General features: G+C 44.5%; 1 protein-coding gene and 1 non-coding gene across 2 annotated transcripts; one reads left to right on the top strand and one right to left on the bottom strand.

The window, feature by feature from the left end:
* Positions 1–38,039: 38,039 nt before the first annotated feature.
* Positions 38,040–38,843, bottom strand: LOC136469938 (uncharacterized). The gene has a single exon (XM_066467948.1). The coding sequence runs from the start codon at positions 38,841–38,843 to the stop codon at positions 38,040–38,042; it is 804 nt and encodes a 267-aa protein (XP_066324045.1).
* Positions 38,844–54,964: 16,121 nt separating this feature from the next.
* LOC136478570 (small nucleolar RNA R71) lies at positions 54,965–55,071 on the top strand. Its single transcript, XR_010764294.1, has one exon. It is a non-coding gene; the product is annotated as a small nucleolar RNA R71 (small nucleolar RNA).
* Positions 55,072–72,089: the final 17,018 nt, after the last annotated feature.

Raw genomic sequence — 72,089 nt, 5'->3', positions numbered from 1 at the left:
ACATGAGACAACGAAGATGGTTAGAATTGATTAAGGACTATAATTTAGAAGTGCATTACCATCCGAGTAAAGCTAATGTAGTAGTAGATGCACTCAGTCAAAAGTCCCATTGCAACACTGTGGAAGCATTGTTGGAAGATGGATTCAACTTGTTACATCCTGCTGTACTACACAATATCACGATCAGTTGTTCACTTGAGAGAAAAATCATAGAACTACAGCAGACCGATGTAGGGATAAGTCACATCAAGAGAAAAATGCGAGAGCAAGAAACCAAACATTTTAGATTAGACAAAAGAGGTGTATTATGGTTTGAGGACCGACTTGTGGTACCAAAATACCATGAGTTGAGGAATCAAATTTTGGATGAAGCTCACTCGTCCAAATTGTCTATCCATCCGGGTAGTAGTAAGATGTATCAAGATTTAAAAACCCGTTTTTGGTGGACTAAGATGAAGAAAGAGATCGTAGCCTATGTTGCTAGGTGTGATAACTGCAGTAGAGTAAAAGCTGTCCATATGAAAACTACTGGATTACTTCAGCCATTGCCTATTCCAGGATGGAAATGGGAGGAAATCAGCATGGACTTTATCACAGGCCTTCCAATGACGCCACAAGGTCACGATTCAATATGGGTTATTATTGATCGTCTCACCAAGTCAGCACACTTTATACCCATGAACACACGGTATATAGTTGGAAAATACGCTGAGATATATGTTTCCCAAATCATGAGACTGCATGGAGTACCTAGGACTATAATCTCAGATCGAGGACCACAGTTCATAGCTCGTTTCTGGGAGCACTTACACCAGGCTTTGGGAACCAAGCTAATCAGAAGTTTGGCATACCATCCGCAAACTTCAGGATAGACAGAGCGAGTGAACCAAATCCTAGAAGATTTACTTAGAGCTTGTGTTATATCTTCAAAGGGTTCATGGGAGAAATGGTTACCTTTAGCTGAGTTCTCCTATAACAACAGTTATTAAGCGAGTATCAAAATGGCTCCATTTGAAGCCTTGTATGGCAGAAAATGTAGAACTCCATTGAATTGGATTGAGCCCGGTGAAAGAAGATACTTTGGTATTGACTTTGTCAATGAAGCCGAAGAGCAAGTACGTATCATCCAACAACATATGAAGGCAGCTCAATCGAGGCAGAAGAGCTATGCCGATAGAAGAAGAAGACCACTGACTTTTGAAGTGGGTGACTATGTATACTTGAAAGTATCACCCATGAAAGGTGTGAAGAGATTTGGGATGAAAAAGAAGCTTTCACCAAGATATGTAGGGCCATACAAAATTTTGGAACAAAAAGGAAATGTTGCGTATAAGTTACAATTTCCACCAAAGATGAGTGCAATATTTGATGTGTTCCATGTTTCTCAGTTGAAGAAATGTCTTCGAGTACCTGAAGAAGCTATTGCACCCACCAACGTGTAGCTTCAATCGGATTTAACCTATGAAGAAAAGCCAATTCGAGTATTAGAGGAGATGGAGAGAGTGACAATGAGTAAGATTATTAAGTTCTATAAGGTGGTATGGAACAATCACAGTGAACAAGATGCTACGTGGGAGAGAGAAGATTATTTACGAGAAGTTTATCCCGCCTTTTTCCAAGAATGGTAGGTCTTGCAAATCTCGGGACGAGATTTTTATAAGGGGGAGGGGCTGTAACACCTCGGGTGTTAGCCTTGCATAACTTGACTTGCATAGCATGAGCATGATCATAAAGCATTCATATATAAGCTTTGACACTTGAAACATTGGATTGAAACATCTGCAACATTTGCTTATTATCGCATGTTTCTTAAACATATGCAACTTTTCTCGTTATTACATGTCTCGATGTGTCTATGCATATGATCATGAGTGGACACATGTACTTGGTGGATGTGAGTCACACAAACATGTAGCAACACCTAGGGTAGCAAATAGGACCTTGTTCATGGTTACATTTCATGAACCAACACTTAAGCTTTCTTGTGATTACACTAACTAGCCCTATGAGTGACTACTACATGAAATGATTGAATGACCTTGCAAATTGCTTAAACATGTTTAGAGTATCTTTATGAACAACTTTGATATTCATGGTTAGGGGTAAAAAGGTCATTAAGCCATGCTTTGATGTGTATCATCATGTAAATGTGACATGTTTGACCAAGTTTGAACTAGGTGTTAGAGACCTTGCATGGAGGAGATCACTAAAGCAAAGTTGTAGTATTTGACATAAGGAATAACTTTTATTTTTGGGTCATTGACTGATTTAGCTTCTAACATGCTTGAATTGGTCCCACAAAAATCAGAAGAATCAACAATTCAACACTTAAGAAATTTTGCTAAGTCCTGGTTCACTGACAGTCTGACAGCCCGACTTTGGAACGAAATAACTTGAGTTTGGTTGAGTGTTGGAGCATGATCCTTTAATAACAATTGGAGATGGTACTTAGGGCTACAATTTTCGTTTAAAAATCATTCACTGGATCACCCTGTGTCGACGGCAAATTCAACTCAAAATCTCGTCGTCAGTCTCGGCTTTGCTAGACTGAATGAACTGAATCGATGGATTCAGTGGCCGACCGGTTCAGGCCTTGGCCGCCGCGTGGACGCGGGGTTGGCCGCGCGTCGCTGGTGCCCTGCCCAGCGCGGCAGAGCCTGGCCAGAGGGCGCGTTTAAGTCGCCTACGCTCGCCCGCACCCACTCGCACTCAGCCCAGCTCTCTAGTCGCCTCGCCTCGGCCTCATTTCCTCGCCGCGGCAGCAGCCGAGCACCTCCTCGCCTCCGCCGTCGCCATAGCCGCGCCAAGCCTCGCTGAGCCGTCCATTCATCACCGCAGTAGCACCACTAGCTCCCCAGCAACCCACTGCCTCCTCCCGTGTCCACTGGTAGCACTTGGTAAGCAACAGCGCCGTGCGCTAGCTCGCCGAAGCTCCGCCGCTAGCCCCGTCTCTGTGAACACGTCACCACCATCCACCCCAGGCCGCAATAGGGCGCTAGCTAGCTCCGCCGCAGCTCGGTGATGCTCGGTGTAGTATTCGATTGAGCCACCGTAGCCCCCACCGGCGTACCACCGTTGTCCCGCCGCGCTGATCCGCCATGGCCGCCGCCGTCATCACTGGCGTCGACCATAGGGCCGGCCAAGTGGTGTGATAGATGCGCTAGGTCACGTAGGTCACTAGGTGATGATGTCACCGCCGACGGACTCGCCGTCGACGAGCTCCAGCCGCGCAGCGTCGAGCGGCGCCATCGTGCTCTGTTTTGTCTCGCTGATCGGTGGGGTCAACTGACCAGTGGGTCCCGCTTGTCAGCGACTCCATGTATTAAAGCTAGTTCATTTTGAATGCAGATTTCATATGTTTTGTAATTTTTGTATCTTCAGTTTGGTAGCTTCAAAAATTGTGAAATAAATTTGTTAGTGTTCCTTAGGAAGTGTAGTATTTAGGAAAAATATGTTCTTGACATTTACAGTAGAAATTTTTGGAGATTTAAATAGAGATTTGAAATGTGCTTTTGAATGCACTCAAATTTGTTTATTTTATATCTAGAGTTCCTGTGCTCCACAAATTATGAAATTTTTGTGGTAAGCTAGTCTTAGCATATATGAGCTCTGGTAAAAATTTGAAGATGAGTGCATGTGTAGATTTGTAGTTATAGATTTTTCTTTTATAATTAGGAGATCCTTGTGTAAATTTTTATAAATTATTTAGGAATGCAATACTCATGAAATTTGTTGGAGGGTATACTAGTAGTATATGGATGCTAAGAAAAATAGGAAATCTGTTGCTTGACACTTTTCAATAGGGTTTTCTAATTATGATATTTCAAGCATTGCTGCCTTGTCATTTTTGTAAAGGATGTTCTACTTGGCAAAATGACATGAAATTTTTATAGTAGTCCTTTGATAGCATTAGTAAGGCACTGTAAATTTTTGAGAATTTATAAAGTACATCTAGTATATGTTTATTATTTAACCTAAATATCTCAGTAAAATAATAAAGGCATTTAAATAAATAGTTTGGGCTTCACCATTATATTATCTTAAATGTATTTGGTATGCTTAAACTGTTGGTAGATTTTATGTTGTCAAATTTTGACTGATTACATGAAGTAGAAGTATTGTTACTTTGTATTGCATATTGAATAGTTTCCGGACAGATTCGGGAGTTTGATGAGTTGCATGTTGAAAATGATGTCTACTGTAAAAATGGTTAATAACAAAGTTGTAGAGAATTTGATAAGCTTTCCAGAAAGTCCAGGATCGCTGGATTTGGATTAGGAGAACTCCAGTTATGAGTGAAACAAGTAGCTGCTATTTTGTGGTATAATCGATGCATTATGGAAGTAGATAATTAAATAATCGAGAAGAGATATGCACCTACTCAATAAACATGATGCACTTGTTAACATATATGCATTCGTAATACTTATGCCATATTCATGCATCTAGGATCGGAGGAAGAGATAACGTTGCTGAAATTCGAAGAAGCAGAGGAAGGGGACCAGCAGGAGAATCCGCAAGCCGCAGCTCCCGAAGGTGTGGAGCAGAATCCTGACGAGCTTCCAGAGTGTCCTGACCATCGCCCTACTTCCTTTCTGCGAGGCAAGCCCTGGAGCATTCTAAGTCTCCCAGTAATTTACAAATGTTTACTTAAGTACTTATGATTGATGCATTAGGTTATAAGAGTTGAATGGAACCACTTGATGCATATAAATTCCTTGTCTAGATATTAAACCTTTGACCGGTATAGGTCCAGGATCGAATAAATGCTTAGCCATGCTTAGACCGGTAGAAGTCGGGTGATGTTCTATCACCTACGAGATATAGGTGGATACCGGAGCACAGTTGGCTATATTTGCTATCGTGGAACAGAACCATGGGGTAAAAGAAAATCGAGACCGGACGGGAAGTCGATAGAGAAGCAACAAGACATGGAGGTCTTGGGTGTGGATCTATCCCCATCTGTGTCGATTAAGGACCGTATCGTTGTTGGCGCTTCTGACAAGATTGAACGCATGCCTCTCACTTAGCTGGCCGGATAACTCGTTCCGACCGTGAAGCCGAGTAATTCAACTCAGGCCGGGAACCGTTCTATTGTGCGCTCCTTCTGGGAACGATCAGACTGAGCCTAAGGGCAGGCTTGGCCTAAGCATCCTAGCATCTGGTGTTCTAGATTGTGCGGCGTGGTACGGACCCATGAAATGTGTACCTGAGTTGTACCAAAGGTGACCTAAGGCTATCGTGGCTGGTAGACCTGGGTTTGTGTTAGGAATAAATTCCCAGCTGGATGAAATCGATTCAAATTGCCGTCTCTCCCGGATAGTGAGAAACTTGGCTAGTCCCAACATCATAGTAACTGTGTTATGAAACATGATGGTTCGAATGAATATGGAATTACAATACCTACTATGGTTACTATTGTAGGCTTCTAAATGATATACCACATGTTTGGCACAGGATAGTTGCTAATCTAGAAATGGATAGTTATAATTAACTTGATAAAGGAATCGTAATTATAACAATGAGTCATTTGCCTTTATGCAAAATGTTATCGAGTTACATCCACTTATACAGCCTCGCATAATCCTTGGAGTCATTTATTTCTGGTTCATGACAGGTAAGTCTAGCTGGGTACCTTCTCGTACTCAGGGTTTATTTTCCCATTGTTGCAGATGGCACTGTGTATCATGGTTATTGCAAGAGTTGCTTCTATCCCACTGTGGATGAGGAGTAAGCCTTGGGCAGGCTTCTTTATTAATTCCTATCTTTGCTTTTGTGGATCGTGATCCTACCTTGCACTGTATTAAACTATGTTGGAAATTTTATTTTTGAACTGATTTGCTTCCGCTTTATCTATCAAACTCGGTTTGTAATAACTTTTATTCGTACTCTGATGATGAAATGTATCTGTGAACTTTATGTAATACGTGGCATGTATGTTGAATCCTGTATGATCTTGGTTGTTGTAAATCGTTTATCGAGACCCGTCGTGGTACTCGACGGACTACCGGGTTTATAGGGGTTCAAGTATGACAGTGCGACCGCTTGCGGGCTACCATTGTACTTGTACTCTTATAAATTGGTCGGTTCTGTGACATTCCATGTAGTCTGACAATCTAAGAAACATACAGCTCAGCGTACTTCGCCACGTGATATGTTGTGTTAACTGGTATAAAATGTGCTGACTTGGTGAGACGATCTACAATGACCCACATGGAATCATGACCTTGCTATGTCATTAGAAGGCATGTGATAAAGTCTAAAAGGATCAAGATGCCCAAGAGGGGGGTGAATTGGGCTAATTCTAAATTTTCTTGCAATAATCAAATCCTACGGATAGCCCAATTAACCCCTTGTGCCTAGAAAAGTGTTTCTATCAAATTAACGCACAAAAGACTTGCAACCTATGTTCCAAACTTACTTTAGCATGGCAATTCTATGAAGTAAAGACAAGTATTGAATTGCTCAAAGTAAATACTTAAAGTAAATGCTCAAAGTAAATGGAGAGAGGAACGCGGCGATGTTTTGCCAAGGTATCGGAGAGTCGCCACTCCCCACTAGTCCTCGTTGGAGCACCCGCGCAAGGGTGTAGCTCCCCCTTGATCCGCGCAAGGATCAAGTGCTCTCTACATGTTGATTCTTCGACACTCCGTCGCGGTGAATCACCCAAAGCCGCTCACAACTTGAGTTGGGTCACCCACAAGCTCCGCCAGGTGAACACCAAGCTCCCAATCACCACCATGCCATCTAGGTGATGGCGATCACCAAGAGTAACAAGCACGAACTCTCACTTGACCACGCGAAGCCTAATGAGAAGATGGATGCACACTTGTCTACTCTTGATTCACTAATGAGGTTTCACTCTTGGATTCTCAAATCACAAACACCTCACTAGGACCTTGCTCTTCTTGGCACTCACAAACGTGTTTCTCAGTTGTTGAAATGAGCAAAAGTAACTCCACACATGAGTGGAGCTTCTATTTATAAGGCAGCCTAAAAAACGAACCGTTATGAGCTTCTACGGGGTGACCGGACGCTCCGATCGTGTTGACCGGACGCTCCGGTCAGTTCAACACGCGAACCAGTAGTAATGATTTGACCGGACACTGGCAGGGTCTAGTCAGCACTGACCGGATGTGTTTGGTCGCATAAAACCCTTACTGGAACCTTATTGGACTCGACCGAACGCTGGATACTCAGGGTCCGGTCAGTATTGACCAGACGCGTCCGGTCACACTTTCTCAAGTCTGGACCCTTACTGGAGTCGACCGGACGCTGGCCCTTAGCGTCTGGTCACATTGACCTTCCAGCGTCTGGTCACACCAGACTTGTTCACCTCGGTCAAATGAACTGACCAGACCCTGCGGGCAGCGTCCGGTCAGTATTTGACCCTCCATTCACTTCCAACTCTCGATCATTTGTGAATGAAGTTTGCTCCATGGGATCAAAGGGCTTCGTAGGAGCTACCTAGAGCTAGTTTTAACAAGTGTGCACCACACCTAACTCACTAGACTCAACTAGGTCAAGCTACCCATCCATACCCCCCTTAATAGTATGGCCAAAGGAAAAAACAAAGTCCTAAACTACTCTAAGTGTCTCTCCAACTCCAATCGACACTTAGAACTAGTCATCCTTAACCTTGTCGTCCATCCTTTGAAAACCGAAATGATTTCCATTGTAGGGGCATGACCAACTCGATTGCCCAATTGATCTCCATTACCATGACCTAACTTAATTGCATCTGCAAAACACACGTTAGTCATAGTAATCTTGTATTGTCATTAATCACCGAAACCCAACTAGGGGCCTAGATGCTTTCAATCTCCCCCTTTTTGGTGATTGATGACAATACCACCTCGAGTATGTGAAAGAGTGAGGTTTTAGATGGGCTTGGTTCATATAAGCTTTTGTCGATAAGAACAAAATTGTTAGTCAAGCTTATATGACCCAAGCCAACACAATGTACTCAAAGGATGTGAGTTAAACATGAGTACGATTAACAAAGCTCATTTGCATCGGAGTATGAACGCAGAAGCAAAGGCAAATGAGCATGACACAAGTGATATGACATTTAAATAATGCAAAGTAGAAAAGCACACATGTCATATATCACAATCACATAGATAGCACTATCACATATATATAATAGTATGCATGAAAGTAAACACATGAATGCATAAGTAATAGTGTCTCACACAAATAGAACTCCAAATGTATATAATAAGCTAATACTAGATAACTAGCTCCCCCTAAATGTCGCTCCCCCTGAGTCTACATACTTGAACTCCCTCTCCCCCTTTGGCGATAAACACCAAAAACTAAGGGTCGGTCGGTGGGGCTGCAGCGGACGAGCCAGGCGCTGAAGAACGTGGGGCAAGCTGGAACTGGGCACCATCATCATCTGACCCTGAGCTCTAAACTGACTGACCCTCTGTGGCAGGAAGTGTCGCTGAAGCGGTCTGGGTCTGAGCTGGGGCTGGTGCTGCCTGTGAAGCTGCTAGTATGTCTGTCGTAGGATCTGACAAGGCGACAGATGAGGGGAGCCTCTGAGTAGTCACTACGACTGGAGCTGCTGTGGACGGACCGGCAGTATGCATATGAGGCGGAGTAGGCATGCCGGTCAACTCGTTGAAGGATGCTCCAAGACTCCTAGAGACTGACGTGTCAGGCACGAATAGCGAGGAAGATTGCTCTGGTGTGAAGACTGTCTGAAGTGGAGTGAACTGTGGGGCTACCACGGGTGAGGCTAACCACTAAGACACCTGTACAAGAGGTGAAGCAAATTGAGCTAGAGGTTGTCCCTAACTCTGAAGCCCATTGGGCTGTACTGCTGGAGTCATCAAAGTGGTAGCTGGCTGAGCAAGCTGGGGCAAAGGCTGTGGCTGTGGGGCCCCAAGAGCTGTCACTACATGCTGCATGAAACCCATAAGCTGCTGCTGCAAGAGTATCTACTGTTGATGCATCTGCTGCTGCTGCATGGCCTGCTACTGCCTCTGGAAATCGTCCTATTGAGCCTAAAACTGGGCAAAAGAAGCAGCTATCTCCTGTGCCTGTCTATCCTGTGTCTGCTGCATCCGCTCAAGAATAGCAATGAGAGCAGGGTCTATCTGCGGAGCAGGTGGAGCAGAACTAGAACTACCAGCCTCTGCATCGTGTCTGCATGGAGGCATCTGAGGAATAGGCTGGTAGGCATCGTCAGAGCTGTCACTATACTCGCTCACCTCCTGCTGTGCCTCTAGCTCCTCCTCCTCAGTGGCTGCAATCCCTCTAATAATCTCATCCTACTGAGCTACGAACTCTAGCACGTTGGGACGATGGCTAGGCTGTTTGGGTGCCTGAGGAGTGCTGTGTCTGATCCTCTGTGACAGGTTGTAAGTTGGAAACTCTGTGGTGGCACCTGTATACTCATCCATCATACCTAGGGGCTTATCAAGCACAACTATGTAGATGAGAAACGTGATCCAGTGAGCATAGGGAAGCTGCCTGCGACCCTTGAATCCCTCAGCTATTGTATCCTCCATCTCTGAAAGAAGGAGATCCCAGATATCAAATACTGTCTACTGCATCAGGGCATTGAGAAGACAGAGTTGTAAGTGAGTCAGGCCCTCCCTGTATCCCAACCTAGGAAGCAGTGTCCTCCTAATAATGGCCTCTAGCACTCTCGCTGTAGGAGTCAAGTCACTGGGGTTTCTGGTTGACCCCTCACCAAAAGGCTCCTTGAAGCAATGTCGCACTAAATCTGTAGGGGGCACCAACCCTCCATGAGGACGCCTGGGAGGCTTCTGCTATCCATAACAAACCTCATGCATCCTGACAGGCTGATCCTGTAGCCTCAGTATCTCTCTGGCCCTACCACTCGTCACTCTGTAGTCTTTGCCTCTGAAAGCAAAGTGAATAAATCTGTGATGTGGATCGATGAAGAGTGAAGCATAAAACTGACGAACCCAAGATGGTACATATATTCCCGTCCGTCCAATCAAATCTGTCAACCCTGGCAGATATGATAAGTAAGGCCGAATGTGCTCTCCGGCTGCTACCACAATAGACTCTATGCGGCAGACTCTCTGAGATCTGAACACTGCCCCACTGTTGAGATAAGCATTGTAGAAATCTTCCTGCAGTGGTGTGTAGAAACCCTCAGCTGCTCTCTCATCCCTCTTCGGAGGAAACCAAACCTCAAACTCTACAAATCGCAGCTGCTGAACCTATCTGGCCATGGTGGCCCTCAAGTCAAGATGCACCACTGGAGGTGGACCCTGTGGTCTAGGTGGTGGACGTGATCCCCTCCGCTGTGTCGGAGGCGTCGGCGAGACTAGTACATGGGTCTATCCAGAGCGGTGGAGCTGTGGTGCCAGCTCTGTCCCCTCGGCCTCCTGGGTCTGCTGTGCCTACTCGCCTCCTGAGTCTGCTGAACTGGCTCCTACTCTGCTGACTGACCCTTCTCAATGGCAACCTGTCATCCTACAAGCGTGGTAGTCCCAGCTGGACTACCGTGACGACGCTCAACCTCCTCAAGCATAGCTCTTACTGCTGGTGAAACCGGCTGATCTGCAATGACACCTCCGCTGTGGGCACCACCTCTCTCGGCACGCTCTGCGGCCTCTGCAACAGCTGTTGCTCTCATTGTCTCTACGTCGAGGTACTTGCGCTTCTTGGATGTCACCTACTTGGTGGACTTGCCCTTCGATCCTGCTGGCTGGTGAGGTGGGGGCCTCTGATCATCATCACCTGGGCCACCACTAACGTTCTTGGTGCGAGCCATCTGAATTGACAAGAGGATGAACTGCCGCTGATGAAGATCAACAAACAAACTGACACTCTCGAGGCTTGGCCTCATTCCTTACTCGCGAGCTTGGCTCTGAGTTGACTGCCAACTGCCACAAGAACCACAACGGCACCGACTCGCTGCACGATAGAATAGATGGATATACAAATAAATACAATATGTCTAATAGATGCGAAACCCTAATAGAGAAAGCAATGTAGATGCGAACTTGAATCGAATGGCTTTCTACCTGACGAACAACGATCCGAGAAAAGATGAGATGTCACGTGGGGGATCCTCAGAACTGGCTAGGGTTAGGTCAAAAGCCCTGAATGCAATGGGGAATCAGTGCACTACAATTCGATCTAGGTCACAATTGAACAGATCAAGATTGAAAATGTTTGGCCTTACCAATCAAGGAGGTAGGGTAAGGGTTGGATCAAAGGCCTTGAGAGCCCCTCAGTCTTGATTCCGGCATCGCAGACACGCGAGAGGCGGGTGGTGAGGCTCGGCAGAGGGTTCCTCAGTGGCGGCGCGGTGACCAGCGAGGCTGGCGCAAGGAGCAATGGCACGGGGGTTGTGGCGCCATGGGGAGGCTTGGTCGGAGCTGCGGCATGGCGGGGCGGCGAGCTACGGCGGCACGCGGCTGGCGAGCTGTGGAGGCGCAGGAGGCGGCGACAAGGGCTAGGGCTAGGGCTAGGTCACGGAGAAAAGAGCCCGAAGGCGTGGTTAAATGAGGGTCCCGAACGTGACAGAGAAGGAAACGGAAAAGAGACTTGAAGCCACGCGAGATCCACTAACCGGACGCTCTGGTGGTAGTGACCAGACGCTACCACCCAGCGTCCGGTCGATTCCAGAGAGGTCCAATTCCTCTAGAATCGGGACCGGACGCGTCCGGTGGTCCATGACCGGACGCAGGCAGGGTCCGTTCAGTACTGCCTTTTCTTCCTTCGATCGACCGGATGCTGAAGGTCCTCCTGACCCAACACATAGACGCAGCGTCCGGTCACTCCTTCGGCAGTAGTTCACCTCCTGTGAACTGACCGGACGCTAGACAGCAGCGTCCGGTGCACTTTTTCCAGCAAATCTTCAAACTTCCTTTGTGCTGCCTGTTCCCAATCAAGTCCCAACTTAAATAAGATCCAAATAAACACCAATTGAGACTGATGTGAGTGACCTCTCTCAAACCCTCATATTTTTCAAAATATTTTGCCTTAGGCTATAATTCTTTTTAAGAAAATAGGCAACAAGAGAGCAAATGAAACAAAACGACAAAACAACATTCATGCATATGCAATACTTGTAAGTAAATCTAGTTGCTTGTCAAGTTTGATCCAAGGTTAAGCTTCTTCACACGCTTTTCGGCGGTTATCTTAACCATGTTAGACAAGCCCTATATGCATTGCCACAAATTAAGCATGTTTTATATTACAATGAATGCAAGGGACAACACAAGCTCAATTTTTAGTGAAGTTACTAAAATCAAGTACATTGAGCTCATTCCGCAATCTACAAAAAGTAGCCTCATCTAGCGGTTTAGTGAAGATATCTGCTAATTGATCTTCGGATCTTACACCTTCTAGTGATATATCATTTTTAGCCACATGATCTCTTAGAAAGTGATGGCGGATATCTATATGCTTGGTGCGAGAGTGTTGAACCGGATTATTTGCAAGTTTTACCGCACTTTCATTGTCGCACAAAAGAGGTACTTTCTCTAGAACTACTCCATAGTCTAGCAAAGTTTGTTTCATGTATAATATTTGTGCACAACAAGCACCCGCGGCAATGTATTCTGCTTCGGCGGTAGACAACGCCACACTATTTTGTTTCTTGGAGGACCAAGACACAAGTGATCTACCAAGCAAATGGCACCCTCCGGATGTGCTCTTTCTATCAACTTTGCATCCGGCGTAATCCGAATCGGAATAGCCAATTAATTCAAATAAAGCTCCTTTGGGATACCAAAGGCCAATGCTTGGTGTGTGCTTAAGATACCTAAGGATTCTTTTTATGGCAATTAAATGTGTTTCCTTAGGACTAGCTTGAAATCTAGCACACATACACACACTAAACATGATGTCGGGCCTAGATGCGGTTAAATATAACAAGCTACCAATCATAGAACGGTAGAGAGTTTGATCAACCGGGTTACCTCCCTCATCTAGGTCAAGATGTCCATTTGTAGGCATTGGTGTCTTGATTGGCTTACATTCATCCATCTTGAATCTCTTGAGAAGATCTTTAGTGTATTTCTCTTGAGAGATGAAAATGCCTTCTTTCATTTGCTTGACTTGAAAACCAAGAAAGAATGTAAGCTCACCAATCATGGACATCTCGAACTCCTTTGACATCAATTCACCAAATTCTTTGCATGAGTCTTCATTTTATGATCCAAAGATGATATCATCAACATATACTTGACAAATGAAGATATACCCATCAAGCTTCTTAGTGAATAGTGTAGTGTCGACCTTCCCAATGGTGAAGCCCTTCTCAATAAGGAAGTCCCGAAGGTGCTCATACCAAGCTCTTGGGGCTTGCTTAAGCCCATATAGTGCCTTGGACAACCTATAAATATGATTAGGATATCTAGGGTCTTCAAACCCAGGAGGTTGATCAACATAGACTAGTTCATTAATAAAGCCATTTAAGAATGCACTTTTCACATCCATTTGATATAGTTTCATTTCATGATGTGATGCATATGCAAGTAGGATACGAATGGCTTCTAATCTTGCAACCGGTGCAAAGGTCTCTCCAAAATCCAAGCCTTCAACTTGAGAGAACCCCTTTGCAACTAGTCTTGCCTTGTTCCTCACAACAACACCTTGATCATCTTGCTTGTTGCGGAACACCCACTTTGTTCCAATGACTCTTGCACCTTTTGGTCGCTCTTCAAGAGTCCAAACTTCATTGCGAGTGAAGTTGTTCAACTCTTCATGCATGGCATTGATCCAATCCAGATCTTTAAGAGCTTCTTCTACCTTGGTAGGCTCATAGCAAGAGACAAAAGAGTGATGAGCAATAAATGAAGTAAGTTTTTGAGATCGAGTCATTACACCCTTTGATGGACTCCCTATGATGAGATCTTGTGGATGATCTTGTAGGAGAGGTGTATTTCTTCTATTGACCACTTGAGGAGGAGGTTGTGGAGCATCAATATCTTGTGCTTGTACCACCATTTGCTCATGGGAGATATGAGTATCTTCATTTTCTACTCTCCCATCTTTTTCACCATCTTGTGGTACACTTGATGAAGAAAGTTGGTTAATGACTTGTACATCATCTTCATCATCTTTTGGCTTGATGTCTCCTACCGGAATATTCTTCATAGCCTCCCTCAATGGTTCATCACCTACATCATCAAGATTCTCATGTGCTCCTTGGGAGCCGTTAGATTCATCAAATTCCACATCATATGTTTCTTCAACCAAGCCAGTGGCATGATTAAATACTCTATATGCTTTGGACTTCAATGAGTAACCAACAAGAAAACCTATATCACAACATCTTTGAAACTTCCCTAGGTGTTGCCGCTTCTTGTAGATGTAGCACTTGCAACCAAACACCCTAAAGAAGGAGACGTCCGGCTTCTTCCCATTGAGCAACTCATACGGTGTCTTGACAAGGAACTTTTGAAGAAATAGGTGGTTGGATGCATAACATGCGGTGTTGATTGCTTCTGCCCATAGAGCTTCGGGGGTGTTGTACTCATCTAGCATTGTCCTTGCAAGAGTGATTAAAGTCCGGTTCTTCCTCTCAACTACACCATTTTGTTGAGGAGTATAGATTGCGGAGACTTCATGTTTGATTCCAACTTCATCACAATAAGCTTCTATGTTTGTGTTGTCAAACTCTTTGCCATTGTCACTTCTTATCTTCTTGAGCTTCACTTCAAATTCATTTTGAGCTCTCTTGGCAAACTTCTTGAAACAAGATGCAACTTTGGATTTGTCATGAAGGAAGAACACCCATGTATACCTTGAATAGTCATCCACAATCACAAGACAATAGAGATTTCCTCCCAAACTCTTGTATGTTGTTGGTCCAAATAAATCCATGTGTAGGAGTTCTAGCACTCTTGTGGTTGACATAAAAGCTTTGGTTGGATGAGTGTTTGCAACTTGCTTGCCGGCTTGACATGCACTACAAAGCTTGTCCTTCTCAAACTTCACATCCTTCAACCCTCTCACCAAATCATTCTTCATAAGCTTCTTGAGTGAGCTCATCCCAACATGAGCAAGTCTTCTATGCCATAGCCACCCAATTGTGGTTTTGGTGAATAGGCAAGTCTTCAAGTTTGCATCTTCGGAGGTGAAGTCAACTAGATATAAGTTGTTGTATCTAAATCCATTGAATATCACTTGATTGTCATCTACCTTGGATACAACAACCTCCTTCTCGGTGAACAAGCATTGAAAGCCAAGATCACACAATTGCCCAACGGATAGCAAGTTGAAGCTCAATGAAGCAACATAGAGCACATTGGAGATGGAATGATCATTTGATATTGCCACTTTGCCCAATCCTTTAACCTTGCCCTTTGAATTATCTCCAAATGTTATTTTCTCTTGTCCATCTACTTCTTCATCTAGTGAGGTGAACATACGAGGATCACCGGTCATATGTTGAGTGCAACCACTATCAATAACCCAATGACTTCCACCGGTCTTGTAGTTCACCTACACACAAGAGATTCAAGCTTTAGGGATCCAAACTTGTTGAGGGCCCTTCACCTTCTCAACAAGTGACTTAGCCACCCAAATCTTCTTAGGCCTACTCTTGTTGGGGGTTCCTAAGAACATGACTTTCATCTTTCCACTAGAATCTTTTCTAAGCATGTAGTGAGCATTGAAAGCAAAGGGTCTAGCATGCTTGGGCAAGGGTTGTGGTGGTGGAGTTTGACACTCATGAGCAAAGTGGCCTTCTTGTCCACACTCAAAACATCTCTTTGGCTTTGGCTTCGGCTTTGATTGTTGGTGTTGAGCTTGGGCCTTCTTCTTCTCTACACTTGCCATATATCCAATGCCACTTCTATCCATCTTCATGACGGTATTCATGAGTAGCTCACTTTGGAGATGCTTGCCTCTAGCAAACTTGCTCAATCCCACCTTGAGATGCTCTTTCTCCATCTTGAGCTTCTTGTTCTCTTCCTTGAGAATATCATTGTTCTTCTCTTCCTTGAGTTTCTTGTTTTCTTCTTTGAGCTTCTCATTCTCAAGGATCAACTCTTTGTCATGATCAAGAGTTTCTAGCACAATGGTGTTGTGACTTTTCATCTCTTCAAGATCTTTCATGAGCTTCTCATTGTCACTCTTGAGCTTGACATACTCATCAAAGTCATTGCACTCAACCACTTGCTTGCCTTTGCTACTAGATCCATGCTCAATGCTTTCATCAATTAAATCATCACATGAAGTAGCTATATCAATCTTGACAACATGGTTAGTAGCATCATGTGGCTCATTTGGTAAAAATTCTTGAGCAATAACAAGAGTATCATGATTAATCTTAAGAGTAGTGTATTCATCTTTTAGCTTGTTGTGGCTAGTGATGAGTTCATTGTGCACCCACTCAAGTTTATCATGTTTATCTTTAAGCTCTTTCTTGGAGGATTTGAGCTCCTTGAGTTTGGATGATATAGCATCATTAGTTTCTCGAAGCTCATTATTAGCCTTTTCTAATGTATCACACTTAGCTAAAAGTGAATCATTTTTAGCATCAAGTTTTTTCATTTGTAGCTCTACTCTTTCTAATGATCTTAGTGTATTTTCTTAGTATTTTGACAAGATCATCATATGTAGGTGAATCATCATCGCTATCGCTATCATCATCACTAGCTTGCTCATCATCACTACTATCATCACTCTTAGTTACCTTGCGTTCACCCTTGGCCATAAGGCATAGGTGTGTAGAGGATGATGGCGATGGTGGTGGTGAGGATGCAAGATCAATAGCAATGGCGGCCACCTTCTCATTGTCACTATCATCATCGGATGATCCGCTTGATGAATCAATGTCCGTGAGCCAATCACCGACAATGTAGGCCTTGCCACACTTCTTCTTCTTGTAGAAGTCCCTCTTTTTGCCATCTCTCTTCTTGTATGGCTTGTTCTTTTTCTTCTCATCTTCATCTTCATTGCTTGAATCATCTTTCTTGCCCTTGTTTTTGAACTTGTCTTTCTTAGGCTTTGTACATTGATGAGCTAGATAGCCAAGTTTGCCACAATTGTAGCAATCCATCTCGGAGATTGGCTTTCTTCTTGAGCTAGTGAAGAACTTCTTCTTCTTGCCGTCAAACTTGATGCCACTCTTGTTTAGCTTCTTTAGCATCTTGGGGGTCTTCTTCACCATGAGAGCAAGACTTTCTTCATCATCTTCATCACTTGAGCTCTCATACTCAAGTCTTGCTTTGCCCTTATCTTGGCTAGCTTTGAATGCTAAGTCCTTCTCTTTCTTCTTTGTAGAGGATGAGCCATCTTGTGGGGTGATGTGCATGTACATCTCATGAGCATTGATCTTTCCCAAGATTTGTGTCGGTGTAGCGGTGGAAAGATCACCTTGGTGTAGCATGGTCACAATATGGCCATATTTGTCAATGGGGAGGACACTCAAGATCTTTCTCACAACGTTGGATGGCGACATTTGAGTAAGTCCAAGCCCATTGACTTCCTCTACAAGAACATTCAAACGTGAATACATCTTATTAGCACATTCTTTGGGAAGCATTTCAAAAGAATTTAGCTTTTTAATTACAAGATGATAGCGTTCCTCACGCTCACTCTTGGTTCCCTCATGGAGCGCACAAACATCCGGCCATAGTGCATGGGCGTCTTTGTGGTTCCTCACACGATTGAACACATCTTTGCAAAGACCTCTAAAGATGGTGTTGCGAGCCTTTGCATTCCATTTTTCATAGTTCACTTCATCGCCTTGAAGTTGTGCGGCATTCTTAGGTATGCCTCCATGCGAATTTTCCAATATGGAAAATCATCCCCTTCGAAGATAGGAGGAGGTCCATCCCCGTGAGACATCTTACTCTAAGCGGTTAAGCTTAAAAACGTGAGCACGAGGCTCTGATACCAATTGAAAGGATCAAGATGCCCAAGAGGGGGGTGAATTGGGCTAATTCTAAATTTTCTTGCAATAATCAAATCCTACGGATAGCCCAATTAACCCCTTGTGCCTAGAAAAGTGTTTCTATCAAATTAACGCACAAAAGACTTGCAACCTATGTTCCAAACTTACTTTAGCATGGCAATTCTATGAAGTAAAGACAAGTATTGAATTGCTCAAAGTAAATGCTCAAAGTAAATGGAGAGAGGAACGTGGCGATGTTTTGCTGAGGTATCGGAGAGTCGCCACTCCCCACTAGTCCTCGTTGGAGCACCCGCGCAAGGGTGTAGCTCCCCCTTGATCCGCGCAAGGATCAAGTGCTCTCTACGGGTTGATTCTTCGACACTCCATCACGGCGAATCACCCAAAGCCGCTCACAACTTGAGTTGGGTCACCCACAAGCTCTGCCAGGTGAACACCAAGCTCCCAATCACCACCAAGCCATCTAGGTGATGGCGATCACCAAGAGTAACAAGCATGAACTCTCACTTGACCATGCGAAGCCTAACGAGAAGATGGATGCACACTTGTCTACTCTTGATTCACTAATGAGGTTTCACTCTTGGATTCTCAAATCACAAACACCTCACTAGGACCTTGCTCTTCTTGGCACTCACAAACGTGTTTCTCAGCTGTTGAAATGAGCAAAAGTAACTCCACACACGAGTGGAGCTTCTATTTATAAGGCAGCCTGAAAAATGAACCATTATGAGCTTCTGCAGGGTGACCGGACGTTCTGATCGTGTTGATCGGACGCTCCGGTCAGTTCAACCCGCGAACCAGTAGTAATGAGTAGACCAAACGCTGGCAGGGTCCGGTCAGCACTGACCGGACGCGTCCAGTCGCATAAAACCCTTACTAGAACCTTACTGGACTCGACCGGACGCTGGATACTCAGGGTCCGGTCAGTATTGATCGGACGCGTCCGGTCACACTTTCTCAAGTCTGGACCCTTACTGGAGTCGATCGGACGCTGGCCCTCAGCGTCTGGTCACATTGACCTTCCAGCGTCTGGTCACACCAAACTTGTTCACCTCGGTCAAATGAACTGACCGGACCCTGCGGCCAGCGTCCGGTCGCACCGGAGCCAGCGTCCGGTCAGTATTTGACCCTCCATTCACTTCCAACTCTCGATCATTTGTGAATGAAGTTTGCTCCATGGGATCAAAGGGCTTTGTAGGAGCTACCTAGAGCTAGTTTTAACAAGTGTGCACCACACCTAACTCACTAGACTCAACTAGGTCAAGCTACCCGTCCATACCCCCCTTAATAGTACGGCCAAAGGAAAAAAACAAAGTCCTAAACTACTCTAAGTGTCTCTCCAACTCCAATCAACACTTAGAACTAGTCATCCTTAACCTTGTCGTCCATCCTTTGAAAACCGAAACAATTTCCATCGTAGGGGCATAACCAACTCGATTGCCTAATTGATCTCCATTACCATGACCTAACTTAATTGCATCTGCAAAACACATGTTAGTCATAGTAATCTTGTATTGTCATTAATCACTGAAACCCAACTAGGGGCCTAGATGCTTTCAAAGTCCATACTGATTTCCTCCCATTTCCAACCTAGAATAGGCAAAGGCTGAAGTAACCTGGCAGATTTCAAATGAACGGCCTTTACTCTACTACAATTATCACACCTAGCGACATAGGCGGTGATCTCTTTCTTCATCTTAGTCCACCAAAAATAGGTTTTCAAATCTTGATACATCTTGCTACTACCCGAGTGGATAGACAACTTGGACGAATGAGCTTCGTATAAAATTTGATTTCTAAGCTCACGGTCTTTCGGTACCACGAGCCAGTCCTCGAACCATAGCACACCTCTTTCATCTAATCTAAAATGCTTGGTTTCTTGCTCTTGCATCTTTCTCTTGATATGAAATATACCTACATCTGTCTTCTATAGTTCTATGATTTTGCTCTCAAGTGAACAACTGATAGTGAGATTGTGCAGCACAACAGGATGTAACAAATTAAATTAATCTTCCCACAATGCTTCCACAGTGTTGCAATGAGATTTCTGACTAAGTGCATCTGCTACAACATTGGCTTTTCCTGGATGGTAGTGCACTTCTAAATTGTAGTCCTTAATCAGCTCTAACCATCTTCGCTATCTCATGTTCAGCATATGTGACATACGTTGCCCAACAAATAATGTCTCCATATCTTTAACGCATGAACAACTGTTGCAAGCTCTAAATCATGCATAGGGTAATTGACTTCATGTTTTCTCAACTGCCGAGAAGCATAGGCAATAACTCTTCCTTCTTGCATGAGCACACACCCCAAACCTATACCCGATGCATCACAAAACACATCGAAAGGCTTTTCAATGTCGGGTTGTGCTAAAATAGGAGCTATAGTTAACAGAGTCCTTAGGGTGTGAAAAGCTGCTTCACACTCTGGTGTCCAATTGAACTTCTCATCTTTCTGAAGTAGCCTAGTCATGGGCTTAGCTATCTTGGAGAAATCTAGAATGAAACGACGATAATAACCTGCTAACCCTAGAAAACTCTGAACTTCATGAACCGAAGTCAGGGCCTTCCAATTCATGACCTCTTGTACTTTAGATGGGTCTATAGAAATTCCATCTCTCGATAATATGTGACCCAAGAAAGGTACTTTGCTCAACCAAAATTCGCATTTGCTAAACGTAGCATATAACTTATGTTCCCTCAATCTGGATAGAACAATTCTCAGATGCTCTGCATGATCTGCCTCATTCTCCAATTAAATTAAGATATCATCGATAAACACAACCACGAACTTGTCGAGCTTGGGCATGAATACCAAATTCATCAAGTACATGAAGTAGGCAGGAGCATTCGTCAATCCGAAAGACATGACCAAATACTCATACAAGCCGTACCTAGTGGAGAAAGCTATTTTAGTTATATCCTATGGCCTGATCTTTATCTGATGATAGCCTGACCTCAAGTCAATCTTGGAGAATACCTTTGCTTTTGCCAACTGATCGAACAAGATATCGATACGAGGCAAAGGATACTTGTTTTTTATGGTCACAGCATTAAGTGGCCTATAATCCACACACATTCTCAAGGACTTGTCCTTCTTCTTTATAAACAAGGCTAGACATCCCCATGGAGATGAACTAGGTTGAATGAGACCTTTGTCCAACAGTTCTTGTAACTGAATTTTTAGTTCAGCTAACTCATTTGGTGGCATCCTATAAGGTCTTCTTGAGATAGGTGTCGTACCTGGCACTAACTCAATCTTAAATTCCACATCTCTATCAGGTGGTAAACCTAGTAACTCATCTAGAAATATATCAGGAAACTCACAAACCATTGGGATATCACACAGGGTAGTGGCTTGGATAGCACAAGCCAAGTGTTGGAGTTCAAAATTTCAGGAAAGTGGTACTAGAAAATCATTACCTCCCTTGGGTTCTCTCAACATAATAGTACAAGTGCTAGTGTCAATGAGAACACCATGATCGCTCATCCAACTCATGCCTAATATCACATCTATGGATAATCCGGGTAATACTATTAGATCCATCGTATACTCCCTCGCTTGTATAGAGATGAGCACATTTCTGACCATCTTATTTGTAGAGATAGTAGCCCCAGCTGAACTTATACTATAACCACCCTTGCTTACCTCAATTACTTTCTGATCATGTCTAGATGCAAATGATTGGCTCATAAATGAATGAGAAGCTCCCAAATCAAATAAAACAATTACAGGATGTTTGTTAACAAGAAACATACTAGGAGTGACAACCTCTCCCACGGGAACCTCTTCAACAGCGATGTAGTGCATGTACCCAAGACGTGCCTTAGGATTCGCCTGCCTCTGATTTCCCTTGTTTTGATTGTTGTTCTTCTTAGGGTGGGGGCATTCCTTGGCCCAGTGACCCACTTGATTATAGTTGAAACATGGTTGATTGCTCTTGGGTCCTGCTGAGCTTCCCTACCCTCCATTCCCCTTGGGTAAGGCAATGGTGAACGCCTTGTGGAACACCTTATGAGGTCGGCTGTTCTGAGCTTTTGATAGAGGAGGCCAGAACTTGGGCGCTGGTGGTGGAAACTATGGCCTAGCTACCACTGGAGTTCTAGACTAAGAAGACCCTGAGGCGCCTACCTCAGCTGCCCTCTTGCGGCCCTTTGCTGCCGCATGCAGATTGTTGTGGTTCTCTTGAGTCAATGCATCACTGATGAACTCGTTGTAGGTGGTGCACCTCGAGTTGGCCATAGTTTTCGTCAACTTAGTGCCAAGGCCTCTTTTGAAGCTTTTGATCTTCTTTTCTTCAGTGTCAACAAAACCTGGGGCATAATGGGATAGATTGTTGAAAGCATGCATATACTCAGTAAGGGTCTTGGTCCCTTGTGTGAGCCACATGAACTCAGCTGCCTTCATGCGCATCAGCCCTGGGGGAATGTGATGTCCCCTAAAGGCTAACTTGAACTGCTCCCATGTGAAATGTGCATTGGCAAGTAGAGAGGACAAGAAATGGGTCCACCATATCCTGGCCGGTCCTTACAGCTGATGGGATGCATATTTTGCCTTCTGATGTTCTGTGACCCTCAATAGACAGAACTTCTGCTCAATAGTATTGAGCCACTCATCCGCCTAGAGCGGTTCTTCTGCCACCTTGAAGATAGGAGGCTTGGTGTCTAGGAAATCCTTGAAAGTGTTGTACTAATTTGGCTTAGGCCCCTATTGTTGCTGGCGGGCACGAGCCGTGTTCTATGCAATGAGGCGCAGGGTTTCCTCCATAGTTCTCTGACTTCCCAGGAATTGTGCAAAGAACTCATTAGCAGACGGTGGTGGCGGTGGTGGTAAGTCACCGTCATTGCCCTCTTGGCTGCTGCCTACTCCAGCACGAGTGCAAGTCATCTGCAAAGTTGCAACAATAAGTGATTATTGGATGATGTCAAGAGATTGCAGATGAATTATATAATCAAACCAAACTGACATTACTAGAGAGAATCTTAAATTCATACAATAAAACAGATGCATAATAATTCATTCTCGCAACATGACATCACCAATTTGACCACTTATCGGGCTCACAACGCGTTAATATACAAGTCGTAATCACCAACAAAATGAACTAGAATTGCATTAAGGTTCAACCCAACGTGAAATAACATACAAAGTGCCAATATTACATGGGAGTCCAAGCGAAATTACCAAACTTCAACTACAAGTCCATTACATAAATAGCGGGGATACATCTAGTGCTTTAACTAGTCCTTAGGTGATTCTAATCTTCATTATGATCGCTGTCGAGGTCGGAGATAGGATCATCCTCGTTCTCTGGCTCCACTTCTTCCTCGTCCCAGCCGTCATCTTCAACTAACATCTCTAGATCTTTGTCTTCCTCATCAAGGATCGGGTGCAGTTGGTTGTTTAGATAATGCACCTCATGCTGAAGATACATCACTACATGCTAGGCCTATGCAAGCTGCTGACGCAAGTCCCTCTCAACATGGTCCTGCATGGCGCTCACAGCATGGGTCCTATCTCATTCTGCTTCTGCTAAAGCAGCACGGTTGTTCGCTAGGTTTCGTTGGTGCATAGCTATGAATGCCTCGGCATGGGAGGCCTCTAGCTGCTCCCATAGTCCTGCTAGCATTGCTTGATCATCTGCTCTTGCTTCTTGGGCGGTAGCTCTCTGTTGATCCACTTGCTCCATTTGGGTGTGGAGATTCCCCAAAGCTACATATGCTTGAATGGTTTCCCATCGAGCCTCACTTGCTACCTTTTTGTGCTTGCGCACATGCTTCTTGAGCTTACGTTGTGTGGCTTTGGCCCTCATGAGCTTATCCATGCAAGTGGTATAGGATTCCTACCAGAAGCCCCTAGTGTCCTGACGAGTGTAGAACATCTTCATCACTACAAATATGGTGTTCATAGCGGGGCTAGAACTATATGCCCGCTTATCCTAATCTCGGATCAATGCATTATGGTTGCATTGTGCCCACACTGCTGTGGATGGATCCACCTAAGGAAAAACACCAGGGGCACTGCCGATAAGCTCATCCACGTGCTGCTGACAGATCTGACTCAGTACCTCGAAGGCTACTACTTGGGCAGCCTCCCAAGGAGTTCTCCCTTTAGATTCCACCTTTCATTCCTACCAGAAGGGTGCTTGAGTATGAGCTGGTATGGTTAGCTGCACTTCATACCATGGCTGTCCCTCGAGGTATACTTCATTCCAGTGATAGAGGGGCGGTTCATAATACCCCGCATAGTGCAAGACTCTCCAAAGCAGAGCAGGAGTTCCAAACATCAATAGGAAACTCTCACTTCCAGCCGGTGCTGCCATCTGTACCAACAACATATGCAACTCTCATGAGACAAAGTCATAATGGATAAGAGTTACATAACCGAGTAAGAGATCTATAAGGGGAGGAACAATGCAAGTATTAAATAATTATTTATCATGATGCATGCACGCTCCGTACGTCCTCACAAACTTAGGAAAAATTTATCTCTAACGACATACACGGTGGCATACATACGTTCTCTCATATATAGCATAGCTAGTCAGGCTACATGTTTCACTGTTAGCGTACCTCCATAAAAGTTTCATTTCAGTCGAACCCCAAATTAAATATGCAGAATGTAAACCTGGGCTCTAAGTTGTAATCTAAATACTTCCATATATGTATACCCATACATATACTTCCGTATCAAAGCTACCCGATGACAATTTATTACCCGCAATTAAATACGCACCATATACACATGCAAGCATGCATACATAGTCGTATCAAAGCTAGCTCTCCCAGACCGCACGTTCACATCTTGCGGTCATGTAACTCATCAACTTACCTTCTTACCTTGGCGTAGAGGCATTTGATCCATGCATTACCACTCAAGTAAATGGCATCCATACAATAGCACGCCGTATGGACGACGAAAGTAAAAACCCCCATGTTAGTACTTAAATAGCCACCTAAGAGTCATTAACTAGGCATAAGGAAAGTGATCACTCGCACACTTTAGATTTCAACTCTAGGTTTCAAATACCTATTTATATAGCTATTAGTTGCTAGAAACTGGTTTTGGAAAACAAAAACCTTTGTTTTAAATACACATGTGGCAATTAATGTTGAATCTTGCTCTAATGCCAGCTGTCGCAGAACCGACCAATTTATAAGAGCATAAGTACAATGGTAGGCCGCAAGCGGTCGCACTGTCATACTTGAGCCCATATAAACCCGATAGTCCGTCGAGTACCACGATGGGTCTTGATAAACGATCCACATACAACCAAGATCGCACATGATTCAACATACATGTCACATGTTACATAAAGTTCACAGATACAGTTCATTCATCAGAGTATGAAATAAAGTTATTACAAACCAAATTCGACAGATAGTAGCGGAAGCAAATTAAAGTTCAAAAGTAGCATTTGCCAACATAGTTCAAATACAGTGCCAACACATGATCACCATCCACAAAAGCATATAGAAGGATTATTAAAGATGCCTGCCCAAGGCTCACTCCTCATCCACAGTGGGATAGAAGCAATTCTTGCAATAGCCGTGATAGACGGTACCATCTGCAACAATGGGAATAAAACCCTGAGTATGAGAAGGTACTCAATTAGACTTACCCATCATAAACCAAAAATAAATTGACTCTAAGTATTATGCAAGGCTTTATAAGTAGAGGTAGCTTGATAATATTTTGCATAAAAAGCGATTAACTCAGTTATACAATTGTACTTAGGTCATCAAGTTAATCATAGCTATTTATCTCTAGATTAGCAACTATCATGTGCCAAACATGTGGTATATCATTTTAAGAGCATACAATAGTAACCATAGCCGGTGTAGTAATTCCATCTTTATACAAACTATCACATTCCATAATACAATTACTACGATGTTGGAGCTAGCCAAGTTTCTCACTATCCGGGAGAGACGACGATTCGAATCGATTTCAACCAACTGAGAATTTATTCCTAACATAAACCTAGGCAAACCAGATCAATGGTCACCTTAGGTCACCTTTGGTACAACTCCACATTTCACGGGTTCGCCCAGCACCGCACAATCAGGGACAACCAGCTACCAGGACGTTCAGGCCTAGCCTGAACTTGGGCTCACGTCTGGCTCCCTGCACATCCTTACTACCATCCAGAGTGCGCACTCTAATAGATCGGAGCCTGGCTTGAGTTGAGCTACTCGGCTTCGTGGTTGGAATGAGTTATCCAGCCAGCTAAGTGATAGGCATGCGTACAATCTTGTCAGAAGTTCCAACAACGGTATGGTCCTTGATCAGCACAGATGGGATCACATGAGTCAGCCTACACATAGACTCTGCCTAGCCTCCAATTACATTACCCTATGGTTCTTTTCCACGATAGCAAATATAGCCAACCGTGCTTCGGTATCCACCTATATCTCGTAGGTGACAGGAAATCACTCGACTTCTACCGGTCTAAGCATGGCTAAGCATATATTCGATCCTAGACCTACACAGGGTTAAGGGTGTATGTAATTAGACAAGGTAGTTCTATGCATCAATTGTTTCCAATCAACTCTTATAACCTAATGCATCAAACATAAAGGACTCAAGTAGTATTTTGTAAAACACTGGGAGACTTAGAATGCTCTGGGGCTTGCCTTTGAGAAAAGTGGCGGGGCGGTGATCTGGGCACTCAAGAAGCTCGTCGGGAGTCTGCTCCTCTTCTCCTGGAGCTGCGGCTTAAGGAGTCTCCTGCTGATCCCCTTCCTCTTCTTCGTTGAATTCCAGCAACGTTGTCTCCTCGGTCGATCCTATATGCATGATCATGGAATAAGATATTGCGAATGCATGTATGACGACAAGTATAAGTTGATAAAACATGATGAATGCATCCTTGTAGGTATTTTCAACAGCATGGTGTCAAAGTAATAACAAGTGCATCCTATTCTACTGAGTAGGTGCATATCTCTTCTCTATTATTTAAGCAAACACTTCTGCAATTCATTTATCGAACTACAAAACAGTAGCAACTTGTTTTAACCATAACTGGAGTTATATACATCAAAATCATGTGGTTGTGGACATTTTGGAAAGCTTATGAAATTTTCTACAACTTCCATCTAATACTCTTAAGGTGATTCAACAGTTATCTAGGTCAAACAATTCAGTTAATCAAATCTGTCCAGAAAGTAGACATTTTGGACAGCAAATTTCTAACAACCAAAACTCTTAAACCCTAAGGCCTATGACCATGAAAATTTAACACAAGGTAGATTAGTAAGTTATCCACAACTTTGTTATTAACAAGTTTTACAGAAAAGGCAATTATCAACATGAAATCATCCACACAACCAAAACTATACATGCAGCCACTTATTTGAATTATAAAGCAATAATTAATCAATTGCATACCACTAATTGCTTCTAAGCCTTACTATTGACATCAACAGTTCATATGCATCATAAGTACCATAGAAAACATTATGGTCAAGTACGATCTATTTATTTAAATACCTTTATTAATTTAATTAGATAATTAGGGAAATAACAAACATATACAAATGTGCACAATAAATTCTCATAAAAATACAGCAGATTCCTAGTGCTCACAATAGATTACGGTGAAAATTTCAAACCATTTGCACATGTATAACATCCTCTACAAAAATGACAAGCTAGCAAGGTCTATTTTAGTGAAAATAGTTAACCCTATGGAAAAGTATCAAACAACAGATTATATATTTTTCCTAGCTTCATATTAGTGCCATACTACTATACAAAAATTTGCATAGCAATATGTTACATATTTTTATCCCTATAATTTTCCTCAGAAATTGCCATTTATTAATAGATAAATAGAAATATCATATTTCAATCAAGTTTACTGCAAGCTTAATATTTTTCCTAGCTAGAGCATGTCAACACAAGACTAGAAAAATTGGAATCATAATTTTATCACTTTTCTAGCTCAAGATATATAATTTACAAGATTATAAACATTCAAAAAGCATTTATCTAAATACATTTTAATCACCATGAAAAATACCATAAGTTGATCCAATTGTATGGCTATCGACCGCTACGTACAACTTAAAAGGCTTACCCTTTTGAGGAGGAATCAAAACTGGTGGAGACTTCATGTATTCCTTAATCTCCTCAAATGTCTTTTGTTGTTCGTTACCCCATTTGAATTCTTGATCATCTTTTAATTTTAACAATACTGAGAACGGCCAGATCTTGACTGACAGATTTGATATGAATCTTCTGATAAAATTTATTTTGCTGATCAAAGATTGTAGTTGAGTCTTGGTTGTTGGTGGTATAGCTTTATCGATAGCATCAAAGCTTTTCTGACCAACTTCAATTCCTTTTTCATGTACCATGAAGCCTACGAACTGTCCAGCTAAAACCCCAAATGCACATTTATGAGGGTTCATCCTCAGTCCATGTTTTCTTGCACACTCTAAAACTGCTCTGAGATCTTGGAGATGTTCTTGATACCCTTTGGATTTCACAACCACATCATCAATATAGATTTCGACTATTTTGCCAATCAACTTATGAAAAATATAATTCATAGCTCTCTGATAAGTTACATCGGCATTTTTAAGGCCAAAAGTCATTACTACCCACTCATATAATCCCAAAGCACCAGGGCACCTGAAAGCAGTCTTGTGGATGTCTTCTTCTGCCATAAAAAATTGATTATATCCTGCATTACCATCCATAAAACTGATTACTTTGTGCCCTACAGCTGCATCAACTAACATATCGGCAACTGGCATTGGGTAACCATCCATTGGAGTAGCCTTGTTTAGATCCCTGAAATCAATGCATACTCTCATCTTTCCATTCTTCTTATACACAGGGACCACACTTGAAATCCACTCTGCATATCGACACTGTCGTATAAATTTAGCTTCATATAGTCTAGTAATTTCTGTTTTTACATCCACCATAACTTCAGCTTTAATTCTTCTTGGGGCTTGCTTGAATGGTCGATATCCAGGTTTGATCGGCAAACGATGTTTTACTAACTTTCGGTCAAGACCAGGCATTTCATAATATTCCCAAGCAAAGCAATCTTTATATTCTTTTAATAAAGCTATCAACTCTTTCTTATACTCAAGATCTAATTTGGCACTAATATATGTCGGCCTTGGCTTATCACCAGGTCCAATATCTACTGCTTCTAACTCATTGGCCGACGTAAAGCCCTTGCCCATCTTGCCTTCATCATCATCGATCAAAGAATTCATTAATAAAAACTTTCAGAGCCGACTGCTTATATTGGCTGTTGATCATCTTCAAAAACTTTGATGATGTCTCCTTCATGAATCTTTCCAGAAAAGCATTCTACCCCATTAAAATTCCACTCATTTGGACTGACACATGCAATGCTAACTGATGAATCCCCCAGAACTATTTCAACTGTATCACCAATCCGCTGGATCAAGCTCTAGTGCATTGTAGAAGGGATACAGCAATTAGCATGAATCTAGTCCCTACCAAGGAGTATGCTATATGATCCTTTTGCATCAATAGCGAAGAAGGTGGTCGGTAAACTTTTGCTTCCAATTGTCAACTCAACACAGACTGCCCCCCTAGTTATTGATGCTTTTCCACTGAAATCTGTCAATCTCATATCTGTTGGGCACAAATCTTCAGGCTTCTTACCAAGCTTTCTGAAAGATAAGGCATTAGATTGACAGCAACACCTCCATCCACTAACATCTTGGTCATTGCCCTTCCATCAATAAAGCCTTTCAGATAAAGAGCTTTTAAATGCAAATATCTTTCCGGCTTTTCAAATGTAGCACTCTCTGCTTGATAGATCCACTGAGCTACAGCCACATCATCATCATCTGAATCTTCAATTTCTTGACCTGTAGCTCTAAACTCAGCTGGTAACATGAAAGCTGCTCCTATCATAGCCGATAGCTTACCCTTGCCCTTATTGGCTGTTTGTTTGACTTGCTAGACTTTGGGTTTCTTTCTTGCCTCTTGTTGCTCATCGTTCCTTAGGCGTTGAACCCTTCTCTTCTAACTTTTAGTCAATCCTCCTAGGCACCACTGGTCCTCTTGCCAAACATACTCTTCTTCTTCTTCATAACCATCCATGTCTTGATCAACCATATCTTGATCAACAATTCTCTTTCCTAGTCGATCATGAACACTCTCTATTTTTAAGCGCCGATCCATACCTCCATGATTTATATGTTCATGCACAGATCAGCGGTTGGCCCTAGCTTGCCTATACTCCCAATACTGATCACTGCACTCTAGGCAGTTGTTGAGAGTAGGCAACTTTAAACCTTCATTCCAACAATGTCTGAAGAAAGGATAATTCCAATGATACTCGTTCTGTTCTCTCGCCCTCCTTTCCCCATCACGATGGCGCCTATATTCTTCTTCTTCAAGCCATTCTTGATACTCTTTTTCTTGTCGAAGCTGTTCCTTTTCTTGCTGATGTTTCCATTTATTCAACAGGATTCGAGAAGTAGGACGTCTACGCATTTCACCAGCTTTAGAAGTCTCAAGCTGATCAAATCGGCTATTTTGCTAATCACGCTTCATCTTGATTTCTCGGTACTCTTTAGCCGATATCTGCCTTGTGGAATCAATAGTCCCAGCCTTCCTAGCTCTGTCTGAGGTGAGTACTTTAAAACTTCCTTTTGGAAAGGATGAAGCAGCCATATTTGTAGGGAAAGGATGACCTTCTATACTCATATTACCTTTCTTCTTTTCTAGTCCTATCCTACCCTTTTCAATAGCCTTTTGAATAAGATCTCTGAAGACTCTGCAATCATTGGTATGATGAGTAGTAGAATTATGGTATTTGCAATATCTTTTCTTCTTGAGCTCTTCAGCCAAAGGTATTTTATGATTCTCTGTCAACTTAATTTGACCTTGCTCCAACAGGTAATCAAAAATCTTATCGGCTTTAGTAATATCAAAACTATATGTTTTATCATCCTTATCACCAACTGCCTTAGATTTAGCCCAAGGTATAAACTCTGCATGCTTCCAGGCCCAATCAACAGCAACAACCTCATTGACAATCTCTTCTTCACTTTCACTCCCATCATCATCAATTTCTTGGATAATTGGATCAAGACCAACTTTTGCAGCTTTTGTGGTTTATTGAAGCGTGTATACCTGTATTGTGCATCAATGCTTGCCAATTTCTTAGACAATGCTCTAAGATTTGGGTAATCAATACCAATCTTTTCTCTAATCACAGGCAACAAGCCTCTGATTGCAATACTGACCACCTCTGCCTCTGAAAGTGTCAAAGAATAGCATTGATTCCTGACATCTCTGAACCTCTGGAGATAATGACTTCTAGATTCACTGTTCCCTTGCCTGACATCGACTAAATCTATAATGCTCTTCTTTGCCACCCCTGAATCGAAGTACTGATGGAATTTGTTTTCTAGGTCTTCCCATCCCACAATAGAATCATATGGCAAAGATGCAAACCATGAGAAAGCAGGTCCAGACAAGGATAGAGGGAAGAACTGTACTCTGAATGCTGGTTCATCAGATAATTCTCCAAGCTGTACCAGATATTGGCTAATATGCTCCAAGGTTGATGTAGTTCCAGTTCCATTGAATTTAACAAAGTCAGGCATTCTGTACCGTGGAGGTAACACCACATGATCATACCATGATGGATATGGCTTTCTGTAGGTAATTGTTGAATTCTTTGGTTTCAAACCAAATTGCCTTTGCACCATCTCAGTTACCTGACTCATCAACTCATCCACCTGGTTCATCACAACATTCTGTCCACTTGAATTGCTCCGGTTCTGTTGTCCAGAGTTTTGACTTCCTTGAGGAGCACCTTGATACCCAGGATTTTCATTGGCATCCAAAGTATAGTATTCAGATACATAATGATATCTTGGAGGAAGCTCTCCTGGTGCAACTCTTCCTTGATAAGGCGGAGCATTGAAATCCCTGACGATTTTTTTATAACCAGGAGCAAATTTTGCAGCCGATTGACAAGTACCATAGTTAACCATCGGCTGTTGCACAGAGTGCTGCCCTCCTTGCTGAGCACCTCCTTGTTGCACAGATGCTCCTCCTGATGCCTGACCGCTATTACCTGACATAATATTTGTCGTAACTTTAGGACCCATATTATGATTTGGATATGCCGGTCCTTTAGGTTGTGTCGCAGCCATACTCAGAGCTTCCTTCATAGCATTTGTCAAACTTGTCAAGAATATTTCATTATGATTTGCAAGTGTTGCACTCATAGCTCTGGTAATGGTCTCATACATTGAATGCCTAGCAGCAACTTCATTAGGATCAGATTGTCCATCAAGGAGCACTCTGGGCAAATAATTCCTCTGATATATTTTGCCTTCATGATCTTTAGCATATGACAATAAGCATTTGTCTTGAAATTGCTCCATTGCCTCAGTAATCATCTTACGCGTCTCTTCAGGAAGTTCTTCCCAAGTTATGTTGAGAATAGACTGAGCAGACTGATCGTTGGCGGAAGAAGACATGTTGACGATTGTGGTCCCACCGAGCATGCCAAAAAGTGTGTTGACAGAAAAATGTGCTCCTATGCCAACACACTTGGGAGGCCTGCAGGATCGTATGAAGCAAAAGACTTCGAGATTCCCTAAGCCTCAAACTAGCCGGATCGGGTGAGAACGAGCTAAGGTGTGCCAGTCAATTTGACCCTGCAATTGACAAGGAGAAAGAAAATATCAAATCGTGGAACCTGCCGGTTTGTTGCCAGAGTTCCAAAATATATGGCCATAAGATAGCCGACAGTCAAAGGAAATTGACTAAAAAGTCAACTCCTAACAATGTAGATCATATGCTGATAATGGTAATATTAGAACGGCTATTCAGATATGCAGTAAATAGAACAAATAATCAGCCGATCTAACTTAGTTGATATGGGTATAAAATCCTACATGCATAACAATAACCAATCTAAAGCCAACGGATCGACTAAACATGCTGAGTTACTAATTGCTAACAGTGGGGTGTCTCCATGCAGCCATAATAACAATCAGATCGACAAAGAAGCTTAATTACTAACAGTGGGGTGTCTCCATGCAGCCATAATAGTAAACAAGCTAAATTGCGTCCAACATGCTCAATAGGTCTATTAGTCTTAAACTGATACATGCGTACACGTTATGGGTAAAAGCATAACTGGATAGGCTATTTAGCCGATACAGGGTCCATGAAGCACAAACGAGATCTATCTGTCCAATCGTAAATAGATCTAAGATTAAAGCAAACCTGGTCTAATAATCCTGACAGTGGGATGTCTCCATGCAGCCATAACAAGACACCACAAATAGCTCGAATGCACAACATGTAACAATCAAGATCAACAGATTTGCTGATACAAGCCTGAATCGACTATTTTGATAGAGATAAGCATATAATCATACAAAACAATGGATTTTAATGATATTTGGAGCTAGCAATCTGTCAATCTTGATTGGGCAATGATATTGTTGTAACAAATAAAACATTAAAAATATGAACAATATCGATAACTTAATGAATCTACTAGATTGCCAAATCTAATAGAGCCGATAACTAGCCCTTGTCCAGGTTAGATCTGCGTCCACTGGATGACACTCAATCTAACTTAATATAGAGACGTCCACCGGATGACATCAAAGCTTAAACAAGAACCGGTGTTCCGACTTAACGAAACGGCTATGATCTAGCATGCCCTGCACCCACCGGATGGTACTCGAAACATGATTGAAAGCATAACTGACCTGCGCCCACCGGATGGCACCCGGCCGAAGCTACGTTACTCCTACTCCTAAGGGTTGACCTGAGCCGAAGGGTTGTTGTATTGATTGTGTGAATAATCTTTTACAATAGCCGGGGCCTCATTATTTATAGCCCGGAGTGAGTCATAGTTAGACACGACTTGGTTACATATATGGAAAAAAGATAACGTGGACTCTACTCTTTCCCTTCTAAGAGAGTCCGACACGTCTTTAGCTTCTTCGACCTTGATACGAATCAATTGCTGACGTATTTCTCCTCAGTCGATCTCTTTCCATATTAGCCGATCCTCCCAAAACCGGCTGTTTGAGTCTGACACCTGGACCCGCAGATACAAATCTTCTTTACCAAAATCTGGTGTCAACAGAAGTATTCTACGATTGTCTCTAGGTTCATGATTCTTCAAAACAACATAATTCACGATCCAGGCCGGTTTTGAAAATTAACGAGATATCTAGGGGCCTGTTTAGTTCCACCCCAAAACGCCAAATTTTTTAAGATTCCCCGTCACATCGAATCTTTGGACGCATGCATGAAGTATTAAATATAAATAAAAAATAAAACTAATTACACAGTTTAGACGAAATCCACGAGACGAATCTTTTAAGCCTAATTAGACTATGATTGGACACTATTTGTCAAATAACAGCGAAAATGCTACAGTGCCCATTTTGCCAAAAAATTCGGATCTAAACCAGGCCTAGGTAGATGGGCTAAAACATTGAGATTCCAATTGTACACCAATTTGATACTTAGATATACTGACATATACATGCATGGGTCGTGCTGCAACGGCCAGCATGGGCAGAATACTGTGTAAAAGGAATAGTTATTGTCTTTTTTTTTTGAACCGATGATATATGAACAATTAGTACAATAATGCTAGCCACAGAAATTGTAAGAACCAATTAATAATTGAATTGAATTGATGCTGATTACAAATTTACACGCGATATGATGCAGAAGATGTATATATCTGATTACCGCTACACCGTTGGAATTCCTATGCACGCGCACGTAAATCGACGGGCAAACGTTCCCATGGCGTCCCCCATGGAGCCGGCGAAGGTGTCAATAGCAAGGTCTTTTCCGCACCTGCTTCCGCGCTGCTTCTTGTTGGCGCCATTGCCTTCGCTTTCCCCTTGGAGTCGGCACGGCAGGCAAAGGTGTGCACGTTGCACGGGGTGCACTGGTACGACCATGGCGCGGGTCTGCTTGTTCCGCTTTGGCATTGACGGTTGAGGCAAGTGCTTCGACGCCGCCGGCGGCCGTCATCATGGTGGTGAGGCGGCGACAGCAGCGTGATCTCATGCTTGTGCAACTCGGGTCGGGGACCATGAGCTTGCGCGACACGTCGACGCAGCAGCTTGGGTGCGCGGAGAATCCGTGGCAGTCATGGCCTCCATAGCCGCCGGTCCGGCGGCTGCGGACGTACGCGAAGGCTCGGGGGTCCAGGGCTCCGGCGCAGAGAGGGTGCAGACGGCGCCGCGCACAGGGTGCCCGGTGCCGGTGGTGGAGAGGGTGAGCGGGTGGCTCGGATGCGCGGCGTGCGCCCAGTGGGTCTCGATCGTTTGCTGGCGGTGGAAGCAGACGTCGTGGATGAAGAAGCCGGACGCGCACCGCTGGTGCTGGCATTGGTATGCTGCACGCCCGTCTTGCTTGATTTCTTGCCAGCACATCCTGCAGGTCACCTTGGTGGTGCTGAGGTCCTTGCTCTCCGCGCGCTTGAAGCGGTGGCCGCGCTCAGGGTGCGCGAAGTGGGAGACGGACTGGGAACCCCCCATGATGATCTCTCGGCGTTGTTCTCGTAGCTAGCTGTGCGCGCGTGGCCTTAATTGGTTGCTAGAGCTAGCGTTGGGTATGTATGTATGTATATATATAGATGGGATCTGCTGTGGATCGACATATATATGCATGGTAGGGCTCGGTCGTCGTTCTTGTGTGACTTGTGAGAGGAATGGACGTACGCGTGGATATAGATTCCGCCAATTCCATTTGGATCTGCCTCTCTGTAAGTCTGTAATTAAGGAACGCGGGCATGGGGCTGGATATCGAGAGAGCTCGGCCTGGCTCGGTGTAGCTCGAGCTAGGGCTAACGAGCCAGCTCGGCTCGGCTCATTAATATTACGAGCTCGAGGACTGGCTCAGCTCGGCTCGTTTGCGAGCTCGAGCTGGCTCGTTTAGCTCGTGAGCTATAAAAAAAACTAGAACATCCATGTCTATAATAATTGATGCCACATCAATTCTAGAAGGTGACGTTCATCATTATGCAACTATACATGATTAATACATATCAGGTTCATCAAAAGTATCAATTGATGGAAAGACGAAGGTGAAGGCAATCTTTCTTTTCTATGGATGGAAAGATGAAGGAGAAGGGACGTGACTCTCACGTTCACAAGCCATGGATGGAAGGACCTAGGATTGACCGGTTGTCTCAGTGATGGGCTTGCTTGCTGGGTCTCCCTTATGGACCTATATTCATGGTTATGGGCTGCTAGGCAACAGCTCGTGAGCAACTTGCGAGCAAGATCGAGCTGGCTCGTTAAAATAGTCGTGAAAAAGTTAAAACGAGTCGAGCCGAGCCAGCTACGAGTCGAGCAAGTTGGCAAGCCGTGAGTATTTTGTCCAGCCTTACGCGGGCAACAAACATGGCTAGCATCACACTCGATCGAGACGATGGGCAAGGTAGGCGCACACTAGTTCTCCAGAAGGCAACTTTTTGCTGGATGAGTCGTTGTCCTCCTCCTCCCCAGTCTCCTCATCATGCAGGTTCAGCCGTTCTGCATGCGTCGATGCCGCGTGCGTGCTTCTGCTTAATTCATGGAAAGGATGTACTGTACGTGTGGACTGCGTCACGTACTGGTGCTGTTACTGTCTACGAAAAGTCGAAGAAGACGACGCTGCACACCACCCCGGCCCCTCCCTACTTGGCCCAAGGTCAAACTCACATTAATCACCACTTATTGGTACCCCGCTTACTTGCTAATATCCCGGCCCCATTGCCTCCTCTCAACAAACAACCCTACGTTATTAGTTTGTCTTTATATATTATCTTTATCTAGCATAAATAAATCAAACTAATCTGTTCATAATTAATTTCCATTTCGAATATGAAGGGACAGTCGAGAGAGATCACGAGATATGCACCCCAGCCAAGCAGCCAAATTAAAGTCGATGTGTGTCAGCCACTTCTGCTGGAATATAATTGATCTCTTCTCACACCGCATCTGTGTCCAAGTGTGTTTACTTGCTTGTCCACTATATGTGAGAAGACCGTGCATATCGATGCAGCAGAAATAGATACTAAAGTTTCCAAGTTGTGGTTGAATGTCTCCATGGTTACGCGCCTTATGATTAGTTGTGAACTTGCCATTATATATTGTTTCATCCAAAGTTGGTAAAACTTATCTATCATGATGTGACATGTGTGAATATATATAAAAACAGGAGCGATAGTAATCAAAATGAAATAATATAGAGACAGAATATTAAAGATACCTAGTTGTAATGACACTTGTGTGGAAATTAAAATCTTACGCGGTATCCTGTTCATCTTCGTTGCTTTAGGCCGTGTTCTTCCTTTGTCTTTGGAATGAACTACTCTATGATATGCAAATATCCAATAGCATTATGGCGCACAGTCTCATCCTAGAAACTTGGATTTTTTTTTCTATAGCTATTAGTTAGGGTGCAAACCAAATAAAATGGTGATGACAAGAATTAAGGAACAGGAAAAAGGTAATGGTTTCTTAAAGAAAACTATGCATGTCCATAATGAAGATAGGAAGAAATGTGACAGGGGATAAGAGAGAGAAGACAAGTGATTAGATAAAAAACTATTTTGAAGAAACCATACATTGGAAATATATATGATTTGTTTGTTTAGCTACTAGTATGTCTTGGTAATTAAGTATCTTATAGCAGTGTAAGTGCCCTAACTTTGTTTGTTCATATGGGCTATGGCTTGCGTATTCAAACTGTTCTCCTTCGAGTAAAGAGAAACACAATTTTTTTTTTTTTTTGTGTCTGAGGAAAAAAATAACGGTATTGATGTTGTTCTCCGAATGAAAACATTACTAATTGGGTTCCACCAACATAGAAGCAGTGGCTTTGTTATCACTTATTATCAGTAGCTAATACTAGAAAAATTTAGGTAGATATATATACTTCAAACTTTACCTCTTTTTTTTTAGTAAAACTTCAAACTTTACTTACAAATTTTATGGTTCTTTCTTGAATTGCAGAAAACTAGATGGTATATATATACAGTGACTCGTCCACCAAATTTACACATATGGGTGTATACAGTTATTATGCATAATATTTCGATGGAAAAAAACATTCATTTTGCAATCACACTAGCTTGTTCAAGAACTATATAAAGTTTTCTGCTAGACTTCTACGATCACGTTCGGTATCTGGGAGCAAGTTCCATGTCGGCGGGGTACAGCTGAGTGGCCGGGCATCCCATTCCAGACAAGAACCCACAGAAGAACACCCCGGCCAATTGCCCAACACAGTGCACGGCTGCAGGGTCGACGTCGCAGCACGGCAAGCAGCAGCACCGCACGGTGCTACCGCCGTTGCCGAGCACGCACGCGAGACAGTACTCCTTGCCGGCGCACTTGGTGCACTGGTACGACCACGGTGCGGCCTTCTTTCGCCCCGCGGTCGTGGCCGCCGTCTTCCCGCACTTGAGACATGTTCGCCGCGGCCGCGCCACCTCGCCGCCGCCGTTCCCTCCCGCAGCCGACGACGGCGGGCGCAGGACAAACCTGGTGTTGTGCTCGTGCAGCTCCGGCGGCGTGCTGATGCTCTTCGGGAGGTCGCAGCAGCGCGGGTGAGCGCTGAAGCCGGCGCACGTGCTGCTGCGGGCGCAGCTGTAGGCGACGGTTGGCGTGCCCAGCGGCTTGGCGCAGAGGCTGCACGAGAGGCAGGCGCGGGTGTCGGCGCCGAGCGTGAGGTGGTGCCGCGGGTGCGCGAAGTGGCGCTTGAGCGTCGTCGGGCGCCGGTAGCAGGCGTCGTGGAGGACGACGGCGCAGCCGGGCTCCGAGCAGCGATAGGCCGCCGCGCCGGTCTCCACGTTCAGGTTGCACATCCTGCACGGCGACGGCGGGGAGTCGTTGCGGCCGACGCGATTAAAGCGTGCGCAGTGCTCGGGGTGGGAGGGGTGGCCATGGCCGGATACAGATGACAGAAAAGCCCCCATTTCTCTGCCGCCGCCGACGACGACGAAGAACCGGCTGATGGTGAGCAACGCTGGTTGCGGTATGCAGCAAGTCAGCAACTACTACAACTAGAATTAGGGTACGACTGCGCGAACAATATCCACGATATATATACGTGTAAGTGTTGGCATGCATGACGCATATGACGACTTGGCACTGCATCGAGATATATGCCTCTGCGAATCGACGCGTATATTGGCCTATATGTTTACCAAGACCTGCTCCACACGGAAGCAGAGAGGAGCTGCAGAGTAAGGCGCACTGGCGCATGCAGAGCAAGCAGTACAACGACGTGCCCACACGATGACACGAGACAGAAGTTTCTTCTTGCTCTCCTTTACCAACTTTAGCTATAAATAGATAGCTATATATAGACACTGTTAGTTAGTTACTCCTTTCGTCCTAAATTATAAGTCATTCCAAAAACCTTAAAGAGTTAAAGTTTTTTATTAAATTTTACCAAATTTATATAATAAGATAATAACATATATGATACCAACTAAGTATTATTAGATTATTCACTACTTATATTTTTATAGTATATCAATTTGATATCATAAACTTTTGTGTTTCTCTATATAATTTTTTGTCAAACTTGAGTTGCTTTGTGTTGAGACTTGCGGTCTCAGACAGGAAGGAGGTGATAGGGGTCTCCGACCAAAGGGCGCTGCTCTTGGGCGGAGGCTCGACAAATATGCTAGAAACATGCAACAATGGGAAGATGACACGTGGAAACTAGGGTTTCATCAATTCATTCACCAACCAACCTGAACAGTTACAATCACCCCCTATTTATAGGGCTCAACCACCGTTTCACACGGATTACAATAGTACCCCTCAACCACTACAGTACATTCTAGGAATATTCTATCACCGTTGTGCAGCCTTGGGGGTATTTTTGCCTTGTCTTCACGCGATGTCCTCTCGTCATGGGCCTGTACGACCGGAGGCCCATCAGAACTTGGGGCGCCACATCCGTCTTGGGCCTTGTCCCTCTAGTGGGCCAGTTGCTTCCGGCCGTCTTGCTTCGGCGCCGGAGGTCCCTAAGGCCCACCTCCGCTAGTTCGTGGCGGAGGTCTCCATTGACTTCTCTGCCCCTGGGGGCACCGGTGCGGGCTAATGTCTCCGCCTTGCTAGCCGGAGATCGCGGCCGTGCACCCGTGTGACTCACGTGAGTCCGCGCTTAGTTTCCTGCAAACATTTAGACAAAGCTGGTACACAGTAAGTTTTAGTCTGAGGCGACCTCCGCCCTACGGTTGGAGACACCTGCGAAAAACAAGGTCGGAGGCCTAGTTGTGATCTCATAATACAGCAATTCCTCTCCAAACACAAGACTGATACGAAGTTAACCTCAATCTAGGGCGGCCTCCGACCAACAGGGCGGAGATGCCTACGAAAAACACAGTCGGAGGCCTGGTCGTGGTCTCATGTTATAACAGTTCTCCCCTTTTGAGGCCGCGGTCCGGCCGGACGGGACGTGAACTCAAAAAGTCCAGACAAGAGGTGACCAGGCCGTGGTCGTTGTTTTGAGGGCATCTATCTCCGCCCCGAGATATGGGGGCTGGCCTACGGCTCCTTCCCCCCTGGCCCATTCTGACCTGACCGTTGGCCTCAAGAGCTAGCCGTTGGCCCGCGACATAGCCGTTGGTCACAGAACTCGAAGCATTGCTGATTTGAAACGGCGCACCGGAGATGACCATTGGGGGATGGAAGGCGAACCGCCTTTGGGCTACTATATAAGGGGGGGGGGGTGGCGGACGAGTCCCCCCATCCCGTACGAGCTCACTCTTGCTTTCCACTTCCCGCACTTGCCCACGCGCTCCCTCTCCCTGCTACGCCAGAGCTCTGCTTGCTTGCCCCGTGCCCGCTTCAGCTGCGCGCTGTCTCCACCCTGTTTCACCTTTGGCCTTGTTGATGGTAGTTATCAACAAGTTTCAATTATCAATTAAAAGCAAGAGAATGGCATAAAATGAAATACCTACCTAGTATATGATTTAAACTGACAGAATTTCATAAGTTTTGGTGAATCTGTGTTTTACAGGGACTATACAGGAAAACAACCAAGATTATTGCACAGCCGGAGCTAGAAAACGTATTATATCGCGGGAGCAACACTAGAAGACTCTAGAAGACATGAGAGGGGAGCCACCCGAAGGAGGGGCCCACCTGTCAGGGACAGGGTTTGGCCGAACCAGGCCCTCCTTCGACCGAACCCTGGTGGGTCCCACTTGCCAGGGGCTTCCTCTCATGTGTTCCACCGCCTTTGAGGATGCATCTCCACCGTACATTGAGTCGGTTTGATCCAAGGGCTGCGGTTCATCCCTCCAGGCTATAAATTTAGAGCCCCTCCCCCCTAGGTAGGGCATTCCTCTTCATTATTCAGGGTAGAATTTAGAGCCTCCTCTCCAACTAGAAACCCTAGAGGTATCAAGAGTCAAGCTTCAAGAGAGATTAGCTTTTATGTAGTCTTCTACCAAAGATTAGGGCTAGTCTTCCGAGATAGAGAGATAGAGTAAGGGTAGAGTCTTGGTGGAGTTGCCGGCCTGTCGGTGCCTTTGCCATTGCTGTACCTACGGGTTCAAGTTTCCCTGGTCCGGAGCTTGATCCTGAGGCTTTATTGGTATTCCGCTTCTAATTTGAGTAAGTAACATTGTTATTATTGTTCTTCCGGTTTATGACTCTTTTGAGTGCTTTAATCTTGGTAGCTCCTTGATTGAAGTGGTAATATCTAGTGTAAGCGTGGCGCTTAGACTAGGGTTGCTCGTAGATACAACCTGCATTCTGGATCAGTGGTGATTCGTGTGGGTGACTTATAGCCTCATTGATTTTTCTATAGTCCACCTCCCGTCTGTAGGCACAATAGGACCTAGTTACTTTGGGAAGCATCCTCTGCTGGTGTCTTTCCTTAGTAATCTCCCCATTGGAACAATCATATCATAGCTTGCAAGAGTTAGATCTGTAGAGACCTCTGTTGGATCCTCTATATCCCTTCCCTCACATCCTTGTAGTTTCTCAAGGGTCTAAGCCAAGACTTAGTTATTGTCACACTATCTTCCTTGCGGTAAAAATATAAATAACGATACCTGGAATACTCCCGGTGAAGTGCTACATCGGTATTATCCGTGCGCTTGCGGATCATCCTATCTTCTTAGTGAATTATCCTTGTGCATAACCAATACCAACAAGCATTTCTGGCACTGTTGCCGGGGAAGATACGGTTGCTGAAGAGTAACTTTGAAACTAGCTTAGCCTTGTATTATACTTTTATCTTTTCTGTTTTTATCCTAGTCTTTTCTACCCATTTTTGTGTTCATCCTTATGGATGCTCTTAATTCTATTCCTATCCATCAATATAATGCACCCACGGAAGCTAGCCTTAGGCCAAAACAGTCATCAAAGCCTATCCTAACACCAGCCTATGAGCTACGACCGTGCTTGATTGCAATGGTCCAGAACCAATCTTTTTCAGGAAAGGAAGATGAAAACCTTTATATCCACCTACAAGAGTTCGAGCAGACCTGTGACTGCCTTCGCATAGCGGGCATGTCAGATGAAACTTTAAGGTGGAAGCCTTTTCCTTTCTCTTTGAATGGAAGAGCTAAACATTGGTACAAACTAACCGTAGAGAGTAAGGAGGGAGATTGGAGAACTCTTTGTTCTAGCTTTTGCTTGGACTTCTTTCCTGATAATGAATCTTTGGCCTCATCCTAGGAATGTTTTAACCTTCTTATAAATTTTGGTCCAAATCTATCCTTACAAGACCACGTTCTTTTACAACATTTTTATATGGGTCTTAGTAAGAAAGCCTCTAAATATCTCAACTTAGCTTCAAGAGGATCATTCTTGCACGTTTCACCAACGAAAGCAAGAGCGCTTCTAGATAAAATCCTAGCTGACAAACCTGAAGAACCTCCAAAAGAGATCCTATTAGAGGAAGAACCACAGACAGCTAAATCTGAACTTTTGCCATTACAAACATCTACTGTCCCAAATATTGAGCCATCGGAAAAGGAGATAATGCCAATTCCTAATTTCTTGGTCGATATTGAGGATAATCTTTTTGCCGAATATGGAAACACCTCGAATTATTCTTCAATAAGGAAGCCCCAGCAGTCTAAGAGACTATCACACCAATTATTTCCTTTAGACCCTGCTGAGGAAGTTTTCCTTAAAAAGACAACTAAAGAACTAGTATCTGTCATTAGCAATGAGTGGCTAGAAGAATCAGAGCTTTCCTTTGATGTGATTCGCTTAGATTCACCTTCTGTCTCTCTTCATTGCCAAATTGATAGAGAACCCTTTCAAGCTCTTTACAATCCAGTTGTGGGTGTTAATATCATGTCTGCATCAATTGCTCATGATTTATTAACGCACATGCTATTGACCCCAACAACTAAATTATTAAAAAGCCCTTCAGGACACATCATTCCTAGTTTGGAAATTCTTTATGTGCTTCCAATCCACGTGAAAAACACCATGGTACATTTGAGCTTTTATATTTTTGATATCATGGAGTTTGATGTGTTGATAGGACAACCGATTGAAGGGCTTCTTCATGAAGGAAAGATAGGGAAAATAAATATTCAACTTGGGAAAAACTTTAAAATTCCCCTGTCCATTTCTCATTCTTTAAATGCTAAGACAGAGCCAAGTCTTGAGTCTGATTCAATTGTTGAGGACAAGGTAGCATTCCTTGAACATTCCCTAGAACCTGATCTAGAGAAAGATGCTAACTTTTTCATCGAAGAGGAAGATGATGAACCTTTAGATCCCGAACCTCTCGAGAAATTGCTAGAGCCACCTAGACCTCCAATTGAGCTTAAGCCTTCGCCTGCCGGTCTTAGATATGCTTTTCTGAATAATGATCCAGAGTCTCCTGTGACCATTAATGATAAACTCACTCAGGAAGAAACTCTCCGCCTCTTAACTGTCCTAGAAAAGCATAAATCTGCTTTTGGCTATTCACTCCAAGACCTAAAAGGAATCAGTCCTGCTCTTTGCACCCATCGCATTCCTACGGATCCAAATATCACACCATCTAGAGAACCTCAGTGTAGGCTTAATAATACGATGAGGGAGATTGTTAAGAAAGAAGTCTTGAAACTGTTGCACGCCGGGATTATTTATCCTGTGCCGCATAGTGAGTGGGTGAGCCCTGTTCAAGTTGTGCCTAAAAAGAGAGACATGACTGTTGTCAAAAATGAAAAGAATGAATTAATTCCACAAAGAACTGTCACAGGATGGCGTATGTGCATAAATTATAGAAAGCTTAATAAGGCAACAAAGAAGGATCATTTTCCGTTGCCTTTCATTGATAAAATGTTAGAGCGACTTGCAAATCACTCTTTCTTTTGCTTTCTTGATGGGTACTCTGGTTATCACCAAATCCCAATCCATCCTGATGATCAAAACAAAACCACTTTTACATGTCCATACATAACTTATGCTTATCGAAGAATGTCTTTTGGACTGTGTAATGCACCAGCTTTTTTTCAAAGATGTATGATGTCTATGTTTTCTGATATGATTGAAAAATCATGAAAGTTTTCATGGATGACTTTTCTGTTTATGGAAAATTTTTTGATGATTGCCTTGAAAATTTAGACAAGGTTTTGCAAAGATGTAGAGAAAAGCACTTAGTCCTTAATTGGGGAAAATGTCATTTCATGGTTAGAGAAGGCATAGTGCTAGGACACCTAGTGTCTGATAGAGGAATTGAGGTAGACAGGGCTAAAAATTGTAGTAATTGAACAACTACCTCCACCTGTAAATATAAAAAGGATTAGAAGTTTTCTTGGCCATGCTGGTTTTTATCGCTAATTTATTCAAAACTTTTCACATATTGCTAGACCACTTACTAGTCTTTTGGCTAAAGATGTTCCCTTTAATTTTGATGATGCATGTTTGCAATCTTTTAATATTCTTAAGAAAGTACTTATCTCTGCACTAATCATTCAACCCCCTGATTGGTCACTAACTTTTAAATTAATGTGTGATGCTAGTGATTACCCTGTGGGGGTAGTTTTAGGACAAACTAAGGATAAAAAGCACCATGCAATTGCTTATGCTAGTAAAACTTTGACAGGACCACAACTTAATTATGCAACAACTGAAAAAGAACTCCTGGCTGTTGTTTTTGCTATTAATAAATTTAGATCTTACCTTAGTGGGAGCTAAAGTAATTGTTTACACTGATCATGCTGCTCTTAAATATTTTCTCACTAAGAAAGATGCTAAACCACTCTTGATAAGATGGATTTTGCTGCTCCAACAATTTGACTTAGAAATAAAAGATAAAAAAGGAGTAGAAAATTCTGTTACCGATCACTTGTCTAGAATGCATTTTGAGAATCCACAGGAACTACCTATCAATGATTCGCTACGGGATGACACACTCTACCGTATCAGTCGAGCCGACCCCTGGTACGCAAATATTATTAATTTTATGGTTGCAGGATATGTACCACCAGGGGAGGACAAAAGAAAGCTCATTCATGAGAGTCGTCGCCACATATGGGATGAACCGTACCTCTTCAGAGTATGTTCAGATGGACTACTTAGAAGATGTGTACCCACGGAAGAAGGAATTTAGATTATAGAAAGATGCCACTCATCACCATATGGAGGTCATTATGGAGTATTTCGAACTCATGCAAAAATCTAGCAAAGTGGATTCTTCTGGCCAACCATGTATGAAGATACAAAAGATTTCATCAGGAGATGTAGAGCATGTCAGAAACACGAAAACATCAACTCAAGGGATGCAATGCCACTCACTAACAACCTTCAGATCGAGCTCTTCGATGTCTGGGGTATTGACTATATGGGACTATTCCCAAAGTCAAAAAGCTACGAGTATATCCTGGTGGTAGTTGACTATGTCTCTAAATGGGTTGAAGCCATGCCATGCAAAGCTGCTGATGCTAGACACTCCAAGAGGATGTTTGAAGAGATAATATTTCCAAGGTTTGGTATTCTAAGGATGGAGATTAGTGATGGAGGATCACACTTCATTGACAAGGGCTTTCAGCAGTACTTGTCAAAACATAAAATCCATCACAACATTGCCACTACATATCATCCTCAGACAAGTGGCCAGACAGAGACATCAAATAAATAAATCAAGAATATTCTTCAGAAAACGGTCAATGAGATGGGAACAAAGTGGAAGGATAAACTACCCGATGCACTTTGGGTGTACTGAACTGCTTATAAAACGCTGATCGAGATGTCACCTTATCAACTTGTCTATGGGAAGACCTGTCACTTGCCTGTTGAGCTAGAATTCAAGGCTCACTGGGCAATCAAGAGATGGAACATGGATTTAGAAGCCTCTGGAATAAAAAGAATGATGCAACTCTCTGAACTAGATGAATGGCGAGAAAAAGCATATCACAACTCCAAGATCTACAAGGAGAGAACAAAAAGGTGGCATGACAAGAGAATCAAGAAGAAGAGCTTTGCCCCCGGAGATGAGGTATTACTTTTTAATTCCAGGGTTAAATTATTCAGGCATGGAAAACTATGAAGCAAGTGGGAAGGACCATTCACGGTGATCAATGCCTCGTCACATGGAGCGGTAACACTTCAAGATGATGAAGGTACGTTATTCAAGGTAAATGGTCAACGCCTTAAAATATTTTTAGAGCCCATAAAAGGTCCCGAATTTTTGGACGAGGTGGAATTCTTCCCTCTACCTAGTTTCGGGCCTTTTTATTTTTAATTCTTTATTCGGGGTGCGTGGGTAAGTTTTTAGGAGTCAAAATGTCACGAGAAAACACCATGAAAAAGGGGCCCACGAGAGGAGCCCGGCCCAATTCGGCCGAACTGGGCTAGGGTTTAGCCGAACCCCCTAGCACCGCCTCGTCGCCGCCTTTTCGCTTCGCGATCCTTCCGCCGGAACCTTCCAGAAAATGGATATTTTTGATAGATTCGATCATTTTTCGACGCGGAGATCATTCGGGATAAGATTTTGACCCCTATCGCAAGCCGCTGACCGCTATATAAACAAATCCCCTACTGGCATTCTATCTCATTCCCTCAAGTCTTCCTCTCCTCCAGCGTAGAGCTCTCCATTCTTCCAATTCCCATGGCCGACAACAAGCAACTCGTTCCCTTTGGGATCGACCTCAACCAGCCTATCGTAGAAGAGCCTTGCTTAGACATCGTGCCTGTCGAAGACGATGTCCCTCTTGCTGCCATCCCTCCAAGAAAGCATCCTCGGACCTATGGGCAGTCCTTCTACGCCTAAGTTCGTCATCCTGCTCTTCCCGCGCCGTCGGAACGTCTACTCCTTGAAGATGCTCCGCCGAAGGGCCCGATCATCAAGCTACCGAGCAACGTCAAGCTGTTGCTGCCCAAGCCCAATGAGACATGCACGGGAGTGAAGCTGGACAAGCTGGGACAAGTCCTCTGCACCAAATACACCATGGAGAAGCCTCGTCCATCTTTTGATGGAGTTCGCATCCATCCTTCCAAAGTTAGATTCCTCCCGCCGAAGGACGTCCTGAAGCAGCTTCTCCGTCGTCAGCGAGTCACCAACGCAGATCTGAAGAATGAGATAGAGGAATTAAAGAAGATCATTAGATCGGTAGAAGCTAGCCATCGTCTTTTGACTAATACGCTCATTAAGACCAATGAAAGATTAGACACAACTGCTGAAAAACGCAAGAAGCTAGAGGCTAAGGTCGACAGCCTCGCTAGTGTTGGTATTTCTTATATCTATTGGATAATTCCGCAAGTGCACAAAATATACTACTGTAGCACTTCACCTGGGAGTATTCCAAGGTATCGTATTTATTTTATTCCAAGGGAAAGCGATAGCTAGAGATGATAATAAAATAGAGATCCTTGTATCTACCTCAACTTAGCAGCAACTAGTGTAAGGGGGTAAACGAAGTATGATAGGAAGGGGATGATTCAAGAAGAAACAAATGAGATAACTAGTAGAGTACAGCTAGGTGGGAGGACAACGAGTGAGAAAGGTTTCCTGGGATTCAAACTCTACTCCTGTGATCTTAACTTAACAGATAGTTGAACCAGATATATAGAAAGCTACCTTACTACTTGTATGCTAGGCGATAGTCGAGAAAGCAAGGGATATAACCCTTGCTAAAGAGGCTATCCTATTATTGGGGCCTTATCTTTTAAGAACTTGCCTAACAACACGTGGTGAGACTCTAAAGACCATACAGGGCTATCACCACCTGCTAGCGCCCACAAACAATCCGTGCAGCAAGCGATAACCAAAGGTAAGATCTAGCCTAAGCACCTCGCTTACACTATTTCTTACTACTCTAATTGTGTATACAAGGCAACTAGAGCACCCTATGAAAGGCGATGATCGCATACAAGAGTTGGTTATAGGAGAACAATCTAATATAAGCAACTATAAGATAAGAATAAGTCACAACAATACTATTGCAAGAACAATATTGCACAAAGTAAAGACTTAGTAAAGTAGAGGAAGAATGATATATATTAAATAAGTAAAGTCTTACAGGAAAGGAAAGATACAAGAGCTATACCAGACTTTTCAGCAGACGACTACGGAAACCCTGAGCTAGCTCGACTCAACTCTAACTCCCACACTAGACTAGTACTACTACTAAGAGAGTGGAACTACACTAATCTTCACTTGTACTTGAATGAACCATGCCTTGAGAGGGTGGAGGCGGCCTCTATTTATAGAGGAGGTAGAGGGGGTGCCACGTCAGCGATCCGTGTGCTTCCCATCTCTCCACCCTTGGATAAACTGTCATTGAAACCGACTCAAATGGACGTCTTGGATTGATCACCATGCATGGAGGCATGCAGAGAGGCGGTGGAGCAAAGCTAGCCACCTAGAGGTACCAGGGGGTCGGCCGACCCCCCTATGACAGGTGGGCCCCCCTCTGTTGCTTCTAGATGTTGTCCCACATGTCATGGAGTGTGATTCTTGCTTTGGTTAAGTTTTGATCATGTCGGTTTCTTTGATATGGGCCTATGGATCCATGTATGAGCATCTTCCACCATTGAATGAAAACACAATCTTGATCTGAGGGCGGAAATTGGCTTTGGAGCACTTCACATAGATCATGCCTAGTCAGTGGGCCCTGGACCACCCAAAGGGCAGTCGGCCGACCCCACTTTGGGGGTTCCAGGGGCCCACTTTCTTCCATATTGCTATCTCCTGCATAAAAATACTTAAGAGTACAAGTAGAACCAATTATTGATAAAATATAATCATGCCTTGTCATTCTTCCTTTGATTATGGTGCTGTTGACGGTGTTTTGAGTATGTAATTTTATATCATTTGTACCGTCAATAACATCCCCCAAGCTTAACCTTTGCTAGTCCCTAGCAAATAATTAGACTTAGCTTTTATGGATCAGGAGTTGCTACAATGTTTCACATTTCAAGGGTACCATGTGTACAACAAAATTCTTCTCTTTGAATGAAAAATTTGGCTAAGTAAACTCACCCATATTACCATAGTCCTTCATGGGGCTTATGTGGAGCTTAAGGTAGGAGTACAGGAATGTAGCATACTTACCTTGCATATGTTGCTAAGCCAAATCCCGGATCCGAGGAGAGAAGTGTCATACTCTTAGATCAAGATGTGCAAGTGTGTGAAAATATGATGGGATAAAAATGCTCCTTTATTTGATATGATCTCTCTCTACTATATTATTTTGAGACATGGCTATCATTTTCTTTTTCTATGAGCCTTCATGTGCTGACATTTTTCTTTTTCTTTTCTTTTAATACTATGGACCTTCATTTGTCCAAATATTTTTTTTCTTTATTTTTGCATAGCCTTTTGTGTCTCATTTGCTAAATCATATTTAGAGAGATTCTACAACTTAAAGCATGGAGCATTTATATGGTGGAAATGGATAGCATATTTCTGCATACTTCCAGTGTAGAAGCATCATATATATGTAGTGTGTACGTGATCTTGATCTTGGGAGCATGATAAGTCTCTCAACAAGGGTCAACAAGACTTGACAAAACTCAATACAAAGTGAGTAGCCTATGTGGTAAGTCTAGAACATGTAAGAACATATATGGCTTTGGTAGGAATTTATCAACATTGAGGAACAATAAGATTTTAGCATTTTCTTAAAAATAAATCTCCGATAATCATACATGCTTGGAATAATATTATAGCAGCTCTTGTCTCACTATATCATATCTCACAACAACTTAGACTTAGTTATAGCACTTGCAACCCACAAAGTTTTCAGGTTCATGATGGTTTTATGTGAGGCAAGTAATCTATACTTAGAGAGATATCAAGCTGTAAACTAAGCACTAGAGCAACTATTCATCATTTCTATGAGAGAGATAATTATACATGAAGCATAAATAAGCAAAAGGAAATATTTTTTGTCTTTTTATTATATTCATTTTTTTCTTTTTTTAATGCTTAAGACAATGATTAAATTAACGAAAATAAATTACAAAGGGAGAAATACTTACCTGAGTGGGGGAGAGAATCTCCCCCAAGCTTGTCCTTTTCATGGTGCGGGTGGCGGGCAGTGCGGTGGATACTGTGGAGCATGCTGTGGTGGATATTGTGGTGGTGGAATTCCCTGTTGGGCATAGAATCTTGCCCACTGTCTGGCACTGTGCTCATGGATGGCCTGGATGCGTTGTTGGTTTTGGACTGTGATGTTGTGGAGGGCCTCATGCCCAAGTCGTATCTCACCAAAGCGGTTGATGAGTAAATCCGTGTCATGACGGTTCACCTGGCGCCCTGTTTCCTGCGAGGAAGACAAAGAAAATCTGGCACTCCTTGAATGGCGCCTCCCACTGGAACTGGAAATCTGCATGGCACTGGAAGTTCCTTCATCATCACTGTCTGCTTCCTGCTGTCTTGCTCTGCCACGTGTCACTGGACCCGCAAAACTCCTACGTCCTCCTAGTCTTCCCAAATCAGGTATTAATGGGTGGCCCCCATATAATTTTAATTGTTCGCATGGCAAGGTTAGTCTAGAAGAATCACGAAACTTAAACTCAATTGTTCCGTTGGGGCCACCCGCAATTATATGACCTTGATTAAAATAGTAGAAGGACAGAATTGTTCTGGATGTAGTGATAAAATTTCTATACCCGTTAAGCAACTCAAGGTTCATGCAAAACATGGTGATTATTGAGGTAAAGTCAAAGGACCCCACTCTAGTGTGTGCTGTCATCCAGTGGTCTACCATGGCTTTTACAGGTGATACGCGAATTTTATGTACCATGGCAAACAATAATCTCATATCAACATTCCTAACAATACGTATATCATCTCTAGGGAATAAAGTGTCCCCTATCCAACGATGCATGAAGCGTAAAGTAGGATTGCAAATGTGACTAGTGCGTGGTTCATCACAATTATTTATTCCAGTGATCTCATGCTAAAATTCAGGTTTATGGAATGCACGTGTAGCATGTTCAAGATTTACAGAGCAATTAACAAACCAAAGGATTCCACTAAAATGTTCCCATTCCATGGTGTATTCTTGATTAAGCATACGGAAGTAAATATTTTCTCTAGAGGTTTGGACAGTGCTTAAAAATTCTAAAGTGAGAAGCCTGCTACCCGGATAATTAGTGAGATCCCAGAATTCTTCCCACCCTATGGCACCAAAAACAGTAAGGAACTCCTCATCCATACCTGTGCGTTCGAGGAGTTGAGGATCAAATACCTTGGTATGTTCGAAGACCCGGTAGCGGATTTTCACGAGAGTGACAAGCTCGGCGAGAGTGAGCCATAACCTCGTCTCTTGATCTTGTATTTTCTGGGGCTGATTATCTTCGTCTTGTTCTTCATGTACTGGCTCTTGATGATACTCATAGCCCGTGTACCTCTCTGGACTTGTCGTGGGCAAGGTTGCCCCGGAGACTTGCTCGTCTTGTGATGACGAACCCCGCAACTCGGTGTCTTGTGAAGTACGTAGCTCAGTGTCATGCTACGATCCTCTTCCATGTGAGCTAGATGCGCTCCCACTTAAGAGTGATCGTGCCTTCCTGGCTGCGGTCTTGAGTGGATTCTTCATGTCTGCACACTTACGAGAAGACAAAGGCAACTAGGACCAAGGATTAGCATTAGTTGCTCAGCTCTTAATTACCTTGTGTCTTGCTTCGTGCTCCTTGGATGGTTGAACAAGCTTAAAATATACTACTAAAAAACTGAAAATATTTTTGGGTTTCTTTTAGGGATGAAAGAAAATAATTAAACGAAAGCTTAACAAGGCTAAAACTTGAGAGAGAGAGAGAGAGAGAGGATTTGAGTGTCGAAATTCTATGGAGGTTTTGGAATGTGGGAATGAGCTCCTCTGCATGTGAATAAGAAGCCAGAGGAAGGAGAAGTGCTGGGGGGTCCTAGCTATAGTCGACCGACCCCTCTCTCTCCTCTAATTGCAAAGTGACAAAGGTGTGAGTCTGGTGGCTAGATTCCTTGCCTGGTGGTGCACTCACATGTGCAGAGTTTTCACCTCTCACTCCTTGCTTTGGATGCTTGCTTAGAGAATGGCATAAAGGAGAGTATGATGGAGTGGAAGAGAAAAGAGGAGGCAAGACATGACCCAAGGCTGGTTGGCTACTTGCTCATGAATATTTTACGGGAGGAGTTTGCCTTGATCATGTGTCTTTGGCTCAAGAATTAAGCTTAGGAAAAAAAACTTCTTTCATGATTAGCAAAGGATGGTTGTTAAACTTGCATGGATGGAATCTACGGGAGAATGAGTGAGAGACAAGGATTGGATGTATGTGTCATGAGCTCATTACTCTACCCTCCTAGGCTCCTATTCTTTTGCTTTGGCAGGGATTCTCTCATGCAACTTGATCATGTGTAGCAAGAAGACAAATGCATGGTGGGTCTTGGAGTGGCCACCTTTGCATGTATTTAGCTGGTTCTTGGAAAGATTATCTTGCCATGAGTTATTAGAGGAAGAGAGAGAGAAGGAGGATGATGGAGTTAACCTTCTATGGAGGTATGGTCGACCACCAAAGTACCTCAATTTAACAAGATTTCCTCCTAAACTCTCTTCTAATACTTAGCATTAGCATGCACAACAAGATGGGAGGGGAAAGGGTCCCTAGGCCAGTCGGCTGACCCTACCCTGACCCCTAACTGAGGTGCTGCTCAGTGCTCTATATCTCTAGTGACCAGAGGTGTTGGATGGGTGCAGAAGAAAATTTTGCAAAGGCCAAAAGCTGTCATGTATGGATCATATAAGGATCACCTACCCTACGAACTAGCTCTTTTTTCCTTTGTCATGTTTTTGTTGATTATTGAACATGGAAAGCAAGAGGATCAGAGCAAGGTGGCTGGTGGGAGGCACCATGGTGGGGTCAGCCGACCCCACGTGGGAGCCCAACCAGCACCAAAATGTTGTATCAAGATAAGCCCTATGTTTTATTAAGTCTAAGCTAATCAAAGTCGAAATTGGATTAAGTAGAAATAAATGGTAGAATTTATTTGATAGAAATACTAAGTACAAATAAGTGAAAAAGTTCTAGCTTACTTACCTGGGTGAAGATATTTTACCATTAGGTCCTTGGAACAGAACCTTTTCCTTGTGCCGGTTGTTCCATCATGATATTTGAGCATTGCCCAAACTTTGGCCTGAAGTGGAATTTCTCCTGAGTCCCGTTGATCGTGAATTGTATTTCTCCTGCTCCCACGTCAATGTGTGCGTTGGCGGTGCTGAGGAACGGTCTTCCGAGGATGAGTGGAGTTCGCTTGTCTACCTCCATGTCCAGTACCATGAAATCCACGGGGACGAAAAAGTCGCGTATCTTGACGGGGATGTTCTCAGCTATCCCCGCCGGATAACGGACTGACTGATCCGCTAGCTACAGACATATTGATGTAGGGGACAAAATAGTGTGATTGAGTTTATCGAATACTACCTTTGGCATGACACTGACGCTTGCTCCCAAGTCGCACAGTGCATGCTCGAAGTATTGTGTCCCGATGGAGCAGTCAATGGTGGGACACCCAGGGTCCTTCTTCTTGAGCGGCAGTTGATTTAGTATAGCAATGCTACACTCTTTCGTCAGTTTGACGACTTCCGCTGTTGGCAATGGGCGTTTGTTGTTGAGGATGTCTCATAGGTACTTGGCATAGGTAGGAACCTGCATTGCATCAAGTAATGGAACATGGACATATAATTGACGGATTACCTCAACAAATTTCCCGAATTGTTCATCGGTGGATTGTTTCCTTGGTTTTGGAAATGGCAGTACGTTGGTGTCGTAGAACTCGTGTGGCGCTGTCTTTCCGTGGAACTTGACGTTGATTTCTTGAGATGGCAGCTCTTCTTCTTCAGTCTCATGTTCCTTGTCTTTTCTTGCGGGTTTTCCTATCATGTTAGGATGTGGTGGATCGCGAGTGGACTTACCTCCCCTCGTGGTTACCGCATTTATATTTAAAACATTTCCAGGTTTGCAAGAATTTTTAGTTGGATCAAAAGATGGAACAGAAGCAGCAAGTTGAGCTAACTAAGATTCTAGCATTTTATTGAAGCTCAATTGATCCTTAACAGAAGAAGCAAGATTATCCATCTTAGCATTTAATGTTGCAAGAGCCTTGTCATTAGCTATCAGCCTTTTATTCATGCTTTCATTTATTTTAGCTTGATTTATGACAAGATCTTTTAATGAAAGCTGATTGCTTTTGAAATTACTAGAACCAAAGCTTTCATTACCTTGAAATTTGGAGTGTGACGTCCATTTATTTTGTTGAGGGCGACTTGTGTTGTTGTAGACGGCGTGCACCTCCTCATGATGTCTACTACAACCTTCGTTCTATTGATTGGTACGTGTAGAGGCGTAGTGTTGGATGGCTTCTCGATCCTTCTTGATGTTTGCACGTTCCTCAAGTTTCTTCAAGAGAAAGTCCATCTTTTCAGAGATAGCATCTACCTCATGAATGGCATGCATGCCTCTCTTCTTAGGTTGGAGTCGTTCTTCATTCCACCCTTGATTTGTCACCATCTTCTCGATCAGATTCTTGGCTTGTGTGACATTGAGTGAAGTGAACGCTCCTCTTGCAGTAGCATCAAGGAGACTACGGGTTGTATGGGTTAGCCCATGGTAGAAACCTTGAATCAGGAGCCATTCCTTAATTCCATGATGGGGACATTCCTGAATGTACTCCTGGAGATGTTCCCATGCTTCGGGAATCGTCTCGTCTGCCTATTGTTGGAAACTTGAAATCTTTCCTCTAAGAGCATTGGTTTTGCCCATCAGGAAAAATTTCTTAAGAAATGCATTAGCACAGCTCTCCCAAGAGTTGACGTCATCGGGATGAGCATAGAACCATTGCTTTTCCTTCCCAAGCAAGGAGAATGGGAAAAGGCGACGACGGATGGCGTCTGCTGTGACTCCTTTGATGGCAAAGGTGCCACATATCTCCACGAAGTGTTGGAGATGTGCATTTGCATCCTCATGGGGCTTCCCATAGAATGGATTGGCTTGCACCATATGGATGAGTGCTGGCTTGAGCTCAAACTGGGCATCCCCCAAGTCGACCATTGGTCCCGTGGCCATGTGAGTACCCGACAAAGCCAAAAAGTCAGAAATCGGTTGATGAGCCATGGCCGAGCTGGATGTTGGTGCAGGGCCTCCCTCCTTGAGTGATTCCAAGAGTAAGCTAGACTTCTGAGGGGAAACTAGACGACGTCTAGAGTTCCTTCGGAAGCTCTCAGGATTTTCTAGTGTTGTTGCTCGAAACTGGAACTCACTCATGCAATGCCTTGCTTCACAATAAAGAGAAACAGAGGCAGGGGTAAGCCCCTACAACTAATTGGCAACTAAATTGATGGTAGACTCCGGATTCGATCTTATTAAAATTTCTAGGCTATGCTTTCCCCGGCAACGGCGCCAGAAATGCTTGTTGGTATTTCTTATGTCTATTGGATAATTCTGCAAGCGCATAGAATATACCGCTGTAGCACTTCACCTGGGAGTATTCCAAGGTATCGTAATTATTTTATCCCAAGGGAAAGCAATAGCTAGAGATGATAATAAAATAGAGATCCTTGTATCTACCTCAACTTAGCAGCAACTAGTGTAAGGGGGTAAATGAAGTATGATAGGAAGGGTGTCGACGAAATATGGTCGGCAGTCCACCGAGGGGGTGCCCATGGTGGTAGATTATCGGTAGAGATGCGCGTAATCAGGAACCAAATGGTTACAGAGACACAAGACACAAGATTTATACAGGTTCAGGCCGCCTATGTAGCGTAAAACCCTACGTCCAGTGCTCTGTTATTTGTATTGATTTGGATTGATCTGTATGATCTGTCCTCTAGGGGACCCCTGCCCCTCCTTATATACTGCGAAGGGACAAGGTTACAAGTAAAGTATCCAATTTGGTACAATTACAATATAGCGTCGTGCTCCACACGTCTTCATCTTGCGGGCTGGGCCACTTCCGGTGGTGCGGCCCATGTATACCCATGAGGGTATAGGGGGTCTATTCCCCCACAGCTAGTCCCCGAGCGCCTTGTATCCTTCGAGTAGCACCATCTTGAGCTTGTAGAAGGATGTAAGGGGCTCAAGATAAAATTTGAAAAATATTTCCCTCGAAGTCTACCCACTTTGACTCTGAGTCAAAAAGAAACACGGTCGTCCTTGTAGAATTAGAGGCGTTTGAACCATCAGAACGAGCACATTCACCGCAAAGTGAAGTGTGCCCACTTAGTCTCTGAGCCTGGTAGTAGGTGACGTAGGCACATGGTGCTAGGGTCTAAAAAAGTCTTGTTAATTAGATACAACATGGACCATTAGGTGCATCGAACCGATGTAGTCCCCGAGCTTGCTAGAAGGCGAGGTATGAGCCTTGTAGCAAGGTCTAAATGAGAAAAAAATATCCCAACTGTATGCGAGTCGCCAGTCGCATGTAGTTGAGACGCGAAGTCCCCGAGCTATGGTCGGAGAGTGGTCGAGGCAGTCCCTGAGCACAGGTCGAGGGGCGAGCGGCAAAGTCCAAACTATGGTCGGAGAGTGGTGCGCCAGTCCCCGAGCGCAAATCGAGAAGTAAATGACGAAGTCCCCGAGCATAGCTCGAGATCCCTGCAATATAAATACATAGAATGGTAGTACATGATGTACAAAATAATAAATTATGGAGAAAAATCAGCGGTGAAGAAATAGCGTATGACGCTCAGTAGTCATTTGCAAATGAGCATGATGTGATAAAGCAGTTGGTGCTTTGTAAACATCAGTGTTAATGTGAAGTTTGTGTTTATACTTAATATAAACCGCCCGACCAGTTAGTATGTAGCTGAGCCTCCAGCCCTAGCTAGCTTCACTGTAGCATGGAGCGTAGAGCCCGTGTGTGTGAAGGAAGGCGTCGCTAAGGAGCCGCTGCCAATGACCCATAACGCAGAGGGCGGACGCTCATACACATGTGGAGAGAGCTAGTAGACAGGGCCGTTTCTAGAGACATCGAGCATCAACGTGACTGGTCGAGGATTTGCATTAAGTATAGCTGTATGTCATCTTTAAGATGGTATACATGGACAAACATTATTTGAAGAATAATCATGACGAGGACGTTTGTGGAGAAACGTCGTAATGAAAATTGTATTAAATATAAATATTAGAAGTGTACTTATCTTTGGATAGAAATCTGGTCGGTGGCGATGAAGTTGTCCGGTCCTCGAGCTTTCTGACCTGACGTCATGACGGTGGTCGCGGTTGTCATAGCACCGTTCTTCGCGGCGATCATCATTGCGACGTGGTCTAGTGGTCGATGTGGTCGGAGCTCGGTGGAGCCGCTCGGGACGTGGTCGACGTGGTCCGTGGTCGACATGGTCGGAGCTCGGTGGAGCCACTCGGGACATGGTTGACATGGTCCGTGGTCGACGTGGTCGGAGCTCGGCGGAGCCACTCGGGACGTGGTTGACGTGGTTCGATGCGGCTCGCTCAGCGGCTCGCTTGATGGCTCAACGTGGCTTGCTAGCAGCTTGTCATGACTTGCGTGATGACTTGAGCGGCTTGCTTCGGCTTGGCTCCACCTTTCTTGATAGCATGATCAGTTTGAATGACTTGATGGGCTCAGACGAAGTCGAACTCATGTTGGAGATGTGGAAGAGCAGCAACAAATCTGTACGTAATGTATGGCTCATGTACATGCATACGTATGAATTTTTGTCCTTGCATGGTCTTCAATATTTAGCTTGCATGACTTTCTGGTAATCGGCTTGCATGGCACTTTGTAGATGTACGTATATATCTCTTTCTTTATTTGCTTGTCTTAGGACTCGGACGTGCCCTTGCTTGCCTATTTGGAGTCATGGCCGTGCGCCGCCGGCCGCCGACAACAACTTCGATGGCTTCAACAAGTATATGTCTTCTTCGTTCATGCATGGCAGCCGTGGAGGGAAGCCAGACCCTTGCGACGAAGTGGGACCAACTAGGCCATGATTGATCAGATTGACCCTTGCCGGAAGCCGTGCTGAATGTTAGGGCTGCTGTTTGACTTCGTGCACATTGGTAGCTGCCCACGAAACATGTCGTCGTAGTCCGCCCTAGACCTAGACGAATGTTTGAGTTGCCACAGACGATGTTAATCTTGATTGCAAAGTTGATCTTGAGGGTCGCCCACCGCAGGATCCCGAGTTGTTGCGGATGACTACGTCGGTGAAGAAAATTCCCATCTGGCTCGCCAAAGGACCAGCAAGCACAACCCCTAAAGGGGCACAACTCCTAAAGGGGACCCCTACCTAGCGCGCCACTACCGATGAAATATGGTTGGCAGTCCACCGAGGGGGGTGCCCGTGGTGGTAGATTATCGGTAGAGGTGTGCGTAATCAGGAACCAAATGGTTATAGAGACACAAGACACAAGATTTATACAGGTTCAAGCCACCTGTGTAGCATAAAACCCTACGTCCTGTGCTCTATTATTTGTATTGATTTGGATTGATCCATATGATATGTCCTCTAGGGGACCCCTGCCCCTCCTTATATACTCCGAAGGGACAAGGTTACAAGTAAAGTATCCAATTTGGTACAATTATAATATAGCGTCGTGCTCCGCACGTCTTCATCTTGCGGGCTGGGCCACTTCTGGTGGTGCGGCCCATGTATACCCATGAGGGTATAGGGGGCCTATTCCCCCACAAAGGGGATGATTCAAGAAGGAACAAATGAGATAACTAAAGATAACTAATAGAGTACATCTAGGTGGGAGGACAACGAGTGAGAAAGGTTTCATGGGATTCAAACTCTACTCCTGTGCTCTTAACTTAACAGATAGTTGAACCAGATATATAGAAAGCTACCTTACTACTTGTATGCTAGGCGATAGTCGAGAAAGCAAGGGATATAACCCTTGCTAAAGCGGCTATCCTATTATTGGGGCCTTATCTTTTAAGAACTTGCTTAACAACACGTGGTGAGACTCTAAAGACCATACAGGGCTGTCACCACCTGTTGGCGCCCACAAACAATCCGTGCAGCAAGCGATAACCAAAGGTAAGATCTAGCCTAAGCACCTCGCTTACACTATTTCTTACTACTCTAATTGTGTATACAAGGCAACTAGAGCATCCTATGAAAGGCGATGATCGCATACAAGAGTTGGTTACAAGATCACAATCTAATATAAGCAACTATAAGATAAGAATAAGTCACAATAATACTATTGCAAGAACAATATTGTACAAAGTAAAGACTTAGTAAAGTAGAGGAAGAATGATATATATTAAATAAGTAAAGTCTTACAGGAAAGGAAAGATACAAGAGCTATACCATACTTTCCAGCATACGACTCCGGAAACCCCGAGCTAGCTCGACTCAATTCTAACTCCCACACTAGACTAGTACTACTACTAAGAGAGTGGAACTACACTAATCTTCACTTGTACTTGAATGAACCATGCCTTGAGAGGGTGGAGGCAGCCTCTATTTATAGAGGAGGTAGAGGGGGTGCCACGTCAGCGATCCGTGTGCTTCTCATCTCTCCACCCTTGGATAAACCGTCATTGAAACCGACTCAAATGGACGTCTTGGATTGATCACCATGCATGGAGGCATGCAGAGAGGCGGTGGAGCAAAGCAGGCCACCTGAAGGTACCATGGGGATCGGCCGACCCCCTATGACAGGTGGGCCCCCCTCTGTTGCTTCTAGAAGCTGTCCCACATGTCATGGAGTGTGATTCTTGCTTTTGTTAAGTTTTGATCACGTCGGTTTCTTTGATGTGGGCCTATGGATCCATGTATGAGCATCTTCCACCATTGAATGAAAACACAATCTTGATCTGAGGGTGGAAATTGGCTTTGGAGCACTTCACATGGATCATGCCTGGTCAGTGGGCCCTAGACCACCCAAAGGGCAGTCGGCCGACCCCACTTTGGGGGTTCTAGGGGCCCACTTTCTTCCATATTGTTGTCTCCTACATAAAAATACTTAAGAGTACAAGTGGAACCAATTATTGATAAAATATAATCATGCCTTGTCATTCTTCCTTTGATTATGGTGCTGTTGACGGTGTTTTGAGTATGTAATTTTATATCATTTGTACCGTCAACAGCTAGTGAGCTCGCCAAGCTATGCATCTAGGCTAGACAGATTGTTAAATAAAATAAGCACGCTCTTAGTTAAAGTTTGATTAGTTAAATTTATTACTTTTTTATTATTAATTATTAGATTGGTTTGGTTAAATTTGTAATCATTTAGTTCAGTTATTAAATAAAGTGCCTTGTTTAATTAAATGTTACTCCATTAGAAGAATATTATTCTCTATTTTCTCTGGATATGTGCTCTTTTTGTCTCCACCATGCTGTGTATGAAGGATAACAGGAAACAAGTGTGGGGGAGAAGCATGAACATCAACAAACTCTCACACAAGTTATAAATAAGGAAAGGAATTAATGTGAAGATCAGGTACGCGAAGCAGCACCACATCCTGCTCTCCGACCATGGTCAGGTTTGAATATTTAAATTCTGTAAAAATTCCTTCCTGTGTTAAAATTGAATTAAATATCTTTTGATAATATGACTTAAATTTTGTGAGAAAGGAAGATTGTTGTAATCATGACTTAAGAGTAGACTCACATAATACTTTTCCTTGAAATCTTGCAACTGTTGGGAACTAATTTAATTAGGGACCCCGTGTTACTTAAGTAGTTATGGAATGCGAGATAGTAAGATAATGAGAACCTGATCCTTAATTTTGAGTTACAGGAGAATTTATTTCAAAAAGTTAAAATGATTAGCTATACTTCTCCTTGGTAGTAAAAAGCAAATGTCCTACCAGAGCCATATTTATAATAGATAAACCTTCTACATTTACTGCTTACATTTGTGTTGAGTTTGGTCAAACCCTGTGGCCCTTGTTGAGAAAGTTATCATGCTCTCAAGATCAAGATCACATACACTTCACATATTTTCTTTGTTGGTCCTACCCTAGGAGTACGCACCGTTATGTCTCTCCATCCTTCAAAAATGTTTTACTCCTACACCGGGAGAAGACATAAAAAGAAAATTTGTTCGGAATAAATGCTCCATGATCTTGTTAAATGTCTTTTCTAATTTTCCAATTGTAGAAGGAGGTATGTGGCTAAAAGAAAAAAAGAGAGAGAGAAGAAAAGGCATGTGCATTTGAAAAAAATGGACAAGTATCCAAAGAAAGAAAGAAAAAAAAGAAGAATAAAGAATAGCCTATACTCTCCTGCATAGTATTCTCAAAGTTTCAAAATAAGAAAGACATGTTTTCAAGGAGCATAGTAAAATTAGGTTAGCCGCTATATATTCACATGCATGCACATCTTGATCTAAGAGTATGACATCTTTCTCCTCGGATCCGTGTTTTGACTTTACAATATATGCAATGTAAGTATGTTCTGTCTTTTATCCCTACCTGAGCTCCACATAAGCCTTTAGAAGTAGGTACAAAGAAGGCATCCATCATCTGTGCCTTGGTGAGGATCCAAAAATACTACTTATATGAGTGATTTGAGAGTACTACCTACAGGAGAAGGTAAGCTATGATTTGTTTTTAAAAAATTATGCGAAACTCCAGTTGACTTCAATAAAGGGAAAAGGTAATCAGTTCAAACTGTTCCATTCTCTAACTGCCTAAAGTTTCATGGTAGACACTTTGAATCCCGTAGTGGAGGATTGAAGAGGAATGGTTTTATGCTGATGTCTTGTTCTAAAGTTATGTTTGCAGTATTCCAACCTTTTCTCGAGGACGAGTAAAAGTCTAAGTGTGGGGGAGCTTGTTGATGGTAGTTATCAACAAGTTTCAATTGTCAATTAAAAGTAAGAGTATGACATAAAATGAAATACCTACCTAGTATAGGGTTTAAACTAACAGAATTCCACGAGTTTTGGTGAATTTATGTTTTACAAGGACTATACAGGAAAACAACCAAGATTATTGCACAACCGGAGCTAGAAAATGTATTTTATCGTGGGAGCAACACTAGAAGACTCTAGAAGACATGAGAGGGGAGCCACCTGAAGGAGGGGCCCACCTGTCAGGCACAGTGTTCGGCCGAACTAGGCCCTCCTTTGGCCGAACCCTAGTAGGTCCCACTTGCCAGGGGCTTCCTCTCACGTGTTCCACCGCCTTTGAGGATGCATCTCCACCGTACGTTGAGTCGGTTTGATCCAAGGGCTGCGGTTCATCCCTTTAGGCTATAAATTCAGAGCCCCTCCCCCCTAGGCAGGGCATTCCTCTTCATTATTCAGGGTAGAATTCAGAGCCTCCTCTCCAACTAGAAACCCTAGAGGGATCAAGAGTCAAGCGTCAAGAGAGATTAGCTTTTGTATAGTCTTCTACCAAAGATTAGGGCTAGTCTTCCGAGATAGAGAGATAGAGTAAGGGTGGAGTCTTGATGGAGTTGCTAGCCTGTTAGTGCCTCTGCCATTGCTGTACCTGTGGGTTCAAGTTTCCCTGGTCCGGAGCTTAATCCTGAGACTTCATTGGTATTCCACTTCTAATTTGAGTAAGTAACATTGTTATTATTGTTCTTCCGTTTTATGACTCTTTTGAGTGCTTTAATCTTGGTAGCTCCTTGATTGAAGTGGTAATATCTAGTGTAAGCGTGGCACTTAGACTAGGGTTGCTCGTAGATATGACCTGCATTCCGGTTCGGTGGTGGTTCGTGAGGGTGACTTATAGCCTCATTGATTCTTCTATAGTCCACCTCTCGTCTGTCGGCACAGTAGGACCTAGTTACTTTGGGAAGCATCCTCTGCTGGTGTCTTTCCTTAGTAATCTCCCCATTGGAACAATCATATCATAGCTTGCAAGAGTTAGATCTGTAGAGATCTCTGTTGGATCCTCTATATCCCTTCCCTCACATCCTTGTAGTTTCTCAAGGGTCTAAGCCAAGACTTAGTTATCGTCACACTATCTTCCTTGTGGTAAAAATATAAATAACGATACCTAGAATACTCCCGGTGAAGTGCTACATTGGTATTATCCGTGCGCTTGCTGATCATCCTATCTTCTTAGTGAATTATCCTTGTGCATAACCAATACCAACAGGCCTCTGCTGTAGTTTGTTTTAGCGGTGGCTTCTGTCTCTGCCTCCGCTCATCCATGCTGGTCTTCTTTTGTTGGCCCTTATCGTCACCTCCTTGGTGTTAGGGCGACTGGCTAGGACGCACGCTTTGAGGAGTGCATGCTTGCCTCCGCCTCTACGTTGGAGTTTGAGAAGGTGCTGGAGGAGGATCTGGGGAGCGTCTCCGTGTCTGTCGGAGATCTTGTCACTGCGGATCAAGAGGCCATGGTGGTCAAGTCCTAGGATTTCAGTCCATCCTCCGTTACTGAGAGTATGGTGTTGAAGATGCTGAAGGAGTCCTACTTTCCTGTCGCGTGCATGAAGATTCCTCTGGCCGACCAGACCGTCCCGGTGAAGGAGAGGGCTATGCGATGGTGTTTTGGGACTTCTTCACCTGCGGCCTTCGCTTTCCCTACATCTCTTTCCTCCGCCGCATGATGGAGGCGTTCAATGTCCAGTTTCACCATTTGACTCCTACCGCCTTCCTCATGCTCAGTAAGTTCTGCTGGGCGTGCGTCTCCTACGGCGCTGAGCCAGATATCGATACATTCTGCCCTTACTATGAGTTGTAGAAGCAGCCCAAGAAGGGGAAGGAGGTGAGGGAGGGCAAGGATGTTGAGGTGACCTACCAGTACGGTAGTTGCACCTTCATGGTGAAGAGGAACTAGGGTGAAGGTTGCATAGAAATCTCATTCTGTCAGAAGGGCAAGTGGGACCGAGGCTGGTTGGAGCAGTGGTTCTACATGAAGACCTACGGGGTCTGGTACACTGCCAAGGACGGGTCAGAGGTTGTGGAATACCCTATGACCTCAACCGTGGACGAGATGAAGCCGCACACGTGGGTGGAGCCATTGAAGGAGGTTACTCCGACGCAGGAGGCATGTGATCAGGCCTTTGCGGTAGCATGCCGTTACTCCGGAGGTTGCGATTTGGTTGAGGAGATCATGGGTTCCAACTACTTGCCCTTGGGCAGGGACAACCCAGGGTTTAGGCTAGAAATAGTCATGGTCCCCGTCTTCGGGCCGGAGACCGAGATCCCGTTCCCCCACTTTGGCCAGTCACTGAAGGAAGGGGTGACCAAGGATTGGTTTGTCACCGACGTGGAGGAGGCCACGGTCGGGCTGGTTGGCAAAATCTCCGAGCGTGAGTACACATCTCGGAGAGTCATGGCGGGGACCATGCCATGGCTCAACCGCGTTTTTGAGGAACTTGGGATCTCTTACCAAGAGTGCAAGGTTCCAGCGGAGGTCCTAGCCGCCATTGAGAACAAGAAGAAAAGGCGGCGTCTAAGAACACAATGGTGGAGGCCGAGTCCAAGAAGAGGAGGGGCGCGACCTCCACCCAGGCGCCGGCCAAGAAAAGGAAAAGGACTGGTGCCTTTGTGATTGCACCAGCTGCGTCCTCAGCCGCCAACACCGACGTCGCCTCCGCTAGGTCTGAGGAGGTTCAGAGCTCCTCCGCTCCCTCAAAAGAGGTGTGGGCTCCTAGTGGTGGAGGTAGCGGGTCCCGTGGCACTCCGGCACATTCCGCGCTTGGCGCTGCGGGTGGTGTCGAGCATCCAGAGGCCAATACCGCCAACCCAATGCCCGACATCTTCGACGGGCTATACTCGACCTCTGAAGAGGGTGAGGAGGATACCTTGCAGTGTGATCCTACATCGCCTCCACATGCCGTCCCTGCCCCTTAACTTTAGGTCAACGAGGAGCAGCCGGAGACCGCGCTCTTTGTGCAGGCCCTGGTGGTCCAGCCGACTCTGGATCCTCCGCCGCTCGGCGCACGAATTAGGGAGGGGCGGCCGCTTGGCCTACAGCCACATGACAGGGCAGAGACGTTGGCACAAGGAGCCGCTCAAGCAAGAGGCTACAGACTTTTCCTAAGTATGTTTGTTCGGCTTCCATCCATCTGCCCTTCGCCTTAGCTGGTCATTTTATGGTTAACTCCTCCAAATGCTCACTTGGTATATTGTGGAGTAGCAGCTGATGCAATGGTCGGGCTCCTCACTCCAGAGGAACAGGCGGCCACTGCCAACGCCAGGTTTGGCCTGGGGAAACCGTCTTCCCCTCCGCGTGCAAGACCTGCTCCTGGGCCGACTATGCTAGGGCTAAGTAAGTATCATGGTGTTTCTGTTTGCATGTTCTTCAAGGCTCAGCCGTCATGTGCTTTCGTTTGGCCTTCTGACTCGAGTGATTTTTCTCCTTGCAGACACCTTCGACACCTCCACCTCAGGTGGGATGAGTGTGTTCATAGAGTTTATGCTGACGTCGGAGGTTGTCTCCGGCTGTCGATATGTTGGCGTGTCTAACTCATCCTCACTCTTCTCATAGTTTGTTTTCCTATTAAGATCGCTTCAATCAACGCTTGAGGGATATGGATTTCTTCCAGCTTCTTCGAGTATATCTAGAACACCAGAGTTGGTAGGTCTCCGGCGTTTACTTGTTAGGGTCTATGTCGACTTTCCCTCACTTGTCTGGGCTCTCGTTCGCTGATGACCTCCCCCCCCCTTTCTCTGAAACATAGGGGTACCACATGGCCATCACCATGGAAGAGTGATGTAGTCGTGTGGTCTCCGACCACGACACCACAATCGAGGTGCTAAAAATGGAGAACGAGCGCCTAGAGGGTGAGAAGGGAGGGTTGGCTAACTCCCTTGCTGCTCTTCGGCTGGTTCTGGCGGAGAGGGAGAAAGAGGTGGAGGTGTTAAAGGATGACCTCGCTAAAGCCAGGGACGTAGAGGCCTTGTCTGCCGAGCAAGCTCGCAAGGCGGACAAATTATCTGAGCGCCTCTGTAGGGAGCTAACCGCTGAGAAGGAGTCCGCGACCACACTGGGACAGCAACTCTCCATGATGACCAAATGTCTGGATTGGGTTAAGGGTGTCCTGGCCGCAATCATGGGGCAATATAGGGTCACTGTTGCCGAGTTCGAAGACAAGACCTTTGCCCTTCTTGAAGAGGACAACGCTTTTGCCATGGCGACCTGGCTAAAATGACACCTCACCAAGCTCCATGGGCTGATAAACGGCTGCACTGACTTTGGGGCGCTGGCGAGGGTGTCGAACTTTGCTGCACCGACATCCTGGCGAGAGGTGGCTGCACTCACACCAAGAGCATCCCAGAAGGAACTTTGCCGAGTCCAGAGGCGCTCGGTGAGACTTCTTCTGGGTTGAGGAAAACCTTGAGGAATTTCATTGGGTATTTCTGGGCTCCGTTCGGTAGGGCTATCGCTCGTAAGCTGGCGGAGGAAAAGAGGGCGAAGGTATTTCCAAACTTTGCTAGTAGTAGCTTCCTCTGTTCTCCATTTCTCGTATTTTTGTGCCGTTCTTCTTTTCCAGTGCCGTTAATGATTCAAATTACGTTTGACAAGAAGCGTAGAAAAGGGAGTCAAGCAAGCCTCTGCTGGTCCTGCACTCGATGACCACGGGCGATGCCTCCGTCTCAGCCTCGGCTAGAGCCCCAATGGAAGACACGACCGGCGAAGGTGACACCAGGAAGCCTCAGTCGTTGTCTCTGTCCACGCTTGGTGCTGGTTCTGGTCCCGGGACATCTGCCGTGGCCGAGACTCTAGAGGTCTAGGCTTTTAGGGGTTTATGTTTTCTTGTTAAGCATCCAAGTCCAGCCAGGCTTTTGTAAATAAACTACCTTTATGCTGAATGGTTTATGGAATGTTACCTTGCGCAGGTTCCGAACTGGGAGCCTACGCAAGACATTATGCCTTTAACTCTCTATGACAATGGGATTTATGTCAGCAGAGAGCTCTAGGGTTACTAGCAGTCTACCTTTCCCCACAACGTTGTGAGCAATGTGTTTGACTCGGTCAGATTCGATATAGATGACGAGCGCGCTGAGTTTACTCGTGCACTTGCCTGGCATGGACCTTTGCCTAAAAGCTCTTGATTTTCTTTTGTTTTTCTTTTGTAAGTTACTTGATGCAACAAAACGTGTTTTAGAATTAACAAGTGAATCTCTTTCTTGATTGTTTGTGCGGAGGTTCTTACTTTCCATGCTAGCTTACATATCTAGTCTAGCTCTAGTTTTCACGTCACGACACTTGTCTTTCCTCTGCCACGACGGGGACGCCACGTGTGCCTCCGCCCTCGCTTATGGTCTTGTGGTCGGTGGCTGTATCCATCCAGTGCTGTTATGTGTCGTGTCTTCGACTGGTTGTGTCGTAGCTCCTTGTTGGGCCGAGCATGCATGATATAGAGGTGGTGGCGAGAGCCTCTGCCTGGATTCCTTCCCTTCTCTGTGCTTGCTTGCTGACGGAGAGGGATGGTGAGTGAGTTTTCCTTGAGGTGAAGGCGTGGTTGAAGCCAGCTTTGCAGGCGTCGCAAAGGCTTTGGTGCAGCTTAAGAATTGATGTGTAGATCCACTTGAAGATTCAGCGCAACTTGCACAAGTGGCGGTTGTTGATGTTGGCCACGGTGGATGGTGGATGCCTCCGCTAGCAAGGGCTCGCGAGGACACTAAAATGACCCCCATTTTCCACAAAGGGAAAATCCACGAATTCAAATTATAATGTGATAGTCCTAAGAGATCACTCCATCACATTATCATATATTAGTTGTTATTACAGTCATACATCGAGAGATTACAAGTTACAAGATATTACAACACTTGACATCACACCTAATACATGGTTAATCTAGCTGAAACGTATACAAGGTGTCTTCAAGATGAAGGCTCCTCCTTCACGGGTATCATTAGAGTTGGCGTAGAAAGTCAATGGGCGTAGACTTCATCTCCTGAACCAAACTCGAGCGTAGGAACCAGACCACCTAATCCTTCCAACCTTTACCTCACTGCAGGTCAGGAAATCTGCACACCACTAGATGTGTGCATGCCATGGTCAGCACCAATGAGCTTTAGTGGAAAAGAGAAACAAAGGGATTTGGTGATCCTATTATTTGGCTATGGTTTTCCTATGCAGGTATCATCAATATTATAGTAATAGTTCATCAAGTTTTAATCCATCTCAGCCACACACATTCTCCCATTCCAATCACACACATCTCACCACACCTCGTTCTCGAGTCGACAAGCTCGACTCTCTCTCGAGCCTGTCTCAGCGGCCCACGGCCGGATGGTAATAACACCTAGAGGGAGATAGAAGACTCAATCTCACTAGTCTGGTGCAACAGAACACAGGAAAGGTCCATAACAGACAAGTCGGCATATGTATCGATCGATCAACCATACACTCTGCAGAGGTTTCACATACCCACAAGATAGCCATCATCGATGTAGTACCCCATCTAGGCAGATTTCGGCTACTTGCTAGCCTAGTACGATGCCACCCTACCACTCAGCCCTGGGCCACCCCGGGTAGAAACTGGCACGCTGAGACTGTGAGACATAGTACCGGGCCCCAGAGGTCACTATGCTGTCTTAGGAGGGTGTGGGTCCTGATGCCCGTACCTCCCTACACTATCCACTAACAACCTAGTAGTAGTGGCACTGTCCTACCTAGTAGTTCAGCAGTCTTCTCGCCATTGGAAAGTGAGCAGGATGCAAAGGATTCCCATGAAGCTGATACTAGCATGAACAGGTCCTAGTGGTGACCAGACATGACATCTTCTCATGGGGATAACCAACACCCCGTGCCACGATGCACCTCCTTCCCCGGGCTTCGCTCCACAAAGGCTCTCCGCCCTGGGATCTCCTCAAACAACATGTACCCGCCACAGGTATCTCTTGTGGGGATGCCCAGGTCACACCCCCTAGCAAGACTCGTCCCACGACTCGTCGTGTATTCCTATCCGGTCGACTCAACCCTCACTACATACCCAAGACACACGCAGCACTCTCCCCGGTTATCATAACATTTTACCATATTATCAGCACCAAATGCCATAGCCACTCACAAACAATCCTCCACCATGCATCACATCACAAATATAATGCATAGTAGAAGTAAGCAGTAAGAAGCATGAAGCAAGCGAGTTTCTATCCTAACAGCGGGTGAGCAGGGGTAAAGGTTGCAACAAGGTAATGGCTATCAAGTAGTTCTAACATGCAACCTATCACAGTTTCATTTGCATAAAGTAAAGCGCTAGCATTACTACCATGCAATGCCTAATAGGATTCTATAAGTAAAGGTGCTGCCATGACACCTGCGATGTCGAGGTAGTAGAGGTACAAATCTCCATCAGTTGGTGTGATCAGCAAGGTCTCCTCCTCCCATGGTCTTGTCGTCGATCATGTTCTCCTCCTCCATTGAGTTCTGATCCGATCAATGTTGACCCAATGCAACCTCCCCGTGAGGCAAGACATAAGGCAAGAGAACAATCAATACTCGAGAAAGGCGGTAGGACATCGAAGGAACACCAAAAAGGAAAATGACTTAGCCCTCTCGATGGATGTCCGATCCCTAGGCCAAGAAACAGGAGTGGTGGTTCACTAAGCACAAGCTTAAGTCATAACCTAGCAAATACTTCTCAGTCCGATCGTGGTCGACCTGTACTGCTTCAAGATAAATGGTTCAGACCTTAGCTCATCCTAAGCAAACACCAGGGCTCGCAATTTTTTGATTCGGGCGTCATGGAGATTGACGTGAATCAAAAGGAGTGGCTAAACAGTTCCGATCTCTCTCAATCCGTATGCCATTGTAATTGACGAGGACCAAGAAAGGGTGGAACAAGAGAGAAAAGCAGGGCAATGGTCTACTTCTTCCAATACACACGCCATGGAAAAGGACGAGGCATCGGAAAGGAGCGACACACAAAAAGGACACGAGTGCCCAATCTACTTGTAGGGTACCAAGACCTAGGTGTACTAAATGCACTAAGGCACCCTAGGGTTCTTAGCGGTGCGGTTGTCACCGCAAGAACCATAGAAATGCTATGGTCCAATTGGGTACCTCATACAAGGGCTTAAGCATGAAAGAACCAAAAGAGAAGAACACAAGATTCGCCTTCCTTTGATCCACTCGCCATAGAAGCCAACGGGAATCAAAGGGATGGGATCAAGAGAGCAATAAACACCAATCAAGCGAACAACTCAATCCTTATCGTGCTGGATCGATGGGATCTGAGAACCAAAGCGAAGAACAGAATCTGCACCCTTTCAACCAACTCATCATGGAACGGGTGAAGGTTGGGAGAAAGAGACACGGTCCCACGATCCAAACCAACTCATAGGGCACCACAACCGTGCAACTAAACGGCACAAGGGTACTCCCTTGGTTCGTAGCGATGCGGTTGTCACCCCTTACATCTGAAGGAATGCTATAGTCCAGGTGGCACAATCAAATGAGATGGCTAGGATAAACATGAGCGAAAAAGAGATAGAGCCTGATGGTCATGGCGAGGCAACTCGCGGCCATGAGCTTTACCTACACGAGTTGGCATCCGTCTTCTACAATCATCGTATCCCGATTCGTCCACTAAGTTAGGCCACAAAGGGCTCATTGTGTGAGGGTGATATCCGCACTAGTCCACAATGGCCAAGTCCTAGGGCTAAATCGGATTACTAATAATTGTAGTACGTCAGAGACCACCAAAAGCGAGGGAGCGGGTTACGTTCGCCATTACGGCCACGGTGGGGCAAACCCACGACCAAGATGGCCGAACAAGGTACGATCCCTCGATCGGCTCAAGGGCACGGTCCTTAGACAATAAACACCACACACAAGATCCAACGACGCAAACTCAAGGATGAACGGAGCAGCACATATCCATAGCGAGAGGGATAAATAGACCTGCACAAGGGCACGGTGCAGACATATATAGATAGATCAAGATCATGTATGATAAGTGTATGAACATCGTGTAAGAAAGAGTAAGGAAAAGGGATTTCTTCGGTGTCGGGAACGACGTTTGACAAGGACTCGACCTTGCCGAGAATATGAGGATAACTAGGGGCTATTGTAACTTGTCCCAGAGGGCTGTGGCTGCTTTTGGCCGGCTGCGGCTAGCTATGGCCTTCTATGGCTAGCTGTGGCTTGCTGCAGCTCACTATGGCTGGTTATGACTGGCTACAAGTGGCTGTGGTTGGCCAAAGGCTGGCTACACTTGGCCGAGCATGGCGGCGACTGGCCAAGAGGTGGCTACCACTATAGGACATAGCAATGGTTAGCTAAGAAGGCGTTTGGCAAGACGGTGGGGCCATATTGCAGCCTTAAGAGAGGGGCGGTTCTCGGTCTCATATTGTATGGCGCAAAACGGGCAGATGAGGACATGTCCAACACATAGAGCTTGATTTTAGAAAAATGTGGGATCTAGTTTCACATTTTTCTGAGGTCATATGGATTTTCTACGAATTTACAAAGTTTAATTCCTTTTCTGAAAATGGAAAAGGACAGGTTAAACCAGGGCTTGACATGTGGCATTCTATGATTGGGAGAGGCTGACTCTGTCACTGACATGTGGGGTCCGGTCAGCAGTCAACATTGACTTGATCAATGATCAAACGTGGACTGGGCTTGGTGGGCTGGATCAGGGCCGGTCTGGGCTGGACCGGCCCGGACACGTGTCGTGCTCGGTGGTGCCACGCGGTGCAGTTGGGCTCTTACTAGGTCTATGTGCATGGGTCTGGTCTATGGTGCATCGTGGGCAAGGATCCCGTGGACCATAGGCTGGGTCCATGGTGAACCACGTCTATTCTTCTCCTTTCTCAGTGGCTCACGGTGGACAGGGTGCATGGACGGCTACGGGCTCCTCTCTGCATCCTCCACTGTTCCATCGTGGCGATGCCCGTCGCCGGCGGTGAGTCTACGTGCGGAGCACTCT

This window comes from Miscanthus floridulus, chromosome 8, assembly GCF_019320115.1.
Source record: "Miscanthus floridulus cultivar M001 chromosome 8, ASM1932011v1, whole genome shotgun sequence".
Taxonomy (NCBI): Eukaryota; Viridiplantae; Streptophyta; class Magnoliopsida; order Poales; family Poaceae; genus Miscanthus; species Miscanthus floridulus.
The sequence above is the reverse complement of the archived record's forward strand: the minus strand, read 5'-3'. Positions and strand labels throughout refer to the sequence as shown.

Coding starts and splice junctions, on each gene's coding strand:
- LOC136469938 (XM_066467948.1), bottom strand. CDS start 38,843: ATGGGGGCTTTTCTGTCATCTGTATCCGGCCATGGCCACCCCTCCCAC.